The 72,089-nt window shown below is 41.3% G+C and overlaps 2 protein-coding genes across 3 annotated transcripts; one reads left to right on the top strand and one right to left on the bottom strand.

Moving 5' to 3' along the window:
• Nucleotides 1-19,640: 19,640 nt before the first annotated feature.
• Nucleotides 19,641-45,594, bottom strand: SEPT10 (septin 10). Of its 2 annotated transcripts, XM_027640698.1 has the most exons (11): nt 45,285-45,594; nt 40,537-40,654; nt 39,618-39,813; nt 37,999-38,185; nt 34,227-34,388; nt 32,611-32,707; nt 31,884-32,049; nt 27,419-27,484; nt 24,394-24,526; nt 21,711-21,899; nt 19,641-21,493 (listed from the first exon to the last, which is right to left on the bottom strand). In XM_027640698.1, exons 1-11 carry the CDS (start codon nt 45,591-45,593, stop codon nt 21,350-21,352), a joined length of 1,767 nt encoding a protein of 588 aa, XP_027496499.1. In that variant the 5' UTR covers nt 45,594; the 3' UTR covers nt 19,641-21,349. The 2 variants fall into 2 exon arrangements, with proteins under 2 accessions (XP_027496499.1, XP_027496505.1); XM_027640704.1 differs by lacking the exon at nt 34,227-34,388.
• On the top strand, nt 45,539-50,502 carry SOWAHC (sosondowah ankyrin repeat domain family member C). Its single transcript, XM_027640714.1, has one exon. The coding sequence runs from the start codon at nt 45,636-45,638 to the stop codon at nt 47,145-47,147; it is 1,512 nt and encodes a 503-aa protein (XP_027496515.1). The 5' UTR covers nt 45,539-45,635; the 3' UTR covers nt 47,148-50,502.
• The last annotated feature ends 21,587 nt before the right edge of the window (nt 50,503-72,089 follow it).

Raw genomic sequence — 72,089 nt, 5'->3', positions numbered from 1 at the left:
TCAGGAAGAGGGAGTAAGGTGGCAAAGGCAAGGCTGTGGCAGAGACGTTAGGAGGGATGTGGAAGCAGAAGTATTTTCAAGGAAAACAGCAGCCTCTAATCCTGCTGGCAGAATTCAGGGGTGTTCTGAGGTCACCTGGTGGGTTGAGCAGGCTTGTAGGCAGAGGAAGAACCCTTTCCTCCTGCCATGGGTGGGTTTGGGTGTGGTGCCAGCAAGGTCCATATGTCCTCCAGGCTATGAATAGTCAAGGAACTGGAGAGGTGGAAGAAGCAGGTGGTACCCTGGGCATCTGAATGCCCTCTAACTCAGGTGATGGGTGTAAGCCCATTCTTGCACATGGCCTGAGATTCTCATTCAGTAGCAAGGCGCAGAGCATCTGGGGGGGAACATGAGTGCATCAGTGGGTCTGGATGTCTTTGCCTTGATTTGGCTGGGAGACACCTCTGTGGAAGAGGCACCTGTAGGTAGTGGTTCATTGCCCAAGTGGGGAATGCATAAGGCAGGGAGGAGCAAGGCACAGCCAGCTCACCAGGTCATCTGCATGGGCTTGCTGAAGGCAAGCCCACCCCTTCAGAAAGGTGATACGAGTCTCTTTGCCCCAGCTGGATCCCGAGTCCAAATTTGAAATGTGGGAACTACAAGAACTTAAACGTGGGCAGGCAACCCCTCTCCCTCTGTTCGGCCTCACTGACTGCCCTGCCTGACAAGCAGTGCGGTGCAAAATACTGCACAGAGGAGCCTGCCAGCTACTTGCAGCTAGTCCGGAGTGCCAGTCCCTCCACACTTTGGCAGATCCTATTCCTCTGGCATTTCTCCAACCCCCACTGCCAGAATATACCACACACCTCACCCAGTCTTCGCACTGCATGCTGCCCCTTGCTTCTGCTCCATTGCCTGATAGAAATCTCAGCTATGTTTTGAAAGACAAATAATCATTGTAAAATTGTTACATGGTTTGACTGTTCCTAAATGCTCGAAGAGACCAGAACCACCTGGACAACATCTGCAGGGCTTTCCTGCAGCCAAAAGCTCTTCTTGACATCAGCAGCTCCTTATATATGGTGAACCTGGCAGCTACATGCCCGGGCTAGCTGGCGCCAAACCAAATAAATGAGCTGTACTAGAAGGGAAGCCAAGAGGTGATACAGTCTGGAGAAGGCCCTGTCCTCATGCCCCAGCCTTTCATGTAGCAAAAATAACTTTCCAAGTGGTCACAGATGTATTTCCAATTACTAGGGTGTAGCTGTCTCCCCTCCCTTCAGAAAACAACTTGACTTTTCTCAGCCACCAAGCAGCACCACCTGCCCCACGGTGCTGCGAAGGATCTGCAAGCCAGGACACCAAGGGGCTTGTCGGGGTGGTCCTTTTGCAGTACATGGCAGACAGCCCATGTGTGTCCCCTACGTTCATAGGTACAGCTCAGTTGCAGGTGAGCCCATCCCTGCTTGGCCATCTTCTTTACTCCCACCCTAAAGAGACCTCAACAGTCCATGGAAAGACAGCCAGGATCCTGCTGATTTGGCCAGGGAGTCACTGAAAGCTGTTTCCAGCATAAATGGCTCTTTTGCACCAGCCAAGATGCAACACAATGTTTTTCCAAAGGCAAAAGAAACAGTCTTGCATGTAAGCTTACAAGCTTTGTGACCTCCTGTGTGCACACGTGTGTGTGCAGAAAACCCCATGAACAAGGAGTGCTGGTGGGGAGTGGGGCTGTGCTGGTGCTACCTGCCCACCGTCTCAGAGAGGGCACTGGAAAGGAGACAGATGGCTTTTTAGTTAAGCACGAGTGTCCTTGGGGAAATGCCTTGCTTGAGGAAACCTTGGGTTGGTCAGTGCCATCAGTGCTGCACCACCGCAAAAGACAGGGAGAGTGATAAGGAAGATGCTTTTGGTGGAGAGGATGCTGTCACCCATGGGGTCCCCAGGGATGCTGTCACCCTGGGGAGCATAGAAGTGATGGGGAGCATGGCTAAGTGATGCGGTAGAAGAAAAATGAAGCCACTGAGAGAGGAGGGAAGGGAAAAGTGTCTTCAATTTAATGTGAGAGAAGGAAAGCATATCAAATTTGCATTCTGCATCTGCACAAGAGCTTGGTAAAGCTGCTGTCAATCATGCTGGTTCATGCAACCCCCCAATAGGCCCCAGGAGTGAAGCTGTGGGGTGTCCATGGCAGTGGTGGAGGGCAATCCCATCACCAGGAGGGTATGTCCTCTGCCATCCCACCTGGTCAAGCAGGATCACAAGTGCTTAGGGGTCAGGGTCCCCAGGGAGGGCACAGGCACAGTCCACAGGACTATGGAGACAGGGCAGTGCCTGACAATGCATCTCCACCTGCTGAGTGGACACACACCCAAGAAAACCTGCTGGGGCTTCTGGCTCTGCCACTGAATTAGGCCGGGAATTGAAGTCTGACACATCCCTACTGCTATCCCTGACCCAGGGGTGGTGGGTCATCACCACTGCCTCCACAAGGCACTCAGGACTGGCTCTCGTGTGCTGCTGCACAGCCAAGGGGTCTGGGAGCTGCCCCCCTCACCTTTCTCCCCAGAAATAGCAGAAAGGCATTCCCTTTCTCCTCCTCGTGGGTATGTCAAATTTGCCCTCCAGTTGCCCACTGGAAAATCAGCCTTTAAAGCAGGGGGGCAATTTGTTACAGTTTTTCCCCCTCCCCAGATAAATTCCCCGAGATCTGTGTTAATGGAAACATAAATTGACTGCCACTCTGCTAAATGACAATCAGGTTTTGTTTGACAGAGCTAGGAACTAACTTATCCTGAACATTGGCACCGAACAATTTAAATGCAAATTGCAAAATGTTTGGGGGTAAGGAGGCTGTTTATCTTCTGATGAGGTTATATGATAATGCAGAGGGGGGAGAGAATTGCCTTTCAGTTCCTAAAGGCTATCAAAATATGTAATGTTTAAACTGTGGGGCCAGTGTTTACGTACTATTTTAATGGACCAGACTCAGTTATTCGGCATGGATTTTCTTTTAACAAATCACTTTTTTAAACAAGATGTAGCACTGTGGCATTTCAGCTATATTTCAGCAATTCTCAGGCACCCAGGTTAGCGTGGAATATGACAAAGCAGCCATCATTTTAATTCTGTTATGTCTATTGCTCCCAGCTTGTTCTGCTCTGATGAAACACATAGCAGTGCCTCAAAGAGGCAGAAAAACATTTGCTGCACTCCTGGCCTATTTCTCTTGTTAGATTAGCAGGTTTATACACACCAGCACTGCTCAGGTATCTCCAATGTTCTTACGCAGGAACAGGACACAGCTGAAAAATGAAATGCAACCAAGACCAGTGGCTTTCCGAGATGCCACCATGTGCTGGGGTTACGTCTTGTGCCGGATGTCCCACATTGGACGTGCAACAGCTTTTGTGCTAGTTGGCTGGTTGTAAAAAAAGTTACTGCAAAAGTCAAAACTTCTGAATCTGCTCAGCATGTCGCCTCTTGAATAACACTCTGTGCTGTGGTGCTGAGTGCTGGGGTGAGGCGTGGGGGTACCAGGGCATGCACTGGGGCCAGCATCCACAGCAGCTGGCCATGAGGGTATCGGATCTACACTGGCATTGGTCCCATGTGGCATTTTCCATAGGGAAAGCAATAGTTTTCTATAGTCTTGTCCTGTGGGGAAGAGATGTCCATGGCAGCTCAGGGGGTTCAATAAGTCAAAGCTTTCAGCAACTCGCAGAATTGGTCTCCTTGAAGTTTTTCCACTGAAAGTTTGTAATCTAATCTTCTCTGAGCTTGATTTAGACATCTGCATTTCTCCATAAATTAAGAAACAAGTTTGCGTTTACTCCAACAGTTTTGCTCATCTGGGAGGCAAAGGAAGGAAAGGATTAATGTGTCATTTTTATTTTCCGACTTAAATATGTCTCATGCAGAAAAATGAGCATGAATCTCTGCGAGGCAGGAAAAAAGCAATAGATCTGTGAAAGTGACACGAGTTGTGTGTGTATAAATTGTTAGGCCTGCAGACTACTTGGTGTAGGAACAGCCAAATAACTCACACAAATCTATGATTAAAAGGACATTTGAAAGTAAGTGAATACACCAGGGGTGGCCATGGTAATATGGACTTGTAGGAAGGGAAATCATTAAGTGGTGATTGTAGCTCCATTTAGGAGGGGGCAACCAGGATTTTGGTTTCACCCACTGTCTGATTCTGTGACTGAGACCTTTAGAGACCAGGCAAGGAGTCCCTTCAAAGGGACTCACTGCACCGTGGGACATGACTGTGGGCAGTTCTCCAAATCTGGCCAATTAATGAACACCTGTTTAACTTACTGCTATTAGAGAACACAGCAAGTGATTTTCAAAAGGCTCTGATGATGTGGCTGCTAAACTGCAGCTCTTGTGAGTGGGTGAGTTGAGGACAGACGGTGGTTGTTGCTTCACAAACTGAATATGATGGACTTTGCCTTCACTACTGTGATAAATACATACACACACACACATATATATACATACCCATCTATTTATATATCACTACTTTAGTACCAGAAAAGAGCCAGGCATTCTTGCTGAGCTCTTAGGGTGCTGCAGCACTGCATGCCATTTTGATTGATGCTATTTAAGCTGGTCCAGGGCTACCTGTGCTTACAACTAGAGCACAGGGTGCATTGTAGGGGTTTCAGATGTCAGCTGTAAAGTAACACCAGGAACTTGAGGAAACCCACCCTGAGGTCTGGGCTGTGAGTGACTCCTTTGTCTGAAGGGCATGGCCCTTCTGGCAGCTTCTGAATTTCCTCTGATGACCTCCCACCAGTTTAGAAATGCAGCAATAGGATTCGTTTAAGAAATTATCCAATGCCCAAACTTTCTCTTAATGTCAGAGAACTCTGGAACATGTACTTTAAAAGAAAATTGAAGCAAAAAATGAAGTCCTCCTTCCTTCAGTACTCCAGTCCTCACAGAAGAGCTCTTCATTAAAGAAGGCAGCACTCATTCAGATTAAAGGCAGTAAAATGTATTCTTGAGCATTTCCATGGCTTAATATGAAGAGCAGTAGCAATACTACTCCTCCATCCATTTACCTTGAGCAGAGGACAGTAAATTGGTCTGGAAACACATACCAAATTAATGCTGGATTTTGCCCAAGAAAATTTGTTAAAAGCACTGCTTCGCTTTGTCTGAATAAATATTCATTAGCTGAGAGAGAGAGCATGACAAAGCAAGGGAGAGTAACTGGAGTGAGGAGGATCAAGTCACCAGTCACTGCTCCAGCCAGCGTCTGATTATTTATATGAAGCAGAGAGACAGTGACTGCCCAAGGCACCTTCCAGCCTCTGCATTCCCCATCCTGGGAGTCAGATGGTGCACTGGGAAAGGGGCCAGCAGCTCAGATTATCCCAAGGATGTGGAGAATCACATCACCCTCTCAATATCAGCTGAAGCAATGACACCTTAGACATCGCTGGGTACTCAAGCAGCTGGTGGGGCAGCACCTCTCACCACCCCTGCAGCACTGCCAGGCAATGCCTGAGGTTCAGCATAAGCAGGAAGGGATGGAGCAGCCCATAGCACTTCGGCCCAGTTCGAGGAGTGCTGGTGTGGGGCTCACCTATTACTCTTCCCCTCCCTGTGCAGTGGCAGGATGCAGTGCAAGCTAGTGTTTGAGAACCCTGCTGACACCCACCAGCCCAGACGCAGCCATTACTGGTACTGAACCCCCTGGAGGGGGGCTCAGTCCAAAATTAGGACTGCTAAATGTGGCATACAAACTCCCCCCTGGGCCATAGGGTGGGATGCAGGCAAGGGCCACCACCAGGGTGGTGGTAGCTAGAGGAGGAGCTATCCAAGTCAGCACATTTTCTCAACAACTACTTCATGTTCACACAGATGCAGAGCAGCTTTCATCGTGCAGAAAAGGCTGCTCTTCTCAGCAAGTGAGCAAAGCAAATTGCACTCTGGAACCCGCCTAGTGAAGCATCCTGCTGATTTCAGTGCTGGGGAGGCTTGCATCAGTGCAGGCTTGTCCCACAGCTCCACTGCCCTTGGCTGATGTTGCTCGATGCTGCATCCCCCTGCTTGGTGTAGCCCTGGTGGGATGCAAGGATGCAACCTTGGTGGGTATTGTTGGGATAAGCGAGTTGCTGGCCCACCCTTGCTGGGGCACAGCTGCAGCTCAGAAAGAGACACCCACTCAGTACCTCATTAGTCATGAACTACTCTGGGTAGATGGTTATAAAGTAATTTATTTTGTCATTAGCCTTATCTTGCTTTCTAAAGCTTAGTTTCTAAACTATATTCATTTCTGCACTTCCATTTATCTCCTTGGCTTGACAGATTAAATTAACCTTTTTGAGGACAGATGAAATTTCTTTAACTTTTTCATGGTCAAACAAATTCACGGGATTCCTCCCCCCCCTCAGTTATCCTTTATTGAAATAACTGGAGGTATACTTGTGTGCATCTCTGTAATCCAAGCATTGGGGATTTTTTCTTCCTGAGGCCTCTGTTAATTTTTGTACTGAAGCCTTCCTACCACATCCCAGATGTTAATAAAATTGGAAATGAGCTGCACCGAGAATGCAAGCATAAGAGAGATGGAAAAAAACACAATGAGGGACGGTCCCTCATATCAATAAAATCTGTCGCATTTCTCCAGGCAGTGTATGAAATATAGCGGGCACATAATCCACACAGCAATAAAAGGCTGCCACATGCCTCCCCAGCTCCCGGGGAGCTATCATTTTCAATTAGGAACAAAAGCCTCTGGCATGTGACAGCAATGGCAGAAGAACTGAACGCAGTTAAGGCAAAATTTAGTTTCATTACGGTTTGACGCAGATTACAGTTTTTTCTTTGTTTTCGCACCGCGTCCCTTTGTCACTGTACGGGAGGCAACATGGCAGCAAAGGCTTTTCTAAGCGCTCCAGCAGAACCAAAAATGAGTCGAGGAGACCCTAAAATGATGTTTTTAAGAGGACTGCAGCACAGAAGACCTTTATAGCAAGTCTAAAACTATCATTCTCACTGAGCAGAGTGCTGTAATTTAAACATTAATCTGTTTCTGTGGTGCTAGACAGCGATCCCAGTAATCATCTGTGGATGTAAAAACTGTCTGTTTTCTATTTAGATGGGCTTTGGGCTTGATTTTAGCTCCTTTAAGCCATCACTTTTCCTTGGGCCAAACAGTGATAATATGAATTTAAAAATCCACTCTTGGTGCCTGCTCCTGTCCTGCTGCTTATGGCATCAAGTGCTCATATGATGCAGCAGCAAAGTGAAGGAAGGCACAGTGTCTGCCTCTGACTTAATAAAATTACAGCAAATCCAATATATTAGAACACATCTCTTTAATGTCTCACTTAAATCTCCATCATACCCTAATAAGTATAACTCAGTTTTTACCTCAGGTTTTCAGAAGTTAATCTGTTACAACATTGCCTTGCATTTATTAAAGTATTTCTTATATTTTTAACTGAATACATTTTGCAACCTAGTTCTGGATAGGTAAATTTTTTTAGGTGTGTAAAATTTATTTCTTCTCCTCCTTCTCTTTTCCTTTTCTCAGATGTTTATAAAAGTCTTTTCAACCCAGGGAGAGAGATGAGAGCTCAGATCAGCCCCTGCCACTGCCATGACTGGCCCCAGCACCACTCTGACAATGTTGAGGCCACCCCCGTGCTTTTGCCTCTCCTTGGGTTTGCTCTGGGCTCAGCAGGAACAGGGGCACACAGAGGGAAGGGGATTGGCTGTGGGGCTGGCAGAGGCTGTTCCAGCATCTGGGAATGACCAGCAAGAGCACAGCTCTGGCCCAAGGGCAATGGGGCTGTCACAGCCGACACTCTGGCTACCACGGAACCATAAGCCCACTTTGCAAAGCTGAACGGGAGGAAGGAAAAGCCAATGGTGCAGAAGCAGGACACACTAGGAATAACCATGGGCTTACGCGGTGATGTAGACCTTTGTGGGGCTGTGGGGTTGGCTGGCAGAGGGGTGTGCTCCGCACTGCCTCACTGCCAGCACTTTGCCTTCTGCAGTCTGCAAACAAGGGCCATCATCATTTTTAGCCATCAGAGTTTTTAGCCCTCCTCACCTGCATAACAAGAGAACCAAACCACTGCTGTAGTGCAGCTCCAGGAGCACTTCTGCTTCCCACCTCAGTGCAGGTGAAGGTTCGCGGCCCTTCACAAACAGAGCTTGGACGCAGCAATCTGCACAGCCGCCCATGAGCCCCTAAGACTCGGGGCTTATTTCAACTCCTTTAATTGTATCTGCTTTTGGCCAAGTTGCTTGTGGCCAGCAGCACTGTCATTCCTTAAAATTCTTGAGACAGCCATAGCCAGGAACTTCAGTTTGCAACAAAGGCTTCAGCAAAGCTAAGAGGGCAGGGGGAAGTGGAAAGAAAAGATAAGCAAACTGCAGAGCTGAGAAAAAAATCACAGGTAGGGCAAGTGGAAACAGTGGCCACAGTGGCAGGAGTCTCCATCCCTCTCTTGGGATGGTCACCAATACGGTCCACAAAAGAGAATCCACCCAGGGCAATGGAGTTTTAATGTAGATGTTCACTGCTCAGCTCTTCTCCTTCCCGGAAGAGCTCCCAGTTAACCCCAGCCCACTTCTGTGCTCCATCCCTAGTGACCCCAAAGCTAAATATCTGCACTCCATCTCTTATCCAACACCATGGGACCTGTGAAGCTGTATAGACACAAAGCAGACTTGCACGTCCATCAGCAACGAGCACAAAAGTGCTCCTGGCCATGAATGTTTTTACCGAGTCCTTGTGAAAATATAAGGGTAGAAAAACACTAAGTGCTCTTCCTGCTTTAATCTGCCATTTGTGGAATTATCATATTTTATGCATCCAGTACAATGTGCTTTACCTCTGAAGCAATAGAGAAGTATGCATAGACTCACCCATGTAAAATTGCCAACTGCCCTCTTACCACCTATTCCATTTTTGTGCAAGCCTAAAGTGAGTCTCAGTCCTGCGACAGCAATTACCATATCTATCCCATGTCTCACAAAATGACAAAATTTGAGTCTTTGATAGTGGCTCGTATAAGGCACAGAAAGGTTATTTTTCCAGCACTCCTGGCAACAGGGAAATACTGTCCCTGTTTCAGAGCTGAACACGAACAGGTAGAGATTGCAGGGCACATGCAGATCATAGAATCATAGAATATCCTGAGTTTGAAGGGACCCATAAGGACCATCGAATCCATCTCCTGGCCCTGCACTGGACAGTCCCAAGAATCACACCATGTGCTTGAAAGTGTTGTCCAAACACTGCTTGAACTCTGTCAGACTTGGTGCTGTGACCACTTCCCTGGGGAGTCTGTTCCAGTGCCCAACCACCCTCTGGGTGAAGAACCTTTTCCCTAATATGCAACCTAAACCTCACCTAACACAGCTTCATGCTGTTCCCTTGAGTCCTATCACTGATCACCTGAGAGAAGAGAACAGTGTCTGCCCCCTCCTTTTCCCCTCACAAGGAAGCTGAAGACTGCGACGAGGTCTCTCCTCAGTCTCCTCACTCCAGATCAAGTGACCTCAGCCAGAGCAGAGCAGGGAGGCAGGTTCAAATCCAATGTTCATCCCCTCTCCCTCCCCACTACAGCTTCTCCCGTTTTCACATTTTAAACACTGAGGCTTCCTGAAAAGTGTCCCTCATCAGGTTGCTGCCATTCCACTAAACAAATATACTGTCATACTCCTAGTCCAGAACGTTTAAGCACCAGCAAAAGGCTAAAATCCCTCTCTGATACCAACAGTTCTGGTAGAGCTGTCTTCCCAACACATCAGGGTTTCAGGCTAGTCAGGAAGGGTGAGAGATCCCCACACTTCTCATGGGTACATCAGGCTAATCAAGCTTTTCACACCAGTGATGGGCCCAGTTGAATGGCCACCAACTGCTTAGAGCTGAGCCAGTTGTGCCACGCTCATTGACAGGCACAAGGCACAACCTCAAACCCTTGGCTGTCAGGCACCCCGCTGACTTGTCACTACTTCATTTCTTCAGGATGTACAGCATAAGAGCACTCCAGTCAGGAGCACATGTCCTGGCAGACACTCAAGCTGATGTCAAACTGATATCTTCTTATTAGTCTTTATAAGAAACAGCATGCTGCATTTGGAGACAATATGGAGCTGGGAGGTGTTACAGTCACAAGTGAGGACAAAGAAATCATACAACAGGGCCTGAAAAGTTTACAAATCCTGTACATTTAAAGAATAACTGAAGAATAACCTGGAGAAGGTGAAAGCTAATATACCTGGGAAAATAATAAAACTCACAGACATTTCATGAAGGGAGCACTCAGAAAAAGAGCTAAAACAAGTCTGCAAACAAGAGATGAAGAATGAGTGTATGCATGTGTGAGACAGTAAACAGGAGACTGGAAGAGCTTTTCTCAGCAGGAACTGCACAGCACTAAAAGCACAGGGTCATACTGCAGTTTTAAGGACACTAAGATACGTTTTTAGTTTCTGCACAGTTAATCCTGTGACAGCACTGTCGGGGGGGCAGGAAGGATGCAGAACTCCATCCCTGTCCCCAGGCAAGAGACTGTGCCTTGCTATGCATCACAGGAGCCTGGTGGCTGCCCCCTTGCTCAAGCCCCGGTGCAGGGGGCTGCAGGTTGCTTCATCACAACCAGGTGCCCCCACAAATGTGCCACCAGCACTGCAGATCTTCCTCACTCCTGCTGCTTTCCTTTGGGTGCCATGGCACACAGTCCTGTCCTGCAGAGCTGACAGACTGTGCAGCAGTGCACAAAAAAATGGTGATTTGATAAATAACGAGCAAACCCCGCCAAGCAGCGCTCAAAAAAACTCTTAGGTTTAAATCTTTTGCAAAAGGATGGCAAATGTTCCTTGCTGTCCATGCCGCATTTGCACTACATGAACCAAAAGCTTGCAGTTAACCAGCATGGCCCCATGCTGCATTACCAGGGAAGAGCTGCATCCTTCTGGGGTAAACTGAACAGCTGTATCAGCCCTGCTGCCAGCAACTCCCTGGTAGGCTGCAGACACTAAGGCAAGGGGATAAGACCCTCGTGACCTACAAATGGAATCACAGAGAGGGACGGAAAGAAAAAGCAAGCTGGTGCTGGAATGGGAACCAACAGATGAAGAGACAGAGATTATTTTTCCTCTTTCCCAAAAAGGTTCAGGTTTCATCTTCAAATTCTTTGAAAACTAGCCCCAAGGTAAGAAATTCTTTGAAAACTAGCCCCTTCCCTGCTACCACCAGCTGAGAAATTGGGGCATTTATCTGAATGGCAAAGAGGTAGTGACAGTCCTCATCTCTTCTCAAGTGAAGATGGACCTGCTCCATCAGGCTCTGGGGATGTTCCTCCAATCACCAAGCAAGGCTGAGGCTCAGCCATCCTGCAGACCACCTGCTGGAGTCATACCACCTGGTATAAGGAGTATCCACTGCTGCCCAGCCCAGCTATGAAGACTGTTTTTCGGATGCTGACCATCCCAGAGCACCATCAGGATGCCCACGGCATTAACACACGAGGCCAGAACAAATCCTCTCTGGTAGCTTGAAGGACGAACCTCATGTGATAGATGAGTGTTCAGACCACACTGACCCACACATGCCAGAGAACAAAATGTTTCATTGTGCCCAGAGGAGCAATTTGTGCAGAATGAAATGAAATTACATGTTTTATTTTATTGGTTTTTGTTCAGAAAGGAGAAGAAAAGGCTTTCTCGTTGGTATTCTAGAGGAGCCAGGGCTCGAGTACTTCCTTTGCCTTTGACAGAAAGAAGAAAATACTCCTCCCATCACTGCTGACTCTCAGCTGGTGAAGTTTTTTCTTCCATTGCCTCTACTGTTTGCTGCAACAGAACTACTCCTGTCCTACTGCTCATCCTTACAAGGATCAGACATCACACACTTCAACTCCACAAGAACTCATGTCAGAAATCCAAGAAGGAAGTTCTTTTTACTAATTAGGAAGTTTTCCATTGTTTTACATGGCTATATCTGTACTTTTAATCTCTACTTTGAGCGACTTCCAAACCCGTCCTCAGACACTGCTAACAGAGCATGGCATCAGGAAGCAGAGAGCATCTGCATGGGGCTGACGTTATCTTCCAGCTCCAGTGTTAGCACACCAGGACAGTCATATCAGCTGTGCAGTTTTTACTCTGAAGGGCGTTTCTGGGATGTAAACCACTGAGTATATTACCAAACAGCATTCTTTTCAACCCAGGTAATGCACCTTTTCAGCTTTAACACTGAAAACCTCCACCAGAAGATTTAGTGAGCAAGCAGCTGAGATGAAAAAGGATGTGCTGTGATGTCCAGAATTAAAAGAAAATGAAATGTGCAGGGAGAAAACACACAAGCTGGTCTAAATCACAACAATCTCTTGTCTGTTTTGACAACTAAGATGAGATGCTTCTACATCCAAGCATTAACATATATTGTATCACACTTCCCACCCTGAGGTCATGATTTTTCACTACTATCATGCCATGCCTACCCCAGCTGCTCTCCTCTCTGCCCTCCACATTGCTCATGCTAAAGACCTCATCCCTGCCAGCCAGCCTTTCACATCCCACGCTGCTGAATCCTTCCTACTGCTTCACTCTCATGGACTACAAACTGCCCGAGGATTTTCCATCCTGGTTGCTTCTGAGGAGTAAAATCCTGACAATCCTTTAATTTTTGGCTTTATAAAGTGGGGCTTTCACAGCTTTCCTTTGCTTGGGGGTTTGCTTTATGCTTAACCATAATTTTTGGTTGGCAGCAGGACACAGATTCAGGAGCTGCAACCTCTCTGGAGTGGTCACACAGCACCCCTCACTGGCAGTCTCCATAAAATAGATTAAAACAGGCTTTAAAATAGAGGAGAAATAAAAAAAAAATGTACCACATAGAAGATCCAGAGAAACACAGACTGACAGCAACCACAATATACTTTTCCTTCCTAGTTTCCAAGAAATTACATTTTCAAGATAATTGTAATAATCTTTAAAAAGTCTTTACTGCAAACAGATCTGGTATTTCAGAAAAACAGATGTCCTGGGTCTCTCATGTCTATTTTTTTTTTTTCTGAGCATCTACATGCAAACATTTTATGTGAAGAATCCTTTTAGTAGGTCATTAACTGGGTTCCATCTACTGAAGGTGAGCAGATTACAGATGACACCAGAAATATGCATCCAGAGGACAGCTTGATCCCTGTTTCTCTTACATCTGGCATAGTTACAAGATTAGGGATAATTCTATAGTCTTTGTTGTAGTCTTGAGTGAATGCTGGCCAGAGTAAAATTAATTTATTTGAAAGTACACATATCTGTAAATTCCTCTGCAGAATTTTGGATGGGCTGCTTGACATTTTTAGTACATTTCAACTTTATTTCACATCAAACAGGAAATATTTTCTTTTTCCCATCCAGTCAAACTCATCTACGCACCTTCAGCCTCTGAGGCTGTGCAAGGCAGGGTCCAAAAACTTCTGCATGGGGTTTTTGTCTTTCTGCTAGAGGGCAGGGGAATTTATTGCTTCAGGTATTATGTTCTGTTATATTAGTATTATTGTACCTTATAAAAAAATTTAAAGCTGTAAATAATTTTTTAGAAGCACATCAGGATTCAATGGGTTTTTTTACACATCCTATCCAGCCAAATTTCCAAACATGGGTTTTAGCAACGTGCATATTAGGCTGTAATTCCTTTATTTGTCTACCCAAAGTGACAGCAACATCAGCCAACTGTTTGCAGCAATCACTAATTCACAGCTCGCAATGCAGTATCTTTACTTATTGATCCAATAAGCTCTGCTAATATACAAACACCATTATATTATCGAGTAAAACTCTCAAGGATCACTCCTGACCTCACAGGCAAAGTAATGCACATTCAAAACATGTGACTGACATGCAAGCCCCCTTACTAAGAAAATCTGCTGTTCCACTTACCATAATTATATTTCACCAGGAATACTACCAGCAGTGCCCTCAGCTTATTGTGATCTTTAGCCTCTGTGATCATATTTTCAATGATTGGATTCATAAACTGAACTGTTTCCAGCCTCACCAGAATATTAGGATAGTACTTCCTTGGATGTCAAAATAAACACCGTGTAGTCTTTTCATTAGGATTCCTATATTTTTCAAAAACTACTGAAACAGAACATCAGTGTTTCTGTAATATTTAAAATTCAGCTCACTGAAGTGCAGATTCCCAAAGAGTCTTCATACATCTCATGTTTATCTTAAAGTTTTTTCCAGGTAAAGAATCCAGGCTAGCAGAGATTTATGAGAAGTGAATGAGTTTTGAGCCCTTCTTCCCTGCCCTGCCTGCCAGCAGTAGCACTGTCACAGGATGCTGTCGGTCAGATGGCTTGTTGGTCTCCTTCTCTTCAGCCACCCAAATATGAATTAAGTCTTTGCATGCTCAAGTGGAAAGTACTTCGTACCCAGATACTGTTCATTTGGTTAGAAACTGGCTCAGCCTCTGCCAAAGCTGGACCAGTGAGGTCAGGCATGAGCCTGAGGTCAGATGAAGGCAGGAGGCTACAGAGGGCTTTCTGGCAAGCACCAGCTCCCAGGCCAGAGTGCTGCCCTTTCTGGAAAGGGAAGTGTGAGATGGAATTTGTTAAAAGTAGATTTTTTTTTCCCCCTCTGATGATTCCAGAGCCTCCCAGGAGTCACATGCAAACACCTGCCCTCCCAAAATCATCATTACTCAGGAACCTGAGGAAGTCCTGCCTTGTGAGAAACTCCGGGAAATATATTCACAAATAATTTTAAAACGTGAAGAGTTTTAAACCCAGCCCCTTGCTCTTCCTGACTTGAAGGAGGGATTTGAAATGAGCTTTCTCACCTTTTAGACAATGAACTTGGCTTAAAATTCCACGCTAAGGAATTTTTGAGGTAAGTCTTCCTTATCTCCTGTTGAAATAGCTTCATTTAGTAAAAACTGCACCCATACTGCAGCAATGAGCAAAATCTGACATGAACCTAAAATTGCAATTTTTTTTTCTTTCTGGATCAATGCATACTTAACCATCTAAATAAAACTGGAAAATATCAGAAAGATGGACTGACAACTCAAGATAAATTATCTATCAGGAAAGCCTCTCCTCTGAGAAGGACACACTTGCAGACACTTCAGGTCCACACCACGGACCATATTCCTTCGGGAAAGCCAGTATGGTTTTGGAGACATTAACAATGTACATGAGTTCCTCTCTAAAATCTAAGTGACTGGGGAATCTAGATGCAACAGATAAGGCAGACACATTCTGTATTTAGGGCAAAAAAAGGTCTCATGCAAACCTAACCCAAAGTGATCAGAATTCAGAATGCATCCTCCTCCTTATGTAGATCACTCTCCACAAAATCTCATCTATTTTATTTATCAGTATAAACAACAGTAGGATCGAGAACTATGTACAAGTCTGGGGAGCACAGACCTGTGCTTAGTACCATCAAAGGATGTCAGCACAAGTACCTAGTCCACAGATTTGCTGTGGGATTGTAACTACATAATAAAAACTATAACGGATTTACTTCCACAGCTCAATTTCCCTGCATGACTGCAAGTAAAAAAAGAAAAAATCTAAATACCCTTAAAAATCTGAGCCCTACCCACTGTGGGTCTCATTTTCCAATGCAGTATCTTTCAACTTCTTAATGCATTTCATGAGAATAAATACATGGAAGATTGAGAAGCAGTCAGAAGATACTCAACTTGCCTAAGATTTTTTTTTTCCCCTTGCGAAGCTAATGTAGGCAAAAAGAACTTTCTGTAACTTTGGAGACAAAACACACACACCAGTCTCAAATGCCATCACAACAGACAGTGGAATTATTTCTTAAATATTGGCATTGTGCATTTGTAAATTTTAAACTATTAGAGGTATATATTGATTTGACCTTAGGGCAAAGCTTGGATTCATTCATCTACTGCGAACACAGTCATAAAACAGCACTGGTATTTTGTATTCCTCTGCACAGTCCATCAGTACTGCCTGATGTGGTTTTAGATGGCAGCTAGTACGGATTTTCTCTGGAGCCTGCAAGTCAAATGAGTCCTGTCACACCCTGTGAAGTGACAGAAGGCTAACAAATGTTTGAGGAAAGGCTGCAACAGCCTCACAGTCTCACCTCTCTGGCTGCTCGCACACCTTGTCAGCTGGATATACCAAAATGCACTGGGATTGCTGTGTTCCCAGAAGGCTAAAAGGACCAAACATCTTCACGCTGCCAGTGCACAGGGAATGGAACTCTATCTCTGGCTTTCTGCAAATTTACCAAATAAACCCCACCTCACCAAAACAGCCATAAGCAGAAGCCATTAAAAACAGCTATGCAAACACCAGCACCTTCTTATCCTCTTTCTAAACATGCTAATTATTTTCTCTTCTCTCCGAAGGGGTGATGACTACCAGTCTGCCTGTTCCAAGATTTGGGGAAAGGAGTTAACATCTTCCTGAGGAGGAAGGAGTAGCTCCAAATTTCCAGTCTGTGAGGGTAACAGGTAAAATCTTAGGGGTGCAGAGAGCTCTGTCGCACAGTCTCTTCTCACTGCAGAGGATCTGCCCCTCCAAATGTAAGCAGACTAGTGGGGGAGCAAAGATTTCCTTCTCCCAGAACAAGGGAATGCAGAAACTGCAGCCAGGCATCCAGATCAAGTGTTAAGCACTAAAATAGTCTCTTGAACCTATCACATAGCCTGGGGACCACTCTTAGCTAACTGTGGCACTTGTGAGTGATCTATGTATCTACATACACACCAGCAGGAGTGAGACGCATCTCTTTATGTACAGTTATAAAAAATGTATGGGTTTGTAGATATGAATAGGAAGATATCAAAATCCTTCACACTTGGATATGAAAATCAGAGAAAGGCAAATTTCTGTCTTAAGACAGAATTTAATTCTGAAACCATTAGTTTGGTGGGCTCCTTGTTTATGCAAATTACACTAAGAAACTGTGATACATTAAAGTGCCAAGAGAGATTATTAGTTAGTGATCGGAAGTACAAGTACCCCAAAATAAAAGAGATGCTTAGAGACCCGATACCAAAAGACATTTGTGCAGTTCCATAATACTTTTTCAGAAGGTCTAAGACTCGCAGGACGATAAACCAGAAGACATCCTGAAGCATCTCACTAGTACTTCCCAACAAGAAAAATAGGGTATTTTCACACACATTTCTAGGAAGTAATTTAAAAATATTTTGGCTTAGAATCAGAGCAATTGCTCAGAGGAGCAACTGTACTTATAATTTTTCAAATTATGAAGACTGATTCCAGCATTTTAATGCCCTAGCAGGTCAGCTAGATGCTCTCACTGCAGTTACTTTTATACTGCTTTCCATGCTTTACAGCTTTCTTTCTACAGAAATTAATATTCTCTTAATATTTGGGAAAAAAATTGCTAATGATAAATGCATTTCAGAATCACAGAACAGTTGAGGTTGGAAGAGACTTCTGGAGCCCACCTACTCCAAACCCTGTGATAAAAGCAAGTTCAACTAGAGGGGGCTCTTCAGAGCCAGTGACACAATTGCTCAGTGCCACAGTCCCTTCCCCAAAGTGAAAGCCATGTTCTTCGAGCGCACCCTAGTGAAAATCCTGTTGAAGACTTTTTTTTCTCTGGTTTAAAACGCTGCAAGTGTCTATACTTAGCTATCAGTGTTTTGCTGCCTTGATGCTAGGGTCTGAATTTTAAAAACCACATTTCTTAAAGAAAACATGGAGAAGTAGACGCCCCAGTACCTCATAAAAATCCATTTAGGTATTTTACCTGTCCATGAATTACAATAAATTACTTTCCAGAGTGATATGCTGAATGTGAATTACACAAGCCTTCACAAAGGTCTTGGAAAATTTCTCATTTTTCTTTTGAGTATTTTCATTTCTATAAAATATTATGTTGCTGCTGTTATGAAAGAGGCTTGTGTCACCATAAGTTAAAATCATTTAATCACAGACTACCTCGAATTGAAAGGACCCCATAAGGATCAAGCACAACTCTCTGCTCCTCGCAGGACTACTTAAAACTAAACCATTTGACTACAAGCATATTCCAGATATCCAGATATCCCTTGAACTCTGACAGGCTTGATGCTGTAACCACTGTCTCAGGGTTTTCAGTGATCCACTACCCTCCCAGTGAAGTCTTTTTCTAAAGTCCAATCTGAACTTCCCCTGAACCTCTGGCACCTGCTCTTGTTAGATTTCAATTGGTTGGGAATTGCCCAGCTCTCTAGCCTATCCTGACCTCTCTGTAAGGCCTCTCTATCCCAGAGGGATGCCACAACTTCCCCCTAATTTAGTATCATCAGCAAATTTCCTCGATGTACATTCAATTCCTGCATCCGGATCATTTATAATAAACATTAAAGAGCACTGACCCTAAAACAGAGCCTTGGGGTGACTGGTTGCCAGCTTAATGTAATCCCATTTACTATAACTCTTTGAGCCTGACCTGTCAGCCAGATTTAAGATAAAACTACTTATGAATCCTGGCTGCATCTTGTTACTGGCATAGTAAGTTTAAAGATATGGTTTAAGAATATTATACAAAATATATATGGAAAATAACCTATGGAAAGGATCTATAAATTAAAGCTTTCAGGTTTGTAAAGGCTGTAAACAATTTTGCAATAGCCACATGGAGAAGGTACCATAACAATAAAGAAACCTTAATTAACGGTCCTGAAACCATTTCACCTGCAGGATAAACCTCTCTGAAGTGTTCAATTAAAAAGCACATAGCTAAGATAAACTACAAGGAGCCATATACATTTTTATTTACCACCACTACTAATTCTCCCCTTTCAGATGATATGTTTAGTTGCTCCTTTTTAACTCTTCGAACTGCATTTGACTGTCAGGCTGTAATGTGCACTTGTGTGGTATCTCACCTTTAGGCAAACTTAAACAAAACCACTACGGAATTTCCCACAGTTTCGTTTGCTGCTAAGTCCTGCAGGGCCAGCACATGCAACTGAACAAAACCCATCTGACCAACACATGTGGTATGATACAGTACTATACGTGGTTCCCAGCTGTCAAAGCACAGCACATCCTCTAGTGCTGGCCAGGCACAGAGATATCTAGGTCAAACAGTACTTAACTATCTCAGTCTTTGTCCTCAACAAAATTGTCAGACTAGAGACAGCTAAATCTGTCATTGGATGTAGTTTTTTAACGCTAATGAAGGAAGAGCTGTGCTTGAGCTAACTAACATCAGCGGCAGTGACAACTCACACAGGGATAACTGAGTACTGACAATACACATCACTAAATTATTATTACATTCTGTTCAAGATCATTTGATAACATTTTTGATCACTTAAAAGAATATTTTTTCTTTTCATTTGGCTGTTATCTACTTTAAGGAGGACATATCCCTTGCTTCTAATCAAACAGATGCAAACGGTCCAGTCAATGGTAGTCCTGCAAGGAACAGAGAGCTGAAGTCAATGAACCTTATTGGGTCCCTTCCAACTCCCTATGGTTTCCTTCCAACTTGAAATATTCTGCGACTCTATGATACGTACCGTGGTGTATGACAGGTACATCACAAGTCACATTGCCTTTCTGGTACAGTAACACAAGTCACCTATTTTTTCCAGTCAACAAATGATTTAAGATATTTAAAACAGATGTAAAACATTTATTTTTTTCAGATAAATATGAAATCTTACTCCTTTTTATTAACACATGAGGGACAGAAAGCAGAACAAGAGTAACTCTTAAGTAAAACCAATCTATTTTATTTTTGTCAGGTTAGCATTTCATTGTTAAACAGTTGCACAAAAGAACTTCAGAGAACTGTACCTCTTATAGTTTCCCATTAGTTATCATGGCTACTGAAAACATACAAAGCATTTAAAACTTGTTTTAACCTGCAGCTCTCGTAGTTAATAGTTTTTGTAAAGCTTCAGCTGTAACTGAACACCACATTCATAAGCATCAAAAAGTTACAGGTACTTTCCATATTAAATTAATGTCAGATAAACTATCATGCAGTACAGTACAGCACTGCAAAAATATTCCAATAAATTTTCATTAGAAAGACCGTACCTGAAATCTAGAACACTGCATGTACATAAGAGCCTATAAACAAAAATCTGTCAGCAAAATGAGTATATGCTTCAAGTATGTCAACAGTTGTATTAAATAATACTTAGTAGACTACTAAACCCTACCATTTGAAAAAAACTCTTTAGAAAGGTCGTGGTGGATATATTCACTGAATACTTTTGTATTACATCATTCATAGTCCAAATGGAGCTGTCTATGGCACAACCCACTTTAAATGAAAGCAAGCTGGCCACACGTACATAAGGCAAACATGTATCAAGGCAGACTCGTAGCAGCAAGTCTGCAGTGGCGACGACAGTAATCACCTCGTTGTATGTGTACAGATCAAGCATAAAAATTCTTGTTTTGCAGCATGCAGCAACAAGAGATATCTTCCGTTAGTAAGAAATTGAAACTCCTATACCTTCAAAAGCACACCATGAATCATTGCTTCCTCAAGAGAAATTATCAATACTGTGTCTTCTGTCATCAGTACTATGGAAAGCTGGAACTAAAAAACTAGAGCGAGCACATAAACTTAACTTACTCTGAAGAAATAAAACTAAACCAGAGAACACAAATCAAAAATTTTCTGAAGTTGAGAGTTACTCATAGTAGTGCAGATAATGACCTCTGTTACCACGAATTCCACTTTCATATGTAAATCCAGAAAAAAAAGGAGTCTTGGAAAAGGAACTCAGTAACAGTAGTTGAAATGCAATAAATTTTGGCAAAAACATAAGCAGGTTCCTATCATAGACCACAAAAATGTCACATATTTGTGGAAATACGTGCACCAATCTAGCTTTGAAAGTTCTTCATAATTAGTTATTAATAAATTCAGAACCAAAAAATCTGCTTTCAACTGCAGTAAGTTACTAATTAACAAAATGTTATCTGCAGTAAATTTGTAACCTATCAGGAAAAGAAATTAATAAATTAATTGACTTCTGGTTTTGGAGGAAAAAACATTTAAATCAGTTTAATTTATTATATGAGCATTTAATTCAATTTTTATATATGAAGAAGTTGAGCATGCTATTCTGGAGCCTACTTTTGAATATATTTCCGAAATTCCACAATCTATTCAACGTTTTCTTTTGGAAGTGGAGAAAAAAAACAAGTGAGTGGAAGAGAAGGAAGTGAAATCTTTAGCGTGTCATATTCTGCACTCCTTGTATTTTCACAGCCAATTTTATCAATCCCTTCTCTAAAAAATCTGCATTAGGAAGACACATCTAATATTATGGGACAACAGCAGTCAGATCACTTCATAAAACTACTAACATACCCTACATTCAAAGCGTTGAGTGCTGCAATCAAACACTATTTCTGGAATTCTCTGGGTGAACTTCTCTCTGTAACTCCTCCTCCTCACTTTCCCTCTTGCTCTGTTCTTGAACGTTCATAGTTCCTTCATCTCTGACATCAAAGCATTGCAGTTCAAGTTGAAAATCTTGGTTCTTTCATGGAAAAAAAGAAAAAAATGTTCATAGAACATACAGCAGCTACTCTAAAAGTAAATCCAAGGATGACGATATTTTACACACTTCTGTCTTATCACACAACAGAATAGGTGCATGTTTCTGTCTTTTCTAAAAGATTACTGAAATTTGAGTTATAAAAGTGAATGTAAGAATTTTTTTATTGCTGCCTCTGATGACTAGCATCAGCACTCACTTTCTGCAGTCCTTGTCTCTTCAAATTAACAACAGGGGTAGAGACGGGAGCTTGTGAATGAAGCAATTCAGCCGTAGCTTTCTTCTCAATAAACTCAGCTATTTCATCTTCTAGAACTTTTTTCTTTTCCTCTAATTTCAGTTCCTCTTCTTGATGTATTAGCATAAGACATTCAAACTTAGTTTGTACCTATTTTAAGAGAGCACAAATAACGCTTCCAGCTAGTAACACAAGGTGGTGATATCACAATAAAAAACCCCTCTGTAAATTAGCAGCAAAACCTACCTCAACTGGTGTTAACAGTCCTAAGAAATTGCAGTTATTTCCCCAAACTGTTACGACTGAAAAAAACAGCAAACCATTCCTATCATACTGTTTGCATGAAGCTGGGCTAATACACTAAGTACAAGTGGAAAACATGGAAGGCACTGAATACGAGATTTCCTACTACATTTTACATTTTGTTATATCAAAAATAAGGAGGTCTTTAGAGATAAAACAATTACCAACAGACGGATTAAATCAGGATCTGTCAAGTACAATATACTTCCCTAAAATCAAATGGGTAAGGAATCGTACACACTTTAGTTACTTAGATATGCATTTTCATATATATACACATGATTTTAATATGTGTATTAATCACATTTAAATATTAATATGTACACGCAGAGTTAAGTCTGGCTGGGGAGTTACTGGTGGGATGTAAGAAGTTAACTATTCTGCAGTAATTGTTCTTTGAGTGTTCTTTTGACATATTAACGCATTTTAACCTGCAGACATATTTTAACCAGTTTAAACCTACTGTGAAGTTATGTAAAATGACCAAAGGGCACTTCACTCCATTCTTCCTCATCTCCCATCTTCTCACACACTAATTTTCCTAGAATCCTGCTTCTACATTAATTCGTATTGGTGTAACTCTGAGTGCAGCTACACTGGTACAGAAATCAGAGAGATTTATTTCCATCTTTTGCAAAGAAGAAGAAGAAGTATGCCTGTTCTACCCAGCAGAGCTCTCAAATTTTATAGGAGCACCTACAAGTTTTCTCTAATGAGGGATGTGAAAGCAATCTTAAGTATAACAGAAATTCCTGGTTTTCTTTAGTTTCCAGGTACATGGACACCCTTCGTGGCAAATGAGCAGCAAGAGGATATGACGAATGTTCTTTAGGAGTGACTGCATGATCACTTTCCCACATCGGGAACTTGGAAAACTAATATCCGTAATTCAATTGCAATATGCAGAGCTCACAAACCACCTTGTATAAATCATAGAAGGAAATTATCAAAGAGTATCATAGATACTGTGTAAGACCTTGCTGAACCTACTTTGAACATGGCCAAGTATTCTTCCAATTGGATAGCCTCATACTGAGAAGGACTGAATTTGATTTTTTTTTTCTCCACAAGTAGCATGGGGATCTCGACAGATTTAGAAAACAAATATTAAGCCTTCTTATTTAAAACATGCATCTGAACACCTAAAAAAAACTGCTGCAGCTTTGTTGGGAAACTGATGTACAGAAAAGAATATTAATAAAAATGCACAGGTTCTAAATTTCAATTAAACCAGTATTTTAATATAAATAGGCATGACCATGATAGAGTCTGACAGAAAGTAGATGAGAAGATTCTGTTTTGCTAGTCCAGCTTGACAGGACTAAATCTTCAACAACATATTCAAGAAATATTCCACATCTCCCAGTAGTCTTAAGGCAGCTGGGAACTGATGAGATTTTAAAACCAGAACCAAGCCAAACCAACAAAAACACCACCATCAACATGAAGGTTGACCTTAGATTTAATAACTGAATCTGGAAGTCATAAAAACATACATAGCCCACTCTCCAAAAAAACAACGCATGGCATTTTTTCCTAAAATCTTTGTTTTTACAGAGCAATCTAAGCATGAAAAGTACCTAGTGTGCTGCTATAGATTACCAATGTTTCTCAGCATACTGCTACAGAAGACAAAGAAACACAACTATTATATTCATCACTCTTTTACTTCACCATATCAACTCCTACTCTATAGACTTGGCCCTGCTATCCACCAAAGCCATTAGACCGTAAGCTTCCTCCTTTCAAAAAACGATTGCCATTTATAGAATGATATAATCATTTACGTTGAAAATGACCCTTAAAATCGAGTCCAACCATTAATCCAGTACTGCCAAATCCAACACTAAACCATGCCCCCCAGTGCCACACCTACAGATCTTTTAAATACCTCCAGGAATGGTGACTCCACCACTAGCCTGGGCAGCCTGTTCCAGTGCTTGACCAGCCCTTCGGTGAAGACATTTTTCCTAATATACGATCTAAACCTCCCCTGACACAACCTGAGGCCAATTCCTCTCATCTTGTCACTTGGCAGAAGAGACCAATCCCTATTTCACTATAACCTCTTTTCAGGTAGTTGTAAAGAGCAATAAAGTCTCCCCTGAGCCTCCTTTACTTTAGGCTAAACAATCCCTCAGCTGCTCCTCCTAAGACATATTCTTTTGTTTGCTTGTGTCTAATCAATCTGCTAAACCAATCAATCTGTCTAAATAATCTGCTTTTGATTTAAAGTGTTATTGTCCTCAAAATATTAGGAAATTATAAACATCAACCAGTGATCTTGTTAAGAACTTAACTGTTCCAAAGCTCAGCAAACAAGACAGACAGGCATGCTTACCTTTTGCTCTTCCTCTTTCAACATTGCTGCTTTCTCCTTCACTCTCTGTCCAAATCGTTTTTTAATCTCCTCCTCTTTTCTTTGCAGTTCAAGGTAGAATTTATGCCTCTTTGCCTCATAGGCTTCCTGTAGACTGAAGTCCAAAAACAAGCAAGTTTCCAGCATGTTGCTTTATTCAATGTGGAAAACCAACAATCTAAAAAATCATTTAAACAATTAATATTCATCTGAAATATTAATTTCTACAGCTTCCCACATAAAAATTCATAAACAAACCTGAACAGAAGCAAGCATCTTGTATTACTATTTTTTTACTTATGTAAACAACTCTGAGTAAAATTATTTATGCTAACTGCTCCTGGGCAATTTACATTTCAAAGTAAATACAGCACTTTAGGCATCTAATGTTCTAAAGTCTTGAGTTATACCTTCCTGACTCCAACATGCATAAGTTTCTCCTTTAAGTTGCTTACTAATGAAACACTGAAATTGCCAGAAAAATCCCCCAAAACTTCTGCATTGTAAAACCTCAGTCTTAAAGTAGGAACTTAAGAAAGCAATTAATCTGGAGCATTAACACAACTAAAAAAATTATTATTTCTATATGAAAATTAAAGACAATAACAGGATCTTCAAACTATATAGCACTCTCTTTGTGCAGAGTCAAAATTTAAATATGGTAGTTATATTAATATAGAATAAAAAACAATTTCCTAAGTAGTTCAACATCGAAAAAACAGGGTTACTTTCCAACATGCATGTTGGAAAACCTCAAGACTGCTTGGTTTTTCCTGAATCCCCTCTCTCAGAAGCAAATATACCGCATAAATGCATATTTATATTTGAAATTATACAGGAGGTGTAAATTAGTTCACATCATTGAGTAAATATCTGGCAACAGAACAAATCAGCAAGTAACTAAACCACTTCTTTACTTTTAAATCTATGCCTCCCTTTCCTTTTAGTACACAAGATAATGTTTTTTGTCCAAACAACAGGCACTTGCAATTGAGACACTTTTTTTGTGGCAAAGCATATCATGTCAAATTAAAAGATGCTGGTAATTTATTCATACAAATAAACTGCTAGAGGTGTGAGGTCTATACTACCACTGCTATCACCCAGTGCTGGCAGAAAGTGTTCAGCTTTTCAATGAAACATGAATGGAGCTTTTCCACAGATGTATCTCATACACCAAAGTGCACATTGCCTTTGAAAAGCAAAACTGCTTAATGACACAAGTTCTTCCACCAAAATATTTACCACAAACTTTTCTAAATCACAGGATTCCAGAGAGGCAGAACTGGTGGATCGTAGCTTTGCTAATGGTTACTAGAAACTCAAAAGCACCTGCCCATTATCTTCTAGGACACAGTGCATACGAACAGATCAAAACATGAACAATGTTCAAGTTCTTTGTTTCTGTTACACCATTCGTCTCTTCTAACACTTCATGAGTACTGACTAGTGAGCCCTTTTCAGCTAACATCAGTCACTGTCCTTTGCAAGGTATCTCATGCCTTCCACTCTGACGTAAAATAAATAGGTATGTATATAAAATATTTAACTTTGGTTTACATTTTTAATAGACATCCATACTTATGTATCAGGTTTTGTCTTACCTTTTACTGTTTCTATTTAAAAAGTTTATGAATGGAAAGACTTACTAAAAAGGGCATTTAAAAAGTTAATTATTTAGAGGAACAGTAAGTTTTAACAGCTCCCTTCTATATTTAAATTTATGATGACTGGCCAGTTTCACAGTGTTAAAGTTTCTTATTTGTATTCAAAATATCACTGGAAGAGAGAGAAGAATCATCTTGAAATTGCACATGCAGACAATGTTTGTAAGTTATCAAGGTCAGAGCGCTCTTCCTTTTCTATCTTATTTGAGCACTGCACAGCAACAAAATAAACTCAGAACAATCACCCCTTTGTTTTTTTATTTGGTTTTTTTTGGGGGGGAGGTTTAACCAGCTGTGAAGTAAATTGGGTCATCCTGAAATTCTAAATTCTATCTATCATATGACATGGGGGCACGGTTTTCATACAGATACATCAATTCACAGAATCTTTAAGTTTAGACAATAAAGCTACAGCACAGGTTTTTCAAGTGCCAGCAGTCTCACACTATACACACTTTTGCACCCAGTGTCACTTCTGCCAGCAAACATGCTGCCTTTGGGTGCAATACAGCTGCTAGAGCAAGTGTTAGACTGAGCTAACATGCTGTAATCACACCTTCATTTCTTCATGTGGACGTCTTTAGACTCAACCTAGGTTACTTTACCAGGTAAAAGCAATTTTGTCTTGAAATTAGTAAAAGATTATCTTTGAAGACACTGGATTTACTAAGTTATCAAATTATGTGTAGAAGGAAGAGAAGAAATTAAGTGAATATTTTAAATTTACTGTGAGGGTGGTTGTAGATGCCCCATCCCTGGAAGTGTTAAAGGCCAGGTTGGATGGGACTCTGAGCAACCTGGTCTAGTGGGAGGTGTCCCTGCCCATGGCAGAGGGGTTGGAACTAGATGGTCTTTGAGGACCCTTTCAACCCAAACCATTCTGTGATCCTATGAAATGCCCCCTCCCCCTGGACTGAGTTGTTCTGGAAATCACAAAGACAAAACTAAAACAAAATTTCCTCTTCTACATTTGGCAGATCAGCAACGTAATGACCCAAACAGTCTTTGGTTTTAGGAGGTTTGGGGAGGAAGGGGAAATAGTTCACATCTTAAGCCAATCCTTTCAACATTACTGCATCCATTACTCATAGTAAAACACTTTTCAGTTTGTCTGAGGACTGGTTTCACTGCTTCTCATTTACAACATTATGAAAATCAAGTTCACAGGTTCTCTCATTCTTCTCGGTTAGACCTCCAGAATTTTATACTCTGTACAAAGACACTTGCAAAATCTAAATGTTATAGTTAATTATTTAAATAATGCATTCTTATTGAGGTTTTGGAGGAAGGGATTGTGAATAAAGTCTAAACTAATCAGAGGTACCAGCACTACCACCTACCTTTCTGAAGAAGCATAGCTGTGACATACAGCTTCTCTGTCTGCATAAGACTGAAAGCATGGAAGCCTGAAGATGCAAATCAAACAGGTTACGTTCATAAATAAAGACTGTGAAGTGAATTCAACTCACAGTGGAACACAGTGTTTGTGCACTTTGAACAACACCGGTATTTACATACTACTTTACAGTTTGTTCTGCTAAATTTTTTAAAGCTTTCAAATTTGAAAGTAACACTTGTAACTTTTTGTATAACATTAGACTATCAATTAAGGTATATCTGAAAAACTAAAAAAAATCCAACCAACCAAACAAAAAAAAACACTAAAAAAAAAAAAATTAAAGGTTAACTAGTGGCAGGTATTTCTAGTGTGATGCCTTGACTACCTAACTACTTAAGTTGATATTAAGCAACACTAAGGTTGTGGTAGATCTAAATAATTACCATTTTCCCAGTGGAGGCATGAAAAATAGGTATTTTGGATGTAGTTCAATCTCACCTTGAGACAGTTAAAATATTGAGCTCAAATGCAAAGGTCTGCAGTTGGTCAGATGAACTCCATTCCCAAGTGACTTCTCAAGGAAAAAGTCTAATAGCCTTTCAGATATTAGACTTCTTTTCTTAGAAAAGACAACAAGAGTCATATCAACCTTCCTCTACACATAAGTTTTATTCATATTACTGAATCCTTCCTGCTTTTCTGTCATCATCTTCAAAACAGACTGAAACATAAACAAGTTCAAGAACTGCAAGGTCCAATTTCAGGGAGGAATAAAGCATAGACTATATGATTCCTTGCATATTGAGCAAACGAGGTGTTTATGTTACAATTATGTTTAATTGCAATTATGATGAAGAAACAATTGTAATTATGATGACAGAAAAACAATTGAACCAGAGAAAGATTAACATCAGAGAATCTAAATGCAAGCACACAGCCTGAATATCAATCCTCAGCTTTTTTCAACAGACTCTGGTCTATTAGTTTTCTTCTTTCAAATCAAGAAAGTCCCTGTAGGAAACAACTTAGCTTAGATTGAAAAATGGACTTAACAAAATGTCCAGCTTCAAAACTACTAATCCTCCCCTTCCTTCCAAACACCTAACGTAACTATGTGTGTGAATATATTTTGTTTTGCTGGAAGCGTTCTTCATGTCCAGATTTCTGTTTTCAACTATTGCCAATTTTTCCATTCAAAACATCTCAGCAAATATCTCTCACCAAGAATGACCTAAAAGTAGGAATTCATGTTCCTAATGGACATAACTGGACCATTGAAAAGGCAGTACTAGACCATCCACAAACAAAAAATAGCCTATCTTTACTTTTCAACAACAAAGAAATACAAATCCCAATTTTAAGTATTAAAAAAAATACAAAAAAATCCACTTCTTGGATTTTATATCCAACACATATTGCATAAAATGCATAAACCATACCACAAACACTCTGCTATCCATTGATTTCATTACTTCATTCTTAGAAGGCAATTGCAAAGAAACAAATTAAAAAGCTATTATGAAAGAGCTTCACAAAAAATAAAGGATTAGGGAATAGGCATTTTAAAAGTGTACACAGAACAGTCACTTCAGACTATTACTACTTTTATTTTCCCTTCTCACACCTAGTAATAGCAATGCAAACATATTTTTCTGTTGTGTGTTGAATCTATCTCTTTCTACATCTCCCATAAAAAATAAAGTTTGCCAACATGTTTTTTCACACGTGAGTGAAAGCCTTTACAACCTACCTCACAAGGTAGCTGAACACCCAAGAATTACTGGATTTGCTTTGCAGTGGCATACAAATTCGGATGAATAAACTACTGTGGTACTTCTAAATTCTAAAGAGTGGTAGAGGAATGTCACAGGCAGCTTCACAACATGCTAAAAGGCAAGGCACGTCACCTACTCAGTGTCAATGTTCAAATGCTACAAATAGTCAATTATTCAAGTCTAGTAAAAGTTTTCTAAATTAACATCAAATAACCCAATTCAGATTATCAAATTTAATATGTAGGCAGCTACATCACAGGCACAAAATATGACTTCTCAACATGCACTTTGATCATTATTTACACAGGCAGCATAAAATTTTAATCATCAGGCATATGCTGCTATGCAATATTAATTCAACTTTGAAACTACAGCTCTTAGAATCCAACTGTATATACTGTACACATCTTTAAGGACAAAGAGGATAACAATTTAATAACACATTTTTGCCTAGAACAACTGGATAGTCCCTATTCTGAAAGATATATAAATGTAAAAGTCATCAAAACAAGAAGCACTAAACTTCCTCTAGTAAGAAGACATTTTCTATGTCTATGCTGAGGATGACACCTTTTATTGTTTCCTCAGCAGCTTTATAAAACACCTTCTTGGTAAGGCTGTGTTAGTCTGCTAATTACACTGCATACACATCCCCTAAATTCTCTTCCTTTTTTATGGTATCATAAAACGTCTCTCCCAAAACACCAAACACCTTCTCTTTCAGACCTCAGTGTCGTTCACTATGCCACACAATTGAGGGACAACCACACCCACCTTAATCATGCTTTTCTCTTCCTGCTCCAGTAAACCTGGGAAAAAGTTTGTTTTTCTAGATTCTTGTGGAATATCTATTCTCATCCTTTCAAAACAATGACATTTTCAATAGATCCAGTTTACCAAAACTAATTATTAAATGTACTTTCTTGTCAAAAATCTCTCAACAAACCTGACATTTAGTGGGCCACACATAAAAACTACACACCAGAGGGAACTCAGCTCTTCTGTATATCCATGAAGTGATCGATTTCTAAACCAGCTTCTGCAGTGTAAAATACCAGCACATTCTGATACAAACCTACCATTTTAGACCATTAGTAAATGCAAACTGTGTAGGGGTTTTACAAAGAGAATTCTTGAGTTTGTGGAAGAAAATACTTCTGTGGATGATACTTTTTATAATTTAACTTCTTTCTTGAGATGGTTGTACATTGTGACATTCAAGTTCAGAAAAGTCAAAGGTACTGAAGTCAATATTGCCATGAACAAATCTCTAAAAAAAAACTTCCCCCGGACGAAGAATGTTAATGTACATTCTTAAACTTAAACCAAATAAAAGTCTATGGTTAATTTCAGTTGGTTTTAAACCTCTTTCACCTTTGGTTCTCTATGAAAAGGATGTATTCCTTTCTTGTTAAGTCAAGAGAATATTCAAGAGATTACTGTGAGTCACAGACAGGTCAAGATCATGTAAATTAACTAATCTGCAAATGCGCCTTGACATTAAGACTTCAGAAAAAACTGTCCACATCCAGCATCTTCCTTGGTTACATTAATCTTACTTAATTAGTATTCTTTGACCAGTATATGAACTAGACCTAGTCAAAGTCAAGGAAATACTGCTCCATTTCTACAAGTTACAGTAACTACAATTTACTTAAAACTTCTGTGTAAAGAACAGGTGAAAGCCAAGAATTTAAGCCCCTAAACCCAACTGTTTGGAAGGAAGACATTTATTTTTACCAGAACAGAATGGGTAAAGACACTGATAACTAAGTAAAACAACAAATAAACAAACCAGTAGCTTCCAATCATTAGAAACTGTTCTTACTGCAAAGTATTAATCAGTTTTCATGCCTGCTTTAAGTCAGTATTTCCCATCATGACTATGCAATAACAGCACTTCAGCAAACCATGAACAGCAACTGAAGCACCAGTTCTTCCCCATCAGGATTCTGATCAATTACAAAATATAGTGCCATGCATAAAAGAAAAAAAAAAAAAAAAAGGAAGTTGGAAGACAACAGAATTGAGAAAAAAAGATTAAACAAATAGGATATAGAAATTTTAAATGCTTCCTGCAGAAAGCAGCTTTACTACATGAAACAACTGTCTCTAACCTGCTGCTTAACTTTTCTTTGGAATCCTCTTTTAACTCCCTACAGTTTAGCAAGAAATTTCTTGACCTGAAAATGCTAGAGATTTGTTACGGCAGATAATGTGGGAAGCCAACAGTGTAACCACTGATTTTGTAAAAGGTTTTATTTCAGTTCCTTCTGAACCCTTGAGTTCAACCGAACCATATTCAGAATCAGACATTCTTAAAAAAGAAAGTAAAACAGAATGCTTATACACAATGAAAATAATTGAAAAATTCATAAAGTACATGTACCTGAAGAAAACAGACATTCTTCCTGAGAAAAACTAAAATCCTCGGGTTTATTATAAAAGAGAAGGATTTCAAAATACATCTGGCTTGCATGCCTCTAAAAGTAATGCTCATTTAATCCCATATACTTCTCTATGAAGATAACTGAATGAACAGCTACATCCTTTGATTTAAAAAACCCCAAATTTTTCTTTCCCTCACAGAAAACCTATTTTGTGTATGATCACTGCTCTGTATTGGGTTGATACAGGCAAATGTGAAGTGAATGGATGCTGAAAGCAAGTGCTGCACATGAAGTCCTTTACCTGACTGGTTTGGTCTGGGGGCCAATGTCTCTAAAACCCATCTCTTCCAGTCTGCAGCGTCTGTACAACTCATAATGTTGTGCATGAGTCTTCTCTCTTAAGTCTTCCATATTTGCACAAAGCATCTTGCGAAGCTTTACAGTGTCACAGTGGCTCTCATTTTCCACTGATCAATAAAAAGAAAGAGATTTTATATTATGCACGAGTAGCAAAGTAGTCAAAATACATTTTAAACAGCACTGAGATTCATTTATTTTGTTTACTAAACATAATTCTAGAAAAAGGTATAGCATTGTTTATTATACCTCTTATATTTCCTTGTAATTTCTATAATACAACACTGAAGTACTGAAGAACCGTAAGTACTGGTGAACATGTCCTGATTTCCTGTTTGAGCTGAACAACACGACATTTCTTCTTTTTTACCCCCTTCTTTACTGACAACCATAAAGTTTGAAATTTGGTAGTGCTAGAGGAACTGCCACCATACTACCCTACCCAAATACTACAATACACCATGTCATACTTTGATTCCAAGGATGTATCAGTGTTGATAAAACTACCAGTTAGTGCACACCTCAAATATTAACTGCTAAACTTCTTAAGCTGTTGATCCAAAATACAATCATCATGCCATCAGTGGAACGCTCCTTGTATTACTGGTGAATTTTATACTTCAACAACAACAACAAAAATCTCATAAAAACACCTCTGAGAATTCATTTACCTTTTACAATGCCCCAAGGGTACTGACGAGCTCTCACCATTTTGTTTCCAATATTCACCTTTTCCATACTTCCTACTACGGCAAAAGGCAAATTACCCTGTAAGAGTCATACCAATAAAGTCTTATCTCTCAGTATTCTTATGCCACAACTGAAAAACACTTCAGAAATAAATTAGGGGGAAAAACACCACTTCAGGAAAATACAACAGGCAATTTCAAACCAAAAACCACTTTGCAGAGATCAGTAGCTACTCACTATCTACTGATACAAAAGTCAAGCTACAATAACAAAAGCAGGAGGAGCGGTTTACAGACTCAGATGGGTGTGCTGCCAATTCAGGGGAACCTCGACAGGCTGGAAAATGGGCCAACTGGTATCTCATGAAGTGGCAATGCGAGCAATGGCAAACCCTGCATGTCAGGAGGAACAACCCCATGCCCCAGCACACGCTGAGGGCCAACTGTCTGGCAAGGCACTTTGCAGAATAAGATTTGGGGACAATGACCTGGTGAACAACAGGTTGGACCTGATTCAGCAGGTCTGCCCCAATGGCAAAGGCAGTTGACTACATCCTGCATTAGGAAGAGCATCATTAGCAAACAGAAAGCTGCTCTAGAACACGATTTGCATTCAGTCAGAATTCATATCCCCATTAAGGATCATTCCAATCACAGGTTGGAATCCATGGCATGGTTACTGCTGTGGACTGCCCAGATGGCTGACTGTCTGTGTGCTGACCCACAACAACTGACCAAACAAAAAAAATCATTACCTGGAAAACACATCACTAACAGAGCATGGAAGAGGTAAGTAAGAACTCACTACCTTTCCCCACAGCAGAAGGACCTGTCACTGACCAAGAGCTGCACATGGTCACTGCCTGGCCAAGTAACAGAGGCTGGAATGCAGAGCGATGCACTCCAGCACACTGGCTCCTGCTCCCTGCTTTCAAACCCCGGTACACACAAACATATGTTCATGTGCATCTACAAACACTTGCACATAAACAAATGCAGAGTGCTCAAAACACAGTCATTTAGCCTCAGAAGCTTAGTTGAAGCTGGCAGCTACTCCTGGGAGGATGTGAAAGGATGATAGAAAATAAGCCAGAATTATATCTGACTTTTTCATTCCCAGAGAAAATCTGTCCTAATTTCAAATGAAAGTACTAAAGGAAATAAAGGAAAAAAATGCATGCAGAAGACTTGCTGTGATAAAGACCAGAGAAAATTGTAGACACAAGGCACCTAAGTATCTTCTCTAACAGATGTAAAGCTGTATTTGCTGAGGAAAAGGGCAAAGTCAATCTGTCTGTCCATAACAGTAATTATATATTAATTATTCAGAAATTAGAAAAAATATTTATGCACGAGAACTTCTTTTCTGTTGCTGAGCCAGAAAAGAAAAACCAAGTGATATCAACTGCAGAGGGGCAGGAAGATTTGCAAGTAGGGAAGGAAAAAGCCAAAACGTATGAGCTTTTTAAGGTGAGAAAAACAAACTCATGACATACAAACTTATAAACTTCAAGATAACGGTGAAAGAAATTCCATTAATCAACATTAGAGAGTGATGCTTTAGTACTGAAACATAAATGTTTTTGTCATTTACTTACATTCGTGATGGTATTAATTTCAGAAACAGTTTCATCATCAGTTGGAACCTGGTATATCTGGATGCCATTACTAACTAATTCACTCATTATTTTGCTCTTGAACTCCTGAAGCTCAGTTTTAGAAATGCTGTCTGCTTTGCCTATAACTGGTATAATGTTCACCTATTAATGATATAAATTATATGAAATGCGTGAGACTTCAATTTTAAGGTGGCAACTTTTGTAACTTAAATTGTTTTCTGATAAGTTCTTTAATTTCTCCCCCAGCCCAAACTTTTCCATCACTTGACATCAAAGCTTCACAAACCATTAAAAATATGTTCATGGGCATAATTTAACAAAATAGCAACAGACTACTGAATAGTCTTCCTTAAAATTAATTGAATATGAGAAGAGAACAAGGAAGAAGGTCTCATACAGTGAAGTACTCAAAAGAACAGTAATGCCTACTCATTAACTAAATGTCATTATTTATATTTCTACTAAAAAACCAGATTGTTCTAGTTTATAGCACCAGGGGATATGGTTAAGGTGTTAAATGAAAGCTGAGAGTTTACCTTCACAAAGAAAAGGAAGCTGGCTATCAAACCCTGCCTACCCCTGAGCCTCTTCCTTGGGTTCCTTTCAGCTAAAACATCATCTTCTTCACCTCACCACTGCAGCAAAGACTTTCTCAAGTATCTGATGTGAGCAGAGGAATGACAAAGACTGAAAAATCTTGCTCACTAATTATTCAGAACTCAAAATTCAGTTCTACTAATCTGCCCTATTTCCTAAAATACCTATGGCAGTAACTTAGGACAGCAGCAGATGCTACTTTTTTTTTTTAAATCCTGACACCGCTCCCAAAACATACATTTTTCAGGACTAGATACAAATAATGAATGCTAATATCCAAATATTTTGGAAGAACAATACAAATAATTCTCCCAGATTTCAGAAGATGAGAGTTTTTACAGAGTTCTTTGATCAGAGATGCAAAATGGAAGGAGAGAAAAAAAAATAAAAACCCACACATTTTCTATTCTTTTGATTATTCTGTCTGAATGAAAATGCCTAAGCATGGAAACTCAAGAACAGATTCAAAATGGCTATTTTTCAAATAAGACTTCTGTCCTAAGCAAAATGTCCAAATGAAAAGGGAGCAAGCCAACTCCAAAGTATGACTTCTAAGACTGCATGATGACAGTCCTTAACTGTGTAACCTATGCAACCTAAGTACCTATTGGGTAAAATATCTAAAATCAAATAAAATGTTGGAATATATTTTTTTAATAAGTGAGTGCAGCTAGGAGTAATTCACAGTTTGCATCAAATTAGCTGAGGGACATCAATTTAGGTTTTCTATAATACAGCTCTAAAAATGGATGGAACAGAGTCCTGAGAATCAAATTAACCTATATTCTGTATTTTCAACAGCAAAGTTTTTCAAGTACTTGTTAATTAGGAGAGAATTACTTAGAAAATGAATAGCAGAGAAAGACTACTGAAATCAGTAACGAAAGAAAAGCAAAATCCTCACAAACTGTGATTACAGCTGTCAACGTTGATGTTACATCACAGCCATTGCATTAAAATTTAAACACATACATTTTATGTTTTAGATAAGCAACAAAGGGAAAAAAAATATTTTTGAAATCATTACTGGTTGCACGAGCAAGCTGATTTAAGAGTACCTCTATGAATCAACATAAAAATTTCCAAAGATTCTTTCAGAAGGAAAAAAAAAAACAAACTCAAACGCCACAAAGTACACTCATGTAATTTCTTGACTTGGATGTAACCTGTACACAATTCCATTAGAATTAATTAAAACTGCATATCTCTTAGTTGAATAATCACTATTCCCAGCACGAAAGGCTACAGAAAAAGATTCCCTTAATCTGTGAATGAAACCCGGTTGGTCTGTAGTGATTGCATCCTAAGCAAAACTACAGGATTTTTTAATGTCTAAAAGCTACAGTCCAAATTCTTAGCCAGTCATCCAATTTATAATTGTTAAAAAATTAATTGACCACAGATACTCTGGTTTTTTGCTCCCACGATTAGAGAGTACACAATGACCTTATCCTATTCCAAGAGCTCTCTCTACCTCTGAGTTGTGGAATCTGGTCTTGTTTTGTAAAACCAGGCAGACCGTAACAAAAGCACACAGCGTACACTCTGGTGGCTTTAGGAAGAAACTGAAGGCAGCTTTTGATGTGGCTGTACCATCTTCTCTTTAGGGAATCCTCTACTCAGAAAATGCACCCAGGGATTTCCACATTCTACGCAATCCCAAATTCCTAACTGGCATAGGAGAATGCAGTACTAAAAGTACCACAAGTACCTCAATAAGATGGAAACCAAGCTACAGTTAAAGTATATACTTTATATGCAGTTAAAGAATATACTTTTTCTGTGTGTATTTCAGTAGTAAGATCAGAAAGTAGAATCCATTACAAAGGGATAAAATAATGAACTTCCATGTGGTTCATGTTCTCTTCGTGCCAAAGCAGAACTAAAAATAGTTACAGTAGGTGGCTAGAAGCCAAAATTCCCCAAAGAAGAATTAATTTTAGTTTATTCTGATGGAAATATTTACTCAGGATGCTGAGACTCATGGATCTACAGTCTTTTCTTTTGAAAGAAACACTGTTTTAAAGGGAGAGGGTACAACCTAGAAAACAAGTATTTTTGTGGTTAAACACAAACTCCAACCTCAAAACTCAGTGTACAACATGGTCCTTGAGATTGTCCTATTTTCTACAGTAGTTTCATAAATATTTAAATCTGGCATAAACCAACAGCATAGCACACAGAAGTGATCCCGCTCTCCCCTACCTTTGTACCACCATACCTTCCCTCCACTTGCTCTGTGCAATTGAGAAAGTTCAAAATGCAAGATACATCCACAAACAAAATTTTAAAAAATTCCAAACATGCTCATCATCACAAATGTGGACTAGACAGTTGATTTAACCCTTGTTATCTTGGAGAAATATCTCAAGAATAAGGAAACGCAGGAAGAATACTTAGCAAGGACGGGTTCTATTAAAGCACAAAGGAAAGGACTAAAGGCACAGAAGATGCAGTCAAGTTTTCAAATGTCTCAACATTTCAACAAATTGAATCCAAATGATGTAAGGTTTCTTAAAATAGGTGAAACATTTAGCTTCATCTACTTCACACGGCCCTATTACAGGAAGAAAGTTAAGGATTTAGAAAGCGCAAGTAATTACACTGGAAACTTCTATTTTAAAGCTTTCTAAACAAATAAACATGTTAAAACACTACTGTAGCCTATCTTCGAAAAACCACATTGGCAGGGTATTCTGTTTGTGGTAGATGCCTCTTCAGTTATCTATAACAAAGATCTTCATAGCACTGCAAAGCTTTTTATATGCCAACTTTCCAGCAGCCTGAGAACTAGAAATAACCTTTATTAGAAATACCACAGCACTCATGGAAGGTACCCTATCCAATCTCCATATGATGTTTACAGTTTTAAAGTTGGTGTGGTTCTACTTTGTTTACTGTTTTTCTAAACCTTGTACTTTTTTTAATGTTCTTGCTGGATGTCTCTCTCCTTTTGACTTATAAATAAACAAGTGACGAACTGCAAGCTACTTGCGGAGACAATTTATTCTGAACTTAAAGTACACCAGTACCCAAAAAAACACTGCAAAACCAAACACTCAGATATAGAACTGAAAGGTGGTAGTGGACCTGAAAGCTCCAAGATGCTTCAGAAATTAAGATAAACTCTTGGAACTCTGTTTCAAAGTCTTACCTTACTGTCTAGGCTTCTCATGGTTAACAAATCTAGGGATTTTAGCGAACGGCCTGTAGGTGAGATGAAATAGAGGCAGACATGGATGCGAGTATCATGGTAGCTAAATAAAGAACGTATAATTTTCAGTTCTTCCTGGAGATAGGCTTCAAATTGTGCATCTATATAATCCACTACTGGCTGATAGCTGCAGGAAATAAAATTTAAAAGTCAAAGATTAGCTACTCCTAAACAGAACCAAACTAAGAGGGGAATTCCTCTTGCATTGTTTTATGGATTTTTGCTTTATGTGTCAAAAGGCTGCTCAAGCAGAGCAGAAAATTAAATGCACAGACTAATCTTAATTTCTGAAAAGCTACTCAAAAAAAAATTGTGTACCTAGTACAGATAAAACATTTCTTAGCTACCATTAGTGAAAAAAGGTGCACAAAGTTAATTATGATTAAAACTGATCTTCTCAAGTGATGTTTTTAAATTTTTCCCATCAAGCTGTGCAAGTGCAGAACTCTTAGATATAAGGAAGACACAAAAATCTCTTAGGTACAGTACAAGAAAAGAAAAATATGCAACTAACAGTATGAAGAAATAGAATGAACTTTATCTTCTAAAGTACTATACGTGACAGAGCTCTTAAACAATAGACAAAAACTGAAAATGAGAAATGTAAAAGAATAATGTAAATCTGAGCAAGTACAGTCTAAGTATACTTTATCCTACTTAAAACCAGACTATAATCTGCTTTCAAAAAGAAACTGTTGCTAGATGTAGAAGCAGTGCACCCTTACATTTCTGCTGCTACACAAAGTTTATAAACCAGATCAATGCTATCAAAATTCAAAAGCAGTTGTTACACACAAAACTAAAAGAACAGTGAAAAGGCAGCTCCTATAACGCACATCAAACCCTCTAATAGCTATACTAACATGTACCTGCACCTCATTCATCCAAGTCACTAGCAGTAGCTATTATCCAGTCATATCATAAGCCATAGCTCTCATGACAATCTTAATGCCACTTTCTGACCTTCGTTTATTATTGCCACCATTTAGGCACTCAAATAGCATAAATTCTGTACAATTAGGGTGAAGGAAACAACATCTGCTGAGACAGCTCAGTACTGTATAATCTTCAACTCATAAAAGCAGAGACTCAAAAAAAGTTCTGAAAGACACCAGTGCAGTACCTCTATATTGCCAACTAAGCCATCCAACATAAAGAACAAAGGCCTTCAGTAATCCACATGATGTTACTTCCAGTTTAAGGTCTTCAACACGTTCCAATCAAATTGTTAAAAACCCTGTAGATCTAATCTACAGTACTGCTTGGCTGTTTAAAAAGCCTTTCTTTGACCTCCCTGCTTTCCTCCACCCCAAAAGAAACTACTGCATGTTGTATGTACAAACATTTATAAAAGAATACATCACAAATAAAGGGGCAGATTTCATGAAGGAATTTCCTACATGAGAAGAAATACATGTTTACTTTGGTACACAGTGAAAACAGTTAACGATATATTTAGAACATATGTAAGCCAAATACTTACTACAAAGCCCAAAGATAAACCAACTTGCAGTTAAGAGCAAAACTTCTTCATAACACAGGGACACAAAGGCACTTACCTATCTCCTTTGTTCATCTGGTCACCAAATCCCACTGTATTTACGATGGTCAGCTTCAAAAGAACATTACTCTCCTGAAGTTCACAAGTCTGGGTTCTAAGTTGTACTCTTGGCAGAAAATGTGTTGATGGAGGGTCCTCAAAATTGCTGTTAAACAAACTGTTTATCAAGGCTGATTTCCCAATTCCAGTTTCTCCTAAAGTTCAACAGAAGGGTTGGGGCAGACATTTTGCACATCAAGTAAATACACAGTGAGCACAGAAAGTGCTATCACAGATACTCAACAAATTTACACAAAAGCTTCTCAACTGATTTCTCCAAGGAAAATGCATTCCTGCATTCCTTTAATGAGCACTAAATATCTTTTACTTATTTTTTTCATCCTACATATTAGGGTAAGTTACCAGCTAATGAGTAATAAGCAGAACAGTCTCTTGACACTTTGGTTTCTTTAAAAGTGTGAACTAATTTCCTACAGATTTTAAGAAGCTACATAGCTAGCTGTGAAAAAACAAGGTTCAACAAAGGGTTTTTATGAATAAGGGTAAAATACTAGAGCAAATATTTTATAAGTATAGAAACATTTCAGTAACACCACCTTGGAATTTTAGGATTTTTTTTAATCTGAAGCTCTTCGTTACAAGTGTAGTCCAGATTACTCAGAAGAATCCAAAAAACTGCTGATAAACCAATAAACTCATGGCACCCACTTTCAACATTTTTGGTCTTCACATTGTTTACAAAAATGCTAAATATAAAACCAAAGAATGGATACAAATAAGCAAAGCTGGGGAAAGGGATAGAACTATAGTTCACGCTTAACATTAAAGAAACTAACACCACAAGTGGATTTAAATTTCAGTCACTTCCTAAGGATGGGTATATTACTAAAGCCTTAAAGCACCCAGATACTACTCACCAATGCAAAGAACGTTGAAAGAGAAGCCCTGCTTGATGGATTTCTTAATCAGCTGGTCAGGTAAACTATCAAACCCAACGTGCGCAGACAAGGATAAAGTTCGATAGTCATCATTTTGCTACATAAAAATAATTTTAAAATACATTAATGAAGCAATTTGCAAAGCAATTAGCAACTGCAACAAAATAACTCTACTAGTAAGCTGGAACTCATTCCTTGCGATTTACATGCAATGAAGAAAAGCCAAAGTCTGAAAAAAAAAAATCTGTCAAATCAACTTTATTCCATGATTTGAGAAAACTGAAATTTACATGAATGAAATAAAGCAGACAAGTCCAACTGAAAATGTAAACAGCAAACCACATAGAGAAAACAGATCCCAATTGGTTTGCTCCTAGAAATTAAGGACATCAAGGCACTGAGCATACTAAAAACACATAAGACTGAAAGGAAATATCTTGGTTCCTACAAACTAACTGTATTTTCAAACAAACTTTCCATATCAAAAGTGTAAATGGTAACAGGTCCATGCTATTTTTTCTCTTATATTTTCGACCCACATGGAATGGGAAACCATTACTGGTTCCTGGAAACACGCACACGGTGAACAGCAGGAAATTTTTTAATTTAACATTTAGAAACCCATAAAAGTGCTACCTTTTTTAACAGGTATGCATAGCAAGTCTCAGAATTCCTGTAGCTTAAAGGATACGGACATTACTCACAGTAAATACTCATCCTCTTCTTCATTTGCACAGGATTCCCTCGTGTGGGACTACAGACTGCACTGCGCCAACTGCACCAACTCTCATTTTAGACTATTATAATCTGGTAATCCCATTTTAGACTAACAGAAAGGAGACTGTGCACACAAAGTGAAGAATTTAAAGGGAAAATATAACATCTTTGGGCTATAAAAAAATAAATGTACATTCAAAGCATGTCTGAAAGTGAAATTTCTCTAGGTATTCTACCAGAAGGAAATTACTATTAAAAAGTGATGAGAAACACTGAAAACTGTCAGTACCCTGTCCCTTTAAAGACAAGTGTATCTGAGACAGTGGGAGTACATCTAAGAACTCTAGTTACACAGCTCTATTGCCACCAATAAAAGACAGTTCTAACACCAACCATTCAGCCTCCTGTTACGACCCGCGCCAGAAAAAGGGGAGGGGAGTAACCCAGGTTCTTATCAATAATTCCCTTGGGGTGGATTAGAGTGAAAGGACAATGAATAATCAGTGTCTGAAAACACATATTGATAAGGCTTATTTTACAATTTTGTATCAACAGGCATGCTAGCATTTCGGGTGTTGTCATATAACAATGTGGCATAGAGATAACCTTTGAGGGGGGATAAAATGCATATGGAGAGAAAGACAGGATAAGAGTAAGGGAGAGTAAGGGAAAGAAAAGCTGAGAGTGGACAGATGTATACAGTCACCGCCCACGGGGTCCAGCGATGAAACTTGGTAGTTGCAGCTTCCATGTCTGTCAGTTGAAGTGGTGGCCTTGATCTGCTGGGGGTGAAGGAGGGAAGCCCCCACACTCCAAGAAGTTATGAGTTATTATATCCATGGTCAGTGTCACGGGCCATGCCTCGAGCCTCCAACCTCTTCTTGGGCCCTGCGCAAGAGCTTCTGTGTCTGGCCTGGTTCCCGCCTTTCAAGATGGGCAGAAGGGAGGGAGGGAGAGGCCCAATTGCTCGTCAGAGGTATCAACAGTCAAAAGTCTGTGAGCTCGGCTTCTTGCCTTTTCAGGGCTTCACACCTTCAGCACTGGAGGGAGGGAGGGGCCAATTGCTCATCAGAGGTATAATGCAAGTCAAAAACCTGCAAACTTGGCTCTTTACTGGAGAGAGGGATGGGCCCAACTGTCCATCTGAGGTATAATGCAAGTCAAAAGCCTGCGAAAGTCTCCTAGGATGCATAAATCATTAACCATTTCAGTCTCTGACACTTCCACACCGAAAAGCCAGTGTAAGAGGCTTAGCATGACTGTAGAAGGGAGGCCTTTCATTTTTCTGTCAATAGCCTAAATCCAAACCATGCTAGCCTACTCTCAAAACCCCTGCACAGCCATTTGTCACTCTCCAAGAAAAGACCCTAGCAGAAAGAACTTTATTTCCTTCTGAAGTACAAATGTTACAAAGATAAATTACTTGTTGGTAGAATCACCTTGCTAAGATTTAGGGCTTGACACACCTGAATGATCTCAGACCTAGTGTGAGGGGAGAAGGATATGTTGCTGATAGTAGACACAAAGAATGCAGAATTTACAGGCCACAAGGACATTTGGCAGAATTCCCAATATACGGAAGAAACTAACAAAGCCAACTCAGCAACTGTGCTGAAAACAGCTCTAACTCGGCAAAAGGTAATTCTGGCTGGGGGAAATTGTGACCACCAACTCACATCCCACTGACTCAAGAAACCCACCAACTCAAAAGAAGAGAAGGACTGTGGACTAATTAGCATGAGAAGCGAGAGAATAATTTAATGATAGAAGGTAGACCACTAATTAAGAAAACCATGTAGCCAATGAACAGTAATTTCTTTGTTTCCTAAAATGTGTAAATGGTGCAGGGTTTTGATGATTGGGGCCTAGCACTTTTGCATTATCACCTAGCTCCCTACTTCGCACAAACTAGAATAAAGAAATAGAAGTACCTTGTCTTAGTGTGTAAACTGGCTCTGCACACAAGGAAGTGAGCCCTCATTCAGGACAACACCTCCACCTTCCTTACAGAAGAGTCACTGTGTAAACCTGTTCCACATGACAGCAATCTCTTAATAGAAAAGCAGTAGCCTACGTTTTTCCTTCTGAAATTTTCCAAGGGCATCATGTGTTTGTCTCTAACCTCAGCACCTCATACAGCTTCATCTGCTACCATCTAATGAATACATAGAGAAATTAAATCCACTAACTGACCACATACCGCATTCCTACTACTTCCAAAAGAAATAATACATCGTGCAGTTGAAAAACAAGTTACTAGTGTATTGTTAGATTAGAAAAATGGTGGTAATTCAAAAATCATAGAATCATAGAATGGTTTTGGTTGGAAGGGACCTTAAAGAGTATTCCAGGACATCTTCCACTAGACTAGGTTGCTCCAAGTCCCTGGATGCTCCAACTTGGCCTGGAACACTTCCAGGGATGGAGCATCCACAGCTTCTCTGGGCAACCTATTCCAGTGCCTCACAACCACAGTAAAGTATTTCTTCCTCATATCGAATCTAAAGCTACGCTATAGTAAGAAATCTACCCTGAAGTATGAACTGTAGATCATACTGAAAGCAATTAAGTTACCTTACTAGCTAGTCTCTTCAAATTAGTATCTGTTGCATGGAGCAGCTTAATTATGCTTGAAGACAGCATCTCATTCAACTTTATTCAGTGAATAACTCAAACCTTATCATCTGGATGCTAGCAAAGCTGCAATATTCCCATAAATACTTCCTGTTTCTCACTGCTTCCTCAGAATTGACGCTCTCAACAAAATAGCACATAATATAGATAGCCTGAGATGGTCTAAATACATCTCGCTCCTTCCCTCACTCCCTTTTTAAAAGGCTAGTAGCATAGCTAATGCATCTGGATTTCTGAAGATTCATCACGCTGGATGTGGCTCTGAGCAACCTGATGTAGTGGGAGGTGTCCCTGTGCACAGCAGGGGGGCTGGAACTAGATGATCTTTGAAGTCCCTTCCAACCCGAACCATTCTACAATTCTATGATTTAATCAAGTATTTTGGTATATATAAAGTCATCTTGCCCATTAAAAACAGCATGCAAAGAAAAATCATTGCCTGAGACAGCATAACATTTAAAAACTATTCTTTCTTGCAGAAGAAACTAAAAAAATTAGTTATCTTTTAAATTTGCCACATCTTTCTGACTAAAACTGCACAACACAGGGCCATTCCACAGCAAAACCTGGGTCTCAAGACTACCAGCATCTCTCTGCATAAGCCTCTGCAGAACCAGACTGGCAGTCCAGGCAAAAAGCTAGCTTTCCACTGAGCTGGTAGAGATGACTGAAATTTGCCCTTCAAAACCTGAAGAAAAAAGTAATCAGTGTGTGCCGAGGCAGGAGGAGAGGGTCTCGCCAGCCTCGGGTGGCTACGCAGGTTGCATGGAAGCCCTGGGAAAAGATGTCTGGGCATCAGCCCCGAGGGTGGACATCACCACACTGACGTGCCCATGGGCACCCCAAATAGGACTGTTTCAGCGCCCTGAGTTTTCCACTATCATGAACAGGTGTGGGCATTAGGGAATTAACGCTCCAGCACTGACGCGTGGATGGCTTCGACGTCCTCAGAGCATAAAGCTGACAGCTCTGCCATGACGCAGAAACAATTCTTCAATAGCCAAGATTCAACTTATTACCTGAAATATGCGATGCGCCACAGGAGCGCATTCTGTCAACAAGTGTTCTAAAAGCCTGGCAGCTCCAGGAACTACACGGCATGCGGAGGGGGGATGCATTTCCCGCGCACTCCCGATACCCCCGACGCAGCCCTCACCAGCGCCCGGCACGGACGCGGGGCAGACCCTGGCCCCCCCGCGGAGAGGGCAGCTCCGTTCGGGCAGCACTTCCACCTCTTGGCACGGAGTTACCGCCGCTCTCCTTCCCCTCCCGGTGCCGGCGCTGCCGGTCCCATCCGTGCCCTCAGCCGCGCCGGGGTGACCCCCAGCTCATGGGGCTGCTCACCATCCGCTCCGCACACCGCGGAGGGGACTTACCGGGTGCCGACCGGCATCGGAAGCAGCCATAGCCTCACCAGGCGAGGCAGGGAAGAAGTGAGGAAAGGAGGGATGAAGGGAAAAACTCGACCAGAGCGGCCGCCGAGGGGCGAAAGCCACGCGGCGGGGAGGAGCGCGGGGCGGGGATGCGGTCCCGGCTCCGCCGCCGAGGCGGGCGTTAGTGGCGGTGCCTCCCGGCCGGAGGGCGGCGCGGTGCCGCTGCCGCGGCAGTGATTGCCGGGCATACAGCCGCCGGGAGGAGGGGCGAGGGCAGCGACGGCTCTGCCGCGCCCGCGCCACCACCGGCATCAGCAGCAGCAGGAGGAGCGGCGCGATGGGGTAGCGGCGGCGATGGCGGAGCCGGCGGAGCTGCAGCAGGAGTCAGTGGTGCGGTTCCTGGCGGCGCGGGGCGGGCGGGCGCGCAACGCGGAGCTGCTGGAGCATTTCCGGGACTGGCTGAGCCCCGCGGAGCCCGCCCGCCGAGCCGCCGCCCGGCACCGTTTCAAGGAGCTGGTCAACGCCGTGGCCACTGTGCGCCAAGAGCCCGGCACCGGAGTCAAGTACGTGCACCTCCGCCGCCGGTACTGCGCCCCGGGGCCCCCCACCGCCGCCCCCGCGACCCCTGGGGAGCAGGAGCCGCCGCCGGCGGTGAGAAACAGCGCGGAGCGGTCGAGCCCGCCGCCCTCGCCGCGGGCGGGCGCTGAGGAGGCGCCGGCGGCAGCGGGCGAAGATGCCGGCAGCCGCCCGCAGCCCGCGGGGCGGCGGGGAGAGCCGCCCCGGCCGAACACGGCGGCGGCCGGGGGCCAGCGGAGGGGCTCCCGTCGGGGGCCACGGCCCGGGCGCGGTGGAGGCGGTGGCGAGGAGAGCGCGGTAGCGGAGGGCCCAGGGCAGCCCCCCCCACCAGCAGAGGAGGCGGCGGCGGCCGAGGGTGCCCCCGGGGCGGTGGCGCAGAGCGGCGGCCGCCGGAGCCTGCGGGAGGCGGTGCGGGGCGGCTCCCCCCAGTTGAAGCGCGGCGCCCTCCCCGGCGGGGGCCGCGGCCGCGACTCGGACAGCGCCTCGGTGGCGTCGTCCTCCGCCGAGGACGAGGGGAGCACCACCGGCGCCGTGGCCCTGGACCCCCTGGAGCACGCCTGGATGCTGTCCGCCTCGGACGGGCGGTGGGAGAGCCTGGAGGGGCTGCTGAGCTGCGAGCCGGCGCTGCTGTGCAAGCGGGACTTCATCACCGGCTTCACGGTGCTGCACTGGGCCGCCAAGCACGGGCGGCAGGAGCTGCTGGCCACGCTGGTCAACTTCGCCCAGCGGCACCGGCTGCCCGTGGACATCAACGCCCGCACGAGCGGCGGGCACACGGCGCTGCACATCGCAGCCATGCACGGCCACGCCGAGGTGGTGAAGCTGCTCGTGGGTGCCTACGACGCCGACGTGGACATCCGCGACTACAGTGGGCGCAAGGCTGCGCAGTACCTGCACCACAGCACCTCGGGGGACATGCGGAGCCTCGTGGGGGCCCTAGAGGAGGAGGAGGAGGAGGAAGGGAATGCTGGCAATGGGAGCGGGCGCTGGAGGCTGTCCAAGGTGTTGCCGTCCAACCTCATGAACTACCGGCTCTCCCACCACCATCACAGCACTGGGGAGGAAGCTGAGGGCACCGATGGGGCAGCAGTGCCAGGCAAGGGCAAGGAGATGACCAGGAAAGCCTCCGGCAGTGGACGGATGAAGCCCCGGCTTAATAAGATCCGCTTCAGGACTCAGATCATCCACAACACGCCCTCCTTTCGTGGTGACACTGAGGAAGAAGAGCATGAGGAGAAATCCCTCAAAACATCGTTCAAGCTCAGGCCAAAGTCCAATGTTTTTGGATAAGGCTGTGGAGCAGGAGGTCTGGGAGGTGGGTGCATGGACCAAAGTGCCCTAAGGTGTAGCACAGAAGGTGAGGCAGGTCCTAGTGGGTGCTCATCTACACTCGTGGATTCCAGCCAAATGGGTTCTGCGTATCTTGCTTTAACTCTCAATTCAGTGGTGCCAGTGAGCCCAGTGGGTCAGCGGGGCTCTGGGAGCTCACAGCTCCCAAGAACAGCTGCTTTGGCCAGGCCCTCGGTGCTGAAATAAGAGCCAGCAGATGGGCTGAGAAACGCTGGGGTGTTTAAAAGCTGTGCTCCTTTCTCTCTAAAAGCAGGCTTCAGTATCATAAACCGGTGTTAGTGGATCTACTAGGATTAGTGAGTTGAGGGGGAAAGAAGAGGGCAAATGCTTTACTCTTGTATTATCACCTGGTACTATAAACTACTGGCAAACAACTTGCTGTGTTAGAACATCTCAGTAATATGCAAGTATACCTTAAGTTTCTATTTAACAGCAATACCACCTGGCACAGTGTGGAGTTCGGTACCCAAAATGAGATGGTAGAGAGTGGTTTCCTGTCAGAACCCAAGCTTTGAGCCATCAAAGACTTAAGCCTGTTGACTTTATGCATTGAAAATTGCCTGATTTGACATCATGAATATATTTAAAAAAAAAAATTGCACTGCAAACAATGAATAAAGTTAACCATGTGCAGAAGTCTCTGTTGTCTGAGGTACTACTGAGCTTGCTTATTGCTGTTGGAATACTAATTCAAGATAATAGAAGCAAAGAGTTTTTATATATTTGGTATCTTATGTTTTGTCTTAGGCAAAGCAGTTTTATTTTAATCACTGTGAATTCTCAAGTGCCAGACCTAGTGCAGTTCCAGTTATTAAGTCTAGTCAATTCCTCTTAATATTCTTTGTGTAACTCACTACATTTAAAATCAGAAAATTGTGTTGTATGTGTTACCTGTGAAAGTTGTTCTCTTTTAGAATAAAAGAGCAAGACACCATTGCATGAAATCTTCATGAAACTCTAATATGGTCCTGTACAGGTCTGCATTCACTAGCAACTTGTGTGCCAGTCCCTTCAACTGACTTTGTGCAGAAATGGAGAGGAAAATAAAAAAGAGGGGGAAAAAAAAAGGAAGGTGTGTGAATTCACACACGGAGTGAAAAACGAGAATTCTGAAACTCTATCCTTGTTTATCATTCTGAGTGAAGCAGTATAATTGTATATCATAATCTAGTTAAGTGATGGCAATGGTTTTTGAGTTCTTTTAAACCTCGATGTCTAGAGAAGCGATAGCCAAGGCTTTGAACTGTTGTTTAACAACTTAGTAAGTCTTAATCTGATTGATGAGCCTATCCGTTTGCTAAAGCTTTTGGAAACCTTGAATCTTGTTTCTCTACTTTAAAGATAGCAATTCCAGTGAAATCTAGCAGGCAGATTTGTATCTGTATTCAGCTTTCCTTAAGAATTGAGGTATTGAGCTGACCCTGGATCCTGAATGCTGCTCAAGGTAGCAGCTCATCTGTGTTCAGTTGTTAAGGTTTGGCCTGTTTCAATGCAACATTTGTCAAAGCACGATTTGAGTTGGCTTCCTAGAATGCATGTGCATGTCTGGCCAGTAGTTAACCAAAAGTAGATAGGCTTTGACACGTTAAAATCCAAATTCGAGACACTGATTAAATGCATGCCACAAGCTGTAGAACACCTCACAGGGGAGCTGCTGCTGGGAGTTGTGTGCTTTCAAGGTAACAGCTGTCTATGGTTCTTGCTGCTGGCTTACATTTCTTGTAGCAACAGGGGAAGGAAGTTCTGCCAATGCATTGGCTTTAGACTTCCCATGCAGATAAATTACCAGTTTCTGCACTTTGTGTCAAAGCTAATAAATGACAGTGTTTGCATAGGCATGCAAGCGACACTTTAACTATTTCTGGGAAAAGTTACATTTAAAAAAATTAAATCTCTGTGTAGGTGCTGGTCATTACTTTCGTACAAAAAGACTAGAAATTATACAGAGGTTCAACTTTAGTTTATAACTTATAAGCTATATTGATATAGATTTTACGTGCCTTCTTTTTGGGTTGGTTGCCACAAATGTGATGGATAAAATCAGTCTTGCAAAGCACTTTTTCTTTACATCTGTAGATCTGTGGAATGGGACCAGAAATTTTCCCTTGGCCCTTCCCATTTAAGCTGTACACCTCTATAAAAGTGGGGTGTCTGAAATAGAGGGAGGGACCAATCATACAAATTATAGCATAGAGCTAATTCTGTTGCAACAGAAAAGAAAATTAAATGCCTGAGTCTTAAACTTCCTTCTCTCTGGAAGATAAATCACATTTTAGACTTCTTTAGGAAGGAGGTTTTCTGACTGAATGCTTGCAACGTGAGCTTAATTGAGAACATATTCCATGCAACTACCAATGTCCAGACCTTATTAAAGTAGCTTTTCTGCTTCAAGAGTTTATAGTTGTTTCATACAAGCTGTTGGGTGAAGTGTTTATCTCTTCACATGGAAATAGCAAAGAATTGCACAAAAATAATGAGGTTTAGATAGATGTTGGGTTCTGGGGGAATAATTTGAGGGTTTTGAATATAGCACACCTTGGATTTGAAGAGACTTAACTGGAACATAATCTTGCGTAATACAGTAGAACTTTGGTAATTATTAAGGGAACTTGAAAAATAGGAAAAAGATGCCTCATTTATAACTCATTACTTGACGTATCAAAGTGAAATTGTTGGTCCACTGATACTGTTCACCTGTCAATTAATGAAATTTCACCACAATGGTCCAAAGGTCTTTGCAAGGTGGGGTGCAACAGAGCAAACATCTCTTGGTGTTTGAGATATACTGAGGAATCACTAGATAACTACTCGTGTCTGTCTGCGCTATGGAACTAAAGCACTTTGATTTCACAATTATGACTTGTCACATTCCACAGGGTTACTTTTTATAACATGAGCTAAAATTTAATGGGGGTTTTTTTGAGATGGGAAAGACTCTGTTACAAGATATTTACAGTCTAAGCATACACTTGAGTCAAATATTTTGGATACATTGCCTAGAAAGATGTGAATTTGAAATAAAGTTGTATGGTACAGAAAACTGGAGCACTTACTGGTATGTTTTAAATGGTACGTCTGAAGTTACTGGATGTGTTCAATTTTTATGATGTGTGTAAGGTGGCAAGACTGTAATGTAAACATTTGGTATCTTTTGTTGAACCTTATGTTTGACAAAAATTAGAGGCCTGGAAGTCAGTTTTTATTAATACACGTTTTATGGGTGTCTCTCTGAATGATTATGAGTTAAAAATCTGTAAGCTTTGGTTTTACAAAATAAAAGAGCCCATGAACTGTTTATGCTTGACTCAGCTCCTGTATGCTACATACTTAGGTGCTATGTGCATATTGGCTGTTAAAACTGTGTACTGTTTTGTGTTGGGTTTTTTAATCATCAAGATGTTTGATGCCGTCCAGCACTCAAAGAGTAAGGCATAAAAAAAATACAGTTGAGTTGTTTGCAAGAAGTAACTTTTTTTTTTTTTTGGCCGTTACTCTCTAATAACTCAGGTCAAAGTAAATGAAGACACAGCAATTTTTGTTGTGGACAAGTATGTCTAAATAAGGGCCTGGCAGAGTGGCATTGCTTAACTGAAAATAGTATCCTGACCCTACTTCTGTGCAGGTTAATATCTCTGACCCTGGAAAGACTAATACTAGTTTTGGTCACTGTGTAAAGGTCAATACCTCATTAAAAAAGGTTTAGGATTAAGGTATTTTGGAATATGTCTTAAGTACAGCTGGTGCTTTCTCTAAAGGGAAGTTTCATTTCATTACCAAGCTAGACTGTGGGATCTTGGCATATCTAAAAATTCTTAGAAGCTGCCACCTTACCAAAAGATATTTTAAAACTAGTAAACCTTGTGCAGTCAGTAACTCCTCCAACACACATCCAGATTTGTGCTTAGACTGAAAGAAGTCTTAGCTGTTAACGTGCTGGTGGATCAGGATGCGTGCAGCTCCAAACCAAGCGACCCCAAATCAGTAGTGTGGTGACACTAGTGAGAGTAAAAGGGAGGGGGAAGTGTTCTTAGAAACTTAGGGGAGAGTAGAGGCATGCAGGAAGCAGCTTGAGGTTATGGGAGCGATGGAGGACTTGGTAGGAGAGCAATCTACGTGAACCTTGCTGATCATGCAATGGCTTGATAGTTTAGAAAATTGTATCTAAACATATTTCCCTTCTACAGAGTAATAGTTGAGACAGATGACTTGTTGAGAGCTCTAATGTAAATTAATGTCTGATGCTAAGTATTTTAGTTGGCCCTCTTACCAACATTTCTTAGTGTGACTAGTACTGTTTGCAAAAGCGCAAACAACTCTTGTGTTGAGTGTAGCTACAGCTGTTGCAGGAGAGTCCTGGTACATCAGAGTGAACCCACTTAACTTTAGGCTTCTCACTGGAAGAGAAGCCCTTCAGCATTGCATTGCTGACTTATTTTTCCATTAGCTAGAAAGGAGGGCTAAGGGGATTACAGTCCTGACTTAATATGCCTTGCCTTATATGGAATGCATATGGACCTGAAGGCAATAAATTAAACTTCAGAGACTTTATCCAGAAAAAAGTATTTTAGTCATGCATTTTGTTTCCCTGTTGACATTGAAGAATTAAAAAAAAAGGTACATACTGTAATTTTTTCGTGTCCTCTACTGAGTGTGGGGGGAAGGGAGAAGGAAGAAGTCTGAGATTAAAATTAGGGTTTGAGAGAGAGATTAGCTTTTCAGTTGGTGTTAAAACAGTGTACAGTTTGACAGAAAAACATGGAACATACGATTTTGAATTTCCAGTTTTGTTATAATGAAACATTATTTTGCAGCTGTTCCAGAATTTATCTTTTATGATTTGTCAGTTTAACCAAATCTAGTACTGGTGTGTCCTAATACAGACACATTATTGGAAAATGGAGGCAACCTAGCAGGTTTTGTGTTTAGTTTTAATAAAACTGTGTTAGAGGTGAGGTATTTCATCTTCTGTGGTAAAACCTGAAGAAACCATATTCTGAGACTTTTACCAGGAGTTAAGCTGCTACTGGCACGTGAAAGAGTTGCCCTTAGAGCAGGTAATACTCAGGTTAAGGTGCAAAAGCATTCTGTGTTCTTCCAGCTAGATCAGGCATGCCAAATGAACCATTCTAGTGCATTTAGGTGCACCTACCCTTCTGTGTAGACAGTGGTAAACTGTCTCCTCCCCGAGTTACTGGGGAGCATGAGAAGGAGTTAGCAAGTCATATTAATCTCTTTTAATGTGCTCTTATTTCACTAAGAGTCATTTGGCAAACCTGTGGTACTGGCGAGAGGTGACAGAAGTAAATGATCCACGTCCATGGGTGGCTCTATGTCAGTGCAGGTGAATGATTGAAGCTTACTGCTGTCAGTCTAAAGCAGATAATCTGCAGAATGTATCCTTGCATCAATCCGTCCATGAAGAGAGATTTTATAAACCTAATCTTAAATGTTACTAACCATTAGAATTAATTCAGTAGCTTGGGCTGTATGTAGAGCTAAGGCCTAATTTTAGCTGAAGCACTGGGCATTTCCTCAGTATTCTTCCCCTGCAGCCAGAGGCCGCCTGCTGGCTGGCTGTTGAGCTCTACTAGTTATTTCACTTTGCAGTTCCTTAAGAGTGCCCGAGAAACTGGTAGTAGGATGGGCATAAATAATGGATATCTCTTTTGGAAGCTGAATGGGGTGATGGTTGTTTGGGTGGAGTGGTGGCTGTTCTGGAAGTGTAGGGGGTTTTTTATTTTCAAAAAGAGATAAAGGATGCCCTCAATATATGTTGGGGCACAGAAGTCCCTTGAGACATTTAATACTAAACAGGTGCTGTCCCTTTTACTACTTTGAATACAGAAAGACAAAATGGACTGTGCAGGCTATAAAGATATCTCTGTTCACTGGACACAAAACCTGCGTGACATAAAGCGTCAAAGTACCAGAAAACATGTTTGTAACACTTGAATGTATAAGGACATCTATAGTTGCTATTTCTCTTCCTTGTTACCCATGGCATACTATCTTACAGAAATGACTGTGACAGTTTAGGAGACTATAATTAAAGGAATGCAGCTCAGAAAATGGGGATGCTTCAAATAAAGAAATCTCTTTATTAAGAATTAAATGAAAAAACTAAATATAAGCTTTCCTTTTCTACTTTAAACTTCAGGAGTGAGAAGAACAAAAATTGTGTTGATGATGGAGGTCTCCACATGTAGCATTTTAATTATAAGAGACAAGAAAACTTAAAGTTGGTGGGCAAATGTGGGAAAAGACCACAATTTCTCTTCCGTGAGTTTAGTGTTGTGTACTTTAAAGGCAACACTGGTGGATAAGAAACACTAAGCATAGTTCATAGGATTTCCAATGATTATTCCACTAGCCATGTCAAAACTATTATCTTTTACAATGGGTCCTAAATGGGAGTTCTGGCTAACCTGAATACCCACTTCATCCTCTTTTGCTGGTGAGTGCCCCGTGATCCCTGTGTAGATGAATCCAATTTCTGGAAAACTTTGCCTCACATCCTATTAAAAGTAGAATATTGTAACTTTACATATGACTAATCTAAGTTCACTTCCCTACACACCCTTCAAACTGAATGCCTGATGTAAGAAGAAGGGGAAAAAAAAGTAAACCATCTCAGACATGCCAGCAAACAGTGACTAATTGGTACAGGGCAACAGCTCCTTTCTTCGTAATCACAGAATGATTTTACTGTTCCACATTCCACAAAGGTGCTCTTCAGGGGTCCTTTCCTGGTGCCTGGTCAAACTTGTGCTGATGACATTGCACAGTCAGTATCCCATAATATTGTCCAAATACAAGAAAGGCTGTAGCTCCTCACCCACTGTCCCTAGAATCTTTGCAACCTACTCAAACAGTGGCAGCCAGGCAGGAATCATGTATGTGTGTATGTATGTACCCACGTGCAAAAAAGAAAAGGAATGATAGCCTTTGGCTAGATGTTTTCCTACTTTTCCTCACATCTCACTATGACTTTCCTGGGAGCCAGTCAACTCATTTGATTGACTCAAGGGATGTTTTTAGCCTAAATTTGCAAACCTATATCCTTAAAATTTAGTTTAAACAACACAATTGAATTCAATCTTAACTGGTGAAATATTCCTAGGAAGAACTTAAGCCCAACCTAGTAGATGAATATATGTGAAAATCAGTGTGTGACTGCAAGACTGGCTTCAAGGCTTTAGCTGACAACTTGCATTTATATCCTGGGCTTGATAGCTGACTACCATAACGATGAGTGCTACAGAAAAACTACACCAATATCTACGAAATAATGGCAGGAAAAAATGCTCTGTTAAAAAATCGGCATTTGAAATTTTGTTTAATTTTGCAGTGTAATTTTAACTATACACCAGTTAAGGATCAGATTAACCCTGCTGCTTGTTATAATCTGTTTTTTGATTTGGGGAGTGTGAGGACAAAGAAGATAATTGTTATTATAGGATCCTCAGGTTCCCATGTTTCATCGTAACAGCAGTACTACCCTACCCATACAGAACATCTGTAGATTCTCTACAGACACTAATAAATTGCTTACAATCCACATGTAGGAATGGGAAATACTCCTGTAAAATATATCCCAAAAATTACAAGCCTGAGAAGATAAGAGGCACACAAATCCTGTATGAGTTGTCCAAGTCGACACAGGAAGGCTGTGAATAAGTAGGAAGTACCATATCCCCCACAAAAAAAATTTGTTCAACCAAATTCTTATTAAATATTCAGTCCTACAATCTTAAATATGGAATTTATGTGGTATTCAAACATTTGCTAATTTTAGAGTTTTTGACTAACATCTTTAAATAGTCACAGTTTCTTCACTCCCACGAAATATAACTTTGCATTTGCTGGTTGTCTCCCTTTTTTTTCCTCCACCCTGTGGCTTGCAGTGACAATGTGGCAATTCATGAATGAGTGGGTGACATGAAAATGTCACTGTTAATCTTCTCTGGTATTGATGTAAAAGGTCTATTTATGTTTGTTGGCTAAATCCTGCATCTAACAGAAGGCATTTATTAGTCTATTGTTAGAATAATTGTTTCTTTAATGACATAGTGATGTTATATCTGATTGTGCACAGAAGCAGAAAAGACAGCTGATGGAATTATAGTACAAATTACAAATTTCAGTCTCACAGGGAGATAATAATAAAATCTTAGGGTATTTTTTCTGAGAATTGCTCTGTATTACACTAATTTATGTACATAGCTTCCATTTCATTCCAGAGCTGTGATTAACTAGAACTTCCTTATGTTTAAGCTTAGCTACACTTTGTTCATGTCAAATGCAGGAATAAATTTGGTGTAGGCGTGTGTCTGCCAAATTGTATTTAATCAGCAGCAGTATCAGCGTCTTGATTGAGCAGGATCTACAGGATTAATATGGTCATCAAGAAATTAAATTACTATACCAGTTACTCTTTTTAATCTTTCTAAAGTCAAAGGAGGGAACAAGGACTTTCTGAGGGTAAGTACTTGTAAGCCAACATAAATTGTTATGGTAATTACTCAATAGAGAGCCAGAGTTGTCCATGATTTGCATGCCACAAACCACGTCACAGAAAATTATGGCATTGCAGACCAGTTGTTTGTCCACAGATTATGGACTAACCGCAAGAAATTACTCCACCCAAGTTTTATTTCTTTCGTTACATTCTGATAATTAACTTCAAAAGAGCCATATTAATGTACAAGCCCTGTACCTGTGTGTGAATAACCAAGTGCTTCTCTATGCTCTGCCGCAGAATAATCCATGCCTCAAAGCTTAAGAACTGCTACTCCAGGGTAAAAAGTAGAAGAGAGTTTTATGTTTTAGAATCCTGGCCATCAGCAAAGCTCTGAAGTAGCAAACCAGCACCTGGAAACACAGTTTTTGACTCTTTACTGTGGTTTGATGTCATACTTACGCAGGCCCATCTGGGCTTCCACAGGAAAGACATTGTTTCCCCCTGATCCATCCCCATCCTACTGCCAGCCTCTTATGCGGAACCAACCAATTTGGTGCAGGGTGAGGCTCTTTAGCCTGATAACCCAACTGAAAGCTAAGCTGTCACTGCCTTTGGAAAGAATTCTGGTCTGTCTGAGGCCTTTGGTGCTCGGGGAGTTTAGTTGCACTCAGGGTCAAGACAAGATGAACAAGGATTTTATGAAAGAACCTTTTGACTTGGACAGTGAGAAATGTTTAGAAACCAAAAGCCACAAAGGGACTTCCTTCTTACTTGTTCTCTCAAAAGGAACTCAGTTCTTACTCATTTTCTCAGAAGTTATTGGGAAGATCACAGATCTGTTCTTTGAGGGAGGTGATGGATCTTGTATGACTAGCTAAACTAAAGTAGTTTTTTATATAATTCTGCAATAATTCTCATTGGATCTCTTTTCAAATCTGCTCCTTTTTCCTACTCTAAGAATTCTACAGATTTGTTTCCTCATGTCATGTTACAGGGTAACCTTTTAGGCACTCTATACAAATAGGTAATGCTGTTCACACTGGGGAGCTTCCAGGGCAGAGGAATATATCAGTTTGGAGCACACAACACTGGTCATCTGCAGTATTCTTTACAAACTATTTGGCAGTCATTAATGGGAAAGAAAAAAGAAAATGGAACACTGATTGAAAAACAGAACCAGATGACTTAGGAAGAAACACCTCCTTAGTTTTTACTCTGAGTTTTATATTGAACTCCAGTTCTCACATGCTTGGATTGTCAAAGAATGGGAACTGAAGCTCTGAACCCATCGAGCTAACCTCTGCTCATGTAAGATTTAAAAGAAACAATGATCAGAAAGCAAGCAGAGAAAATTTGCATTGAACTAACCAAGTCCTCCTTAACAAATTTTTGTGGTTTTGACAAAAAAAAATGAAACCAGAAGTAGTCAAAAGTTTAAGAGAACAATAAAAGAACTAAGTAGAAGTATTTAAAAAGTTCCCCTTTAAATTACTGGGATAAACTCTAGCAGAACTGGCTCCCGCTTTACCAGAAAATTAATAACAACAATAACCTTCTCAGTGCTTCTTATCCTGCCAAGGTTTCTACATTGCTGTAGCCCCTAAATGCTGGCTTGAATTTAAGAACTTTTTTTTTTTTAATCACTATGGAAAGCATTTCATTCTTCAGCATATTAGTGTGTAACAGTTTTTCTGTATTAGTTTTCTATCATTATTTTCTATGAATTTGGTATTTAAAAGAATCAGAGCTGGAGCTAGTACTGCTCAAGAAGACTGTCATCTGCAATTAAATAATTTATATCAAAAATTTCCAAGCTGGATGTGGGGATTTCCTCATACTATTGAATGAAAGATATATGGCTAAATCTCCTTTGCTGTTCTAAAGGTCTCAATCTTTTCTACAGGATCGTGACCTCCCATATACATTTGCAGTTTTAAGCTGTTCTCTTTAAAAGCTTTGCTTAGTCTCCAGAAAGTCCCTTCCTATGCACAGTCCTCAGCACTTCAGTTCTACTGCAGTTTAGCAGCAGTGAGTGTCAAGTTGGGACAGCAGCACATGCAACTGGGTTTGCACTGTTTTTGGGAACAGGCTGTGTACTGATACCAACTCAAAACCAGCAACACTAACACAGAAAAAATGCACTATGCCAGCAGTAACCCATATTGATGTGGTTGCATCTGAATGACACTTTCAGCTGTCTTCACATTATTTATCTTTTTGAGTTTTCTTGGAAGAGATAAACCCTGGGATTTGAGGCTGGTTTGTTGACATGATGGAAAACATTTATGCTGTAAATTCACAGGAACTGGGAGGGGAGAAAAAAGACAGACTTTGAGCAATCCTCAGTCCAAAGGCACTCTAACACTGTTTAGAGTATGCCTACCAACTACTACTCTACATCCGCAAACAAACTGTTTTTTCCTCTAACCTCAGAAGCTCTACACAGAGAAACAGACAATGCAGCATTATGAATCCTTCAGAAAAATTATGGACTTTTATACCTCTGAAACAGGCTCATTTGAGTTACACAACCATAGAGCACACTTAATGTACTTTAGCTCCCAGATGCTGCAATATGAGGGACAGAGCTCTGCCAACCTATGTGCTCCTCGCCACTGAACAAGGAGGTACCAGTCCTCTGCCAGCACTGCTCACACTGGGTGAAAGCCCCCAAGCACTGTTCTAAGCACTGGCTCTTGTGCTCATCTGATGGAACGAAGCACCAAGTGAAATTGCTGTGCTCACCAAAAATAGCCCTGCCAAAAATAAAAGGTGAGCAGTTTCTGCCTGGTGAGAATTGGCTCACCAGTTCTCATGAGAGACGGACATGGTTCAAGAGAAGGGGCAAAGCTAGGACCAATGGAGAATGGCAGGGCTGCCCCTTCTGGCAGTGGCAAACTGTTAGTAATCCTCAGATGTACTGTACAGCTATACCCCAATGTTTACACATGTAGTTTAGTTTAAACCTGTTCTACTGTCATTCCCAGCCTAATGGCAGTTATTTTCTTTGTGGTTTCAGAGTTCCCTTAATGCCAGAATTCACACAGATGTATTTTGGAATTACAATTTCTGTGCCTTAAATTTTTATCTTACTTATGCTAATGCATTTTCCATCTAGCCCAGCTCTTCCTGCCTGTGAGGACTTCTGTCTTCTGCTTCCCAAGACAAGTGAAGCATTGCCTCTCTCGAGACCATCAAATGCTTCCAAATGTAGTACTCGGCACATGGCAAAGCACAGAAGAGTGACCTGATGAAAAAATTCTTGTGTAACTGAAAATGTAAATGAAGGGGTTGGTCCCTTAAGTGTGCTCAGAGAGCAGTAAGTACAAGGATACCAGCCAAATCAGAACAAAATGGAATGAAGATATCCTAATCACTTAAATATGTTGCTTGTAAATAACAATGGAGTCTCACTAGCCAGAACCTGCTGTACCAGAAGACTAGTTTAGCTGAATGCTAGCCTCCTACTGCGGGGAGTGATTGCCATCAGAATTTCTGTGCTGTGTTTTATACTTATTGTGTCTTTGCTTTGCCCTATGCCAAAATACTTTTTTTTTTTTTTAATCCACAGAGTACATAGTATACGCATAAAACAAACAAACACTACATTGCAGTAATGTGCTCTTTCAGATCATGACATAATGCCAAAATACTCCAACTGGAAAGTTTCCTCTGAAACTTGAAGGTGAGGTTTTATCCTTACAGGTTCATTTACACTTCACACACCTTATGGTCGCACCTTCCATCAGATTACTATAAAGGTGCCCCTGCAGATGGTTCTTTCCATCTGCACTTCCACATCAAGATGGTACACTCAGTGCAATGCAGTACAGTTCATGTGCAGATAAGGTTTTAGGGCTGAGATGTCCTGCCCTTAAGAGTAAGAATCTCTCATATGTTTTTGGCAGAAATGTGTTTTCCCTTCTCTATAGTAGCAGCAGCAAATAGCTGTTTGATAATGGTTTTGCAAACACAGAAAATAGGACTTTTAGGAAGATCAAAAAGGAGAAGCAAGCTGAAGCATAGATTGAAAATCAAACAAAGTAGTTTGAAAATTTGGGGTGAAATTGAAGGGTGAGCAACAGAGCTGCACCTGGACTGCCAATACCAAGGCAATACTCACATTTTCCTAGCAGAATTGCTCAGAGCATGGACTTGAGACCCTCAGTCCTTCTGCTCTTAGTGGCAAGAGACTAGTGCATCCAGGGCTGACCCAGAGGGAGGGAGGGAGAGGGGCTCTGTTGCTCTGGAATTTGCTCTGAATCAGGGATGCATTTCAGCTGCCACTCACAAACAGGGAGGGCAAAGGTCACAAAAAAATCAGTGTTCTAGTGGCTATTCCTTAAATCTATATATACAGGAAATCTAAATGATATCAGTAAGAATTTCTGTTTATTTTAACATCCACGTGGAGGTCTCTCCCTCATCAGATTAAAGTTGTTTCAGAACAAGAGGTTTTGATTTTCTTCTGTTGGCTCAAGACATCTCCTTCTGTGCACAGTGCAGGCTTGGAGCCCCAGGCAGATTCGCTTTCTCTGAGTCCTGCCAGCAAACCAGGACTGGGGCCCCTCAGGATGCTCACCAGAGATGGGCAGCAGGGCCTGCAGCTCCTGTTTCCTTATGACTGTTTGCATCCCCTTCTGCTCTCTCTTCTTCCCACTTGGAAAGCAACTTACATGCACGAATTGATGCTGGGCTACATGTCTATTCAGAAAGAAAATAAAATTCTTTTTTTAAAAAATTGTTTGTTTCACGTCTGCTCTTTTCCAAAATGAAATTAATTTCTTTTCAGCTTTCTGATTTGGTATTTCCTTGACATTTACTTTCTACTAAGTTAAATATGAATGAAAATGCTCAAAGCAGAAAGAATGATGCATTTTAGGTCAAATCACAAATTTTGTTTGTCCTGAAATTGTTTTTTTCCAACCTTTTGATTTCACCGGCCATTTCTGAAAGGTTTCTGGTTTGATGCAACTCAAAATAATTTTTTCCTTTAATTTTTTTCTGAACTACTTGTAATTCAAAATATCCATTGTCTTCATTATCCTCCTTCCAGGTAACTTGCATAAACAAGACCTGCTTTCATAGAACATATTTTCATTGCTGGTAATTTTATCCAGAGATTCTTAACTTTCTGACAAAAGAAATGGAAATATTTGAGATCCTTCATCTCAATAATGAGTGAATGCCAGTAGGCAGGATATACTGCCTGTGACAAGATCTATAGAAATTATAGTTCCAGCATGTTATCTAAAGCTGAGCCAGAAAGTAAAAGGATGTGAGAGGAGATGAGGAATCTTTAGAAATGTATTCATTTCAGATCTGATTTCAAAGTATTCTCACTGTCTGTTAAAAAGTACTGGAATTTGTTTGTCTAGAAATCCCCAGGAGATGAATTTTAGATATTCAAACTCATGGCATTCCATGTGGATTCAGTGTTTAGCTTATTTAAATTTTTTCATTAATTCTTGTCACTGTGCAAGTCTGACACCCCAGGGCAAACCCTGCAGTTATTTTAAAAAAATCTGTTAGGGACAACACTGATATCTTCCTCACATGGTGTCCTTCTTTCATAAAGTTCCTTCCTATAGAATGCACCTCAAGCAGACTACCCCAGGAGCTCCATCTGTTCTCTGCTACTGTAAGGGACCTTTTGTGCAGAGAAGTATGTGGAACAGCAACTTTGGATGTCAGTATGTATACTATACTATAGGCACTGGAGCTCCTTACGTGAGATGACTGGCACAGCATTCTTATTTTGGACTACAGAACACTTTTAAAAAATTGTTAAAGAACTATGAATGGTAAAAAGAATAATTTCACCAATACCCATTATACACAAATATCTAATGTGAAAGAAGTAAAAAGAGATTGTTATCTGAAAGAATTTTATATCTGGAAGTGATTTGGAAAACCAGCACACATGTCACAGACTTAAAAAGAGGCTAAAAAAAGTAGACAGATGGTCAGTCACCAAATTAGATGCAATCAGAATGCAGAAAGATACTTTGTCATTATTCCCTCTTTCGAGCTTTTCATGTACATACTGCACTTGGCAAGCTGTTAATCTGGTCTGATGAGTGCTTACAATGGAGCTAGGAACTCTGAACACTGCCAGACCCAGCAGATATTCTAGTTTTCTGCAGAATTACTCCTACCAGCTGCAGTTCCTGAGGTGCTGAGTGCTTTGGCCTCACTTGGTCATTTGCTCTTCCTGTGCCCATGATTTCACTGTGCAGTAAATCCAGCATTAGGGCTCCTAGGTCAAAAGCACTGCAGCCACACAATGTAAAGTGCTGACTTACACCAAACTCTTGTTGCTGAGTCAAGTTTTCACAGCTAATCTGTTGTAGTGGCAGAGTTGGGGGTTTTTTATAGGAGATTTAGCATCATCTGTTTGTGCCACTTGAGCTTTATGCTGGATCACGTGTCATCTCCTACAGCCAGCCTAGGGGCAGCACAAATCCCGTGTCACATTCTTCCTGACCACGTGGGGCTGGGACCTTATGTCCTTGCCTGATCCACGTTATGTTTGGCCTGGCATGTTCAATACCAGATTATGACACCCTGTTTTGTGCTGCACATGTATAGCTCAAGGCTGAGTCTTTCAGTAACAAATGTGCTGTTTTGGTTTTCATTTCATTTCCCAGGAAGGTTTTGGAGCAAATCGGTTCATCCCAACAGCACAGGGGGAAGGAATGCAGTAACCAAAGCAGGATGTGGGACTACTGTAACTGGAGCCTGGGAAATCCTGCCTCTCTGTTTCCCTTGGGCCATATTTTCATACCTCTGCTTTCCTAGATTACCACATAACTTCACCTAAGTCAGAGGCACAGTGAAACCAATCTTGCAGCGGTTCCTACAGCCTGTCCTGGCTCAACTGCCCTGTGTCAGTGGAAGATGGAGCAGGGGCTGGAGCTGGCTGTGCTGCCAGGGTTTGGCAGCCGTACACAAGCCATGAGCAGTATGGGTACAATTAGACAAGATAGCCTACCTGCTCCAACACTCAGCCTACCTGCTCCAACACTCCTTATTTCCGAAGGAGGGAGACCTGCCCCTTGTTTTCCCAGTCACTGCTCTTCCCCAGCATATAATTCCTTCCTTGCCGGCTATCTGACCCTTTAGTGAATGGTTTCGGTTCCCTACTATAGACCTATCAAGGATTCAGTTTTATTTTGTGGAGTTAGTTTTCTGCTATCTTAATGAAGTAACTCAGCTCAGAGAAGGGTCAGAGAAGCGCCAGTGTCCAGCCAAATAACATGGCAGTAGCAAATACTTGAAAGACTGAGAAAGAAGGCAGTGGTGGCACCGGCACAGCAGCACCTTCCCTCAGCAGAATTTAGTCTGTGCTGGCTAACAGGGCTTTTGCCCCACCAGCAATACTATTTCCTAAAATCACTAAGTCAGAAACACTGTAAGGTAAATATGAGCTACAAAGCTCTAAACTAGCATGTAACACTGGATCTGTAAAAGGTCAGAGAAACACAAGTTTGTTTGTGGTCATTTGTCTGTGTTTGTCCCTGTCCTGGAACCTGTGCCACTGGCAAAGGAAGCACATTAATGTTTAACCACTGTGTTTTCACAAGGGGCAGGATAGACATTTACAATGCTCTGTAACCACTCAAAACATTATTTCTCTCTGCCAGTGGGGCCCTCCAGCAGGAGCCCACTACAGTTCCTATTGCCCTATCTGGTCCAGAACAGTTTATCTCAATGGGAATCCGGGGAGGACAGATTTTGTCCTGTCATGTTGTGACATTTCACTACTTTATTTCCTTCTCAGTGAGATTTAAGCTGTCAGAAATTTCTTAATTTCCATGGTGATGCAAGAGCCCATACTGTAGATCTACAGCCACATGCTAGGAGACAGCTTTTTTTCAGATTATTTCTGGCTCTTCCATTTCTGCAAATGATCTGGAGAATCTTGCTGCCACTTCGATACCCTCACAAAATGGAAGAAAACACAACTGCCCTTCAGAACTATACAATAAGTCCTTAGGGCACTGTCAAGTTTTCCAGAGGTACTTTGACAGAGTGTTACCCCTCTTTAATACCCCCTCAGCCATGGAGTCCATGGGCTCGTTCACTGACAGACCAAGGGCTGGGTGCTGCTGAACGCTGCCAACCTGCGGGGCTTGCTTTAATGAAAGTGGGTCTCCCTTCTCCTTCCCCCTTCCCCTCTGCAAGGAAGCTGTCATGAGAGAGATTTGCCCTCCTCCACCATCTTCACTCAAAACTACAGTTGGGGAAGTATCTCCTCAAACTTTCCTTCAAGGCTTAGTTAATATTCTGCTTCCATTTTAGCAAACTTTTGGTAGATGCCTAGCTTCTTTCCTGAAAAACTGCCTTGAGAGACCCAGGTGTTTTCCTTTTCAGTTATAGTTATGTCAGTGCCCTATGATTTCTGGTTCCAGGTGAACATACAACTCATGGCCGTGGAATGACAAAACCGATTAGTGCAGACATTAAAATAGACCAAAGCACTTCTCCTTGAGCTTTTTTCAGAGGGTACCTGATGGAGTGCAGAGTTACCTCCACAGAAGCAGGTCATCCAATCAGACAGACCTTAGGGTTCCCTGTAGCTCCTTCCACCTCCAGGTGATGATGTGATGGAACCCCAGCCCAAAGGAAAGACACCCCATCATTCCCCATGTCAGCTATATACTATTCTAGAGAACTGCAGAAAATTGCAGTAATAGTTTGAGACCCAAATGTCGCATTCAGTTTTTCATTTTTACTGTGGTATGAGTCTCAGAAGATAACCATTTACCAATTATGTAATGCTGCAGGACACAATTTACCAGTAGAGTCTAGTTGCTCCGGCCCAGCCTCCTGCCAATGGGCCAGAGACCTTTGCTGGCACATCTTCTCCTAGGTCATGTAACAAGGTGGCTCCTGGGTTGGCAAATGGCTTCTGAAGTTGTCAAAAGAGAACTAGAAAAGCTTATCAAGACCATTTCCTGCTTGGAATAAGTCACACATTCAATTTGCTTGAGTATTGCTCTCCTTGAGATACTGCATGTTCAGTGAAGCCTCTTCCAGATAAAAGGTGATTGGAAAGATAACAAATGCTTGGAGCAGTCCTAATCATCATGATGAAAGCCAGAAGAAAGAGATTGTCCTCTGTCTTCTATTGAAATAATTAAGGAGAAGGTAGGAAATAGCCTCAAGTTATGCCAGAGGAGGCTTAGATTGGATATTAGGAAACATTTCTTCACAGAAGGGTTGTCAAGCCCTGGAACAGGCTGCCCAGGGAAGTGGTGAGTTATATCCCTGGAGGTATTTCAAAGACATAGATGTGGCACTTAGGTACATGGTTTAGTGATGGACTTGGCAGTTAGACTTGATGATCTTAGAATCAACATAAATGATTCTGCTATTCTATGACTCAAATTAGCTTTGGTTTCAGTTTCCCCCACCTGGTAAACTTCATAGTAGATCTCCTTTGCTTCAGGGGTCTCACTGAGGAGTGGTTGGGACTCTTCTGGTAGAACAGCAAATGCAGGCTTACGGATCTTAACAGTGCTGCCTAATCAGTTTGAGTAGTGAAGACCTAAGTCTTAGAGATAGGCTTGATACCTCTGCCACATTTCCTTTTCCAGCTAGCAAGATTTACTGTCATATATTGGTCTCATCTTTAGCTTTTCCACATTGTGAAATTGCAAAATTAAATTATAAATGTCTGATACTTGCTCTATTCCAAGACTCGAGATCAGCCTGGTAGCACAATTGTTTTTTTTTTTTTGTCAAAGCAGGAGAAACCAAAAGAAAGAGTGATAGCTGGCAACAGGTACCAAGCACCTCTGCTAAATACCTCCAGTCTTGCACAAGAGCATTATTCTATCCTGAGCATAAAGAACAGCACTGCATGGCCATATACTAGTTCCTACAGGCCTGCTCGTTACTCTTATTCACCCACTCTCAGCATTTTATATGGGCAAATTTTAGCACACATGAAAGCAGCTACCTTGGCCAATTCAGCGTTTGCAAAATATGTTGGCATCGTCACAGGAAAGGCACCTGGGGAGGGCTATGAAAGCTTTGCCAGCTTTCTGTTAACATAGGAGGGGCACAGAAAAAGCTGCCTTGCTTGTATTACACATCTTGCAGACATGTTCACACAGTAAACATGGCAATAAAGGTGGATCGCCCCTTGAAAAAATTCCCCACAGCCGAAGCATTACATCTGGTCAATAGAGCCACATCTGGGGGCCTGTCACCTGAGCTTCACACTTACAGATACTTTAATTTAGGTCTGGATCTGGTCCTTCACGCCCATGCGCAGGGTGAGATGAGGAAAACGGCAGGCAATTGTGGACTTTTTAAGTAAAAAAACCTCAAAGTTCTCTGCAGAGGGGCACTTTTTAAACACAGTCAACCAAAACACAGCTGGAAAAAAATCCAGCTCCTATCAGTGCTTGTTGCATAGAGGTGAGGCCTCCTGTTTTGATCCAGCTTCAGCTGCCTTCTGCCACTTTTCCTCCTCAACGCTCTTCCCTGTCTGGAGCCATTTGAGCAGACAGCCAGCATCCTGGGCCAGCACGGCTGGGCAGGGGGGAGGGCATGCAAGGAGCTGACTTCAGTGCTCCAGACATTGCTGTTGGAAGATTTTCACTTGCCCGAAGGTGCTCTGATTCACCATCTGCTCCAGGCTGAACAAAAAGGGAACTTCAACTGAAACAGCTACTGAAAGATACAGCTAAATGTGACTGTGGTGCCTTTTGCCTAGTTGGCTGCCTGGCTCCTTGTGACAGGCCCATGGCACATACCCAAACCTGACTCAGAGCTGCTCCAAGAAATACTGGGAATTTGTTAGTCTGTGAAAAGGGAAGAGCAACTGGACCCTGGAAGTTTTGCAAATGGGTAACCGACCTCTGAAACAAAGACAGGAATCATTCACCTTGCTGTCAAACAGGGTGGGTGCAGGAGACAGAGATTGCCTTTATCCCTTCCCCTGGGCACACAGCAAAGTGAAAAGTCATCTAATCACCTGCAGAAGTTTTAGTAAATCAATTTATGGTGAAAGTTTGAAAGCTTGCTGCTTTCTACTGAGAAGACTGTCTTCTGGGACTGTGGCTGCCTGGCTCCAAGGAAAAGGTCTGTGGTTGGTAATGACTGCTGTTTGCTGCAGAGAAGATGTAGCTGCCGTCCCACAAAGGAAAAGCTGAAATCTTAATGCCATCAGTAAGAAATTGGAGGAAGGAATTATTTTACCACACATAATGAGTGGTAAAAGAAGGAAGTTACCACCTTCAGCACTGAAGCTGAATCCCAGTTTTATGGCTGCAGACCAGCACTCAAGTGTTTCTGGCCAATAACTGAGTCACTTCAGAGGTCACAGATTTGCTGGTAAATGCCCATTGCAGACATCCATGATCTGATGGTGACTGTTGGCCCATGTATCAAACAGTAGATGAGGACCTACTTAATCTATCTATGTCATACTAAGATTGCCAGCTAAGTAAAAATGGAAGCTTAACCCCAGATCTGCAGTGATAATGTCAGATGAGGATATTGTTGGCATTCAATTGCTTCACTTTTGGCATTCTATCCCTTCCAGATGGGAATTATTTGTACTTGAATATGTGCAAAGTCTTTAATTAGCGTGCTCAGAAAGTCATAGATTAAAAGACCTACACAAGGCAAAAATAGTAACAATTATTATTCCTATGGTGATCTTTTCTGTTACTATTTAAAAATATGTACAATATGCTAAATATGGGTACTTATTACTTCCTTTGTTTAACTATTTATTATTTTAATTCTTTGCAATTTTTTTACTTCTTTTGATTTAGTTCCTCAATACTCTTATGAGCTAGACCCTGTCGGACTAAGTGATACAGAGAAAAGGAGGAGATTGTCACTTCCTCAGGCCTTTACAGTTTGATTGCAGTATAAGACAAGCTAGTGATCAAGTGCTGAGACAAAGGCAGTGCAATTTGTAACAGTCCTTGGCCCACTCTGCCTGCTGGTGGGTATCTTTGAGGAGGCTCCATGGAGTGTCAAAGAAGGATTTTAAGGAGGGATTGTAAGGAGGATAATGTCTGTGGGGAATGGCTGTTTCAGTGAAAAAGGAAAATTCTCAGTGTTCCTCTTCAAAGTGCTTCATGAGCAGGGCTGCTCAGGCAGAGGCTCCAGACACACTGGCTTGCTCATCACATTTGTTGCTGCTGCAAGTGGTCACATTTACAGTGCACAAGAGATGCACCTGCCTTGTGAAATGCTGTTTAAGTTACCCTTTGCATAGAAAAAAATCACAGAAACTGGGAGGTGTTGTTTCCATTGGTTCTCAACATTTTTTGTCAAAGAAGCACAGAAGATTGCTTGTACAGCAGTGCCACAGAGATCTGTACTTGCAACCATGAAAACGGGCCAAAGTCTGAAGGTTTATCTATCATCACCACTTCTTTTTATTGTTGTTCAGTCATACAGATGAGTAACTGCATGACTAATTGTTTAGAAATACTATTCTGCAGCCTTTTCCTGGATCTCCTTCTCATGTTCCATGGACCTAACCACAGACTGGGGAACACCAGTTTTACCTGTCTTTGTGCCTGGAAGTGTGATCAACTGTACTTCAAATGCTTGTTGAGGTGTTACCCAGGTACAAGCCTGAGCAGCCAGCAGCCAGCCTGGGCTATTACTGACAGGGATAGAGCAAGGAGATGGCCAAGAGCAGGAAGTTGATGTGTTTTGACTAGCTCTGCTTGATCAAACTGCAGCCAGTGGTGACACCTCCACAAGCAAGTGGCAGAGCAATAGGCTGAGATGCAAATCTTTGCAGGAGAGACAGGCTTTTCACACAGGAAGGTATTTATGCAGTGATGGCACAAACTGATCCCCGTCCATGGTAGTTTTCTGTTCTGTGTAATTGTGTAGCAGGGAACTGCATCTCAGGTTATTTACTGCTTTGTATTAAAAAGAATAGGATTAAGGTTACAGGTTAGAAGGTACTATTTCAGAACAAGTCGCTATCTGTGCAAAAAGGAAATGTAATGAAACGTGTTAGAGGCTTCATATGTTTTCTTAAAAGATTGATATGGTTTTGGCCACGTTTTCTGGGTGAAGAAAATGGTGAGACATCACAACTTTTTTATTTTGCTGGTTTTTACATTGCATATGGCCCACATTGAAAACACTAACTCCTTCTAAATAACATCATATTCTTTCCATAGTACATCCTGTGACTCAGGTATGGAAAATCTGTTGCTAAACCCTGCTGTCTATGCTACCTGCCAGTATTCTGGAAATGAGTAATCCTCAGAAGCAGAACAAACACACCTAAAGAGGAAAAAGGCCCCTCCTTTCCTAAGGATGGAAAGTCTGATAACAAACTAACATTATTTAACAGACTTATCTTATTCGTAAGTAAAGAAAAAAAGAACATCCCAAGAGAGATACAACTAATACTAAGGTCATTTGTTTCTTGAATGTCAGGTTGGCGTGCCAGACTATTTTGGCACTAAACAAATGCTCTGCTTGTAAAGCTGATGTAAGGTAAGGAATTCCCACAACATTTCAAAGCAACAATAATAATCACGTATTAATATTGCTAACCAGACACAATGAGAAAATACTTCTCTCTTTTTAAGATTCTTGTGCCTTTTAGAGATTCCAACACTGACGAAGGCAAAAATCCACCACTTTCAGTGTAGGTGAAGACCTTTGATGAGAAGTAATAGATCATTTCCCACTTGCTGGAGAGCACAGCTGATGGTTGTCTTCCTGAGGATACATCTTCCTTTTAGGCACATACAGCTATGATGCTATTATCAAAGGTATTTTAATCTGTAGCTTTTAATTACTTTTAAATAGTAGTGTTTGGTTTGGTATAACACCATTCTTCCAACCAGCTGCTAGGCCAAGTGCCCATTTTGTCTACCTGTCTCACTTTGTATGGTCAACTTTGTGCCTTAAAGTCTCTCTTCCATGTTTCTTGTCAGCACAACATCTCTTAATTTCTCATCCTTGTCTGTGTCCTCACCACAGTCTAAATAAATACAATAAATGCTGCTGGAAAATAGAGTCTGTAGCAGGTCATTACTGATACAACACTCAGGATTTTTTGGTGGGATAAGAATTGCAAACAAAACCTACCTCCCCTAGATTGTACACATGGTTAATATCAAAGGACCTAGAATAACATGTTAAACATTCTGTTTGCTTGTGTATTACACATATGAGTCATCTTCAGGCATATTTCTGGAGCAGATTGGGCTGCAATGCCAATGCATGAGAGAAGACATTCTTTGAAGGGAAAGGGAGCCTTTCAGCAAAGTGAATGAGGACAGAGAAAGCAGGACTGAGAATTCAAATGCCCAGCTGATCACCCTGCTTGACAGTAGGTAAAGAGGCCAGGGGATGAGGAGCTTGGTAGCAGCCTGGGCTAGCCAGTACCGAAAATCAAAGCACAGCATTTCCCTTGATGCAGGTCAGCATAAGGCTTTGCCATCTGGCCCCAAACTACTGACAAAGAACAGCTGAGCCATGTTTTAATACGGACTTAACTTGCATGCTGCTACTAGGGCTAAACCATAAAACAGTATTTCTTGCTGGAATGAATGGTAACCCTCACTGAAAAAAACAGACTGTTTTGTTCCTGAGGGAAACTCACAGCACTTTTCCACGCACTGAGTCTAACCCTTAAGAGTGGCATGACTCCTGTGGGAGTAGTCATCAAGTACATGATACATTTGAGTGCTGCTTCACCTCTTTACGGAATGTGCTTGCAGAGAATACAGGCCCAGTGAAGCCACCTAGAAGAGGCTATTCTTTGGAAGAAAAGCTAATGACATGTTGCAGTTGTAAGGAATAGTGTTGCAGACATGTAATCTAAAATAATGCTGAGTCCCTGAAATAACTCAGAGAACCAGGCTGTACTGTAAGTAATTCCTACACCCATCACATTTCTTAGCAGGCCAGTGACAGACCCTGAGACAAGACACACACACACACACACACACAGAGTACTCAATCATAATTATATAAGCGTAGGCAGGTTACATGTGGGTAACAATGACAGGTGGAAGCAAATAAAAATGCAGAGATGCTCAAAGTATAAATCTTCTTTCACAGCTTCAGGGAAATACAAGTTTTATTTCTGAATATAGAGGGCTGCATGTATTTTTCTCAAGTGCAGCATTCTAAGAGCTCGATGATCTGATTGGTTTCTTATGTTTCCTGTACAGTTGTGTCTGAAACAGGACAGATAAAATGTCTTCTGGAGATGCATACATGTGGCTATTGTTCCCTGGCCACAGAAGGGCTGGGAGGATGCAGCCAGTGTTCAGACAGCCATAGCTGAATGCGGGATCCCACAAAGAACTATCAGTCATTGGGGGGTGTGTGGTGCTTAGAGAAGGGCATCATGCCCCAGCTTCTCTTCTTGTAAGCAAAGAGTCCTGTGACTGCAAGAATTTCATCAAGAGTTCTCCAGTCTCCAGGAGTAGGATTTCATGGGAACTGAATGTTATTGCTCCAGAGAGACACTGGGATCCAGCTGATCCCCTTGTGAGGTGGCAGCTGGGAGCAGGATTGAAAAACACACATTTTGACACACGTTTTCAACAACTGACCCAACCACAAAGATCTTCTACTCTAGGAGGTAAATGGAGGGCAAGCTCCTTGGGGCAGAACAGGGCAAACCTTCATCTGTGAAAAAACGATGGGAGAGACACTGGGAAAAAAAAATCTCATATGAATGGTGCTCTCCTCCACATCCCTGATGTCAGCCTGGGCTTTTCTGCTCTCCCAGTGCTAGTTGATGTGGAATGAATCACTACAGCAGCTTGATGAAGCAGCAAGCCGTGAACATATTTCCTTGTGTTATCTAATGGTGATACATAGAGGATGTGGCTAATTAGGGAATCACCCTCACTCCAGCAGATTTTCTCAAATGAAAATGGGGTTTAAGGTTTGCTGACTGAGAGGGTGAAGCTGCTGAGTTGGTAGTCACAGAAGCATTTAAATGTACATAACTCCTCTGCAGGTCACCTGTTACGCAGCAATATCCACAAATATGTCAAAAATGTAAAAAACACAAAAGATTAAAAATACCACCTTTTTTTTTTCCCTTAGGAGGGTTTGGATATTCTGTGCTGTTAACTCCTCTGAAACCATGATAAAGCCACAGATGATCATGTCAAAGAGCTATGGATGGGGGACAAAAGTAATTTGCTGCCAAGGGCAGCAACAAACCCACTGCCATCTGAGTGTAATTTCTGTAAGCAGATGCAGCTATGGCCTTTTTTTCACTGTGAACAGTACCCTTGTTTCTGACTCTGGAAGCATATTTTCTTCCTGTTCATCTTTGCAGGAAGAGAATTTTTGTGTTTGTTTGCTTTGCCTTTTCCAGTGTATTTGTATGCAGATAAAAAAGAACATGGCTTAAGGAAACATAACTAAATCTAATTATTGTAGAT

Source organism: Corapipo altera, unplaced genomic scaffold (assembly GCF_003945725.1).
Source record: "Corapipo altera isolate COAL_440 unplaced genomic scaffold, ASM394572v1 0, whole genome shotgun sequence".
Classification (NCBI taxonomy): Eukaryota; Metazoa; Chordata; class Aves; order Passeriformes; family Pipridae; genus Corapipo; species Corapipo altera.
The sequence above is the reverse complement of the archived record's forward strand: the minus strand, read 5'-3'. Positions and strand labels throughout refer to the sequence as shown.

Coding starts and splice junctions, on each gene's coding strand:
- SEPT10 (XM_027640698.1), bottom strand. CDS start 45,593: ATGCCGGTGGTGGCGCGGGCGCGGCAGAGCCGTCGCTGCCCTCGCCCC. Junction 32,050..32,610: donor CCCTTGGGGCATTGTAAAAG/GTAAATGAATTC, acceptor TTTATTGATCAG/TGGAAAATGAGAGCCACTGT. Junction 27,485..31,883: donor CCCCAGACCAAACCAGTCAG/GTAAAGGACTTC, acceptor TTGCATCTTCAG/GCTTCCATGCTTTCAGTCTT.
- SOWAHC (XM_027640714.1), top strand. CDS start 45,636: ATGGCGGAGCCGGCGGAGCTGCAGCAGGAGTCAGTGGTGCGGTTCCTG.